The 71,585-nt window shown below is 46.3% G+C and overlaps 2 protein-coding genes across 3 annotated transcripts in view; one reads left to right on the forward strand and one right to left on the reverse strand.

Annotated features, from left to right (window-relative positions):
- Tra2b (transformer 2 beta homolog) overlaps positions 1-8,219 on the reverse strand; it is a 19,602-nt gene extending 11,383 nt beyond the window's left edge. For both annotated transcript variants that reach the window (XM_041678105.1, XM_041678104.1), the window contains exon 1: positions 8,020-8,219. In XM_041678105.1, coding sequence (XP_041534039.1) covers positions 8,020-8,055 — 36 coding nt within the window. In that variant the 5' untranslated portion in view covers positions 8,056-8,219. The remainder of the gene's footprint in view (positions 1-8,019) is intronic.
- A 25,080-nt stretch (positions 8,220-33,299) lies between these two features.
- On the forward strand, positions 33,300-55,448 carry LOC121464974 (nmrA-like family domain-containing protein 1). The gene is made up of 5 exons (XM_041678115.1): positions 33,300-33,402; positions 41,634-41,872; positions 44,276-44,522; positions 45,412-45,602; positions 53,303-55,448. Exons 1-5 carry the CDS (start codon positions 33,363-33,365, stop codon positions 53,480-53,482), a joined length of 897 nt encoding a protein of 298 aa, XP_041534049.1. The 5' UTR covers positions 33,300-33,362; the 3' UTR covers positions 53,483-55,448.
- The last annotated feature ends 16,137 nt before the right edge of the window (positions 55,449-71,585 follow it).

Below are 71,585 nucleotides of genomic sequence, written 5' to 3' on the forward strand. Positions count from 1 at the left end.
CTGAGTGACAAAGCCATAGAGAACTCTACAAAAAGAACTGTACCGTGGATGGCCAATGCCGAAAAGCACCAACAATGACAAATTCTCCCCCAAAAATGCTCAAATCTTAGTCATTTTAACTAATGCATAACCAATATAATAAGGAACAGGTCAAGTTCAAAAACAAAATCTCAAGCAGCCTGTAGCTCCTCCTATATTGAGAGCAGCACCTCAGAAGTATTAAATCTTTCCTTACAGTAGCTCATATGCAGCACTAAACAGCTTTTAGTTTGCGTTAGGCACCCTAATCCTAAAAAGCAAAAATACATGTAAGTTTAATTAAGCCCGACAAACTCAATGTCAGAAGTTAAATCTTTCTATGATTCTTTGGCAAAGTAATCTTCCCTGTATTGCAAGTAAAATTCCAACCCCCATTTCAGCCCTGTTTTCCCTGTCAATAACAGGACTTAAAAGCACCCTCACCGATCATAGGAGACACCTTCTGAAAAGGAAAACAAAACAGATGGGAAACTTTGCTAACTAACATCAACATTTTCACTTTAAGTGTATACACTTGGGACCATATGGAAATTCAAATCCCCTTTAAGCTTGAGTAGTAACATAAAATTGACATTATTTCATCATTATCTGACAATTAGTTTTACAAAGCAACAAACTGTCTGCTATAAATGAAAACTGTATTCTCCTAGCAAGATACAGAAACAAGGAAAGAAGCACAAGTAAAAAGCACTGACAATAGGCTAAAGTGTACCAACACACGCACCCTTCATGAAAGGTCATTTAAATAATTTTCTCCAATAGCTCTAACGACCCAACACTCAGAATAAAAGTTATTATTTCAAGATGATAACCTTTAATATTCTGCACGGAGCAGGCAATTATTGGTTGTCTGCTACTGATTATGGGTACTTGTTAACATGCTAATCATCTAACTATAATCAGTCAAAACACAGAAAAGAATTGCATTGGTTTTCTTTTCGGTTAAGGTAGCACACACACTAGAAGAAAACCATGTTTAAGATGATCATTATAATGAACTAAAGATAGGGAAAAAGGCAACAAAGTAACAGCAACCACTGCACTTTGAATTAGCTATCATACTTGCATGACCCATCTAAGGGAGGCTCTATTATACTTAAGCAAAACCCCTTATAATTCAGTTAGAACAGGCATGCAACAGAATATACAGAACATCCTTATTTGGCACATGTAGATCTCAACATTAGGACTTAAGTGGTTATAGCTTTCCACCAATATGTGGAAACCTAATCCTTTCATTACAATAAAACAAACATGTTAGATGTTTTGCTTGGATCTTGAGGGTTTAGTCCCATTACTACCCTGGTGACAGTCTTGAAATTTTTCCAGTAGAAAATATTCTACTATACACTGTTCAGCATCAAAGCAGAAACCATCAGTGCATTTTAAGAGTCCAAAGGGTGGCTAAGTAACAGACCACCAGTTCCAACTCATACTCACTCATGCCCCAGAAGTAGCAGAATATAATAGGTGAAAAGTCTAAGTAAGGGAAGATGGGAGGCCAACTAGTATTCCCCAGTGGATTAGCAACTGCTTCCTGCTATTTGACTACAAATAGTTTAAAAATAACTATTGCATTTCCATCATTTGACTAAGCAGTTAAAAATTAGAATTACCTAATTTAAACGATTCCCTTGGAAGTCACTTCTTTACCCTGTATATATTCTTCTATTAAACAAATAATGCATGCATGTTTAGCAAAATATACAGGGACACATAAACAGACTAGTAATTACTTAGCGTAGTGCTTTCTGATTCCAGATTACTTCTTATCTTAACTTCATTTTTATTTCTTTTCTTCATTCTTCCGTTTCAAATTCTGACTTCTTTCATCTTCCCCACTTCACACAAATTGCTCAATATTCTACAAGTGGGACTTCTGGTCTGATAATTAGCATGCATTCTTTCTTTTATTTTTTCAAATTTCAGCTTCACTTATTCCTGAGCTTCAAATACTCATTTATAAAACTTGTCAAATGACGACTTCCGCATTTTCCTTCTTCAACATTAACCTTAATAGAAAAAGAACAGGATGAAGAATATTTTAAAACTCCAGGATAAAATCCAGTGCCAAAACTGAAACTAGAAAAAAAATTCCCTTTTGTAGTTTTGGATTTAAAAAATACTAAAATATGCAGCTCAAAAAACTGAAACTACATAGTTTCCTGTTGGTATATGGTAATCATTTCTATATTCCATATAAATTTATCATGCTTAACATGAATGTGAAGTGCGACACTGAACATTTACTGTTCATTAAACAATTTTACAAATTGTAATCACAATTCACACTTCTTATTGTATTCAAGAGAAAATGCTAAGTGTCAAAAGCACATTTCTAGTCAAAAAGTGACACATTTCAATACAAAAGTGCAAGAAAGAAAAGCATGGACAACTCATCTGCACAATGACAAAGGCTGGGTTGAACGTTTACAGTACTGTGACTTGCCTAGACAAGAAATGCATAATTCCACATTACTGTTTACTTGAAAGAACATTGTTAGACAATGTCAGCAAACCTGACAACTGAATCTGTCCAACCCACCCTTGAAAACTCTGTATTAGTTTAATTACTAAATTTAGAACTAAAATCCTGATACTAAATAAAATTATCTACTACATGCCAACAGCTATAAAGAAAAGTAGAGCAAACTTGATTCCAACAGTGGTTATGTCCAAAGAATTCTGTTGTAAAGTTTTCCCCTCTTAATAAACATCAGTCTTCTGGATGTCCAAAGGAGAGAACTTACTTGAAAGGTGGCAAATTATGAGAAAATTATGGCTAACCTCCTCAAATTATTAAAAAGGCCCACTTTAGCAGATTAGTGAAGTTTAATTCTAATACTGGGACACTAAGTAAAATACTGTCCCAGTAAAACAATCTAGTTTTCCTTGTTACCCTGCTAAAATATTTCTGAATGCTCTTTTACTGTCTATTTCCTCTTACATTTTCTTCTGGTTTGAAAGAGGGGAGAAAAAAGAAAAATTTCCTAAAAAATAAATAAATAAAGACAAGTCTTTATTCTATTGTTGGCATAGGCAACCATGGGTATAGAAGTATCTTTTCCAAGGAAAAGCCTGATTTCCAGACTAATTTTATAGTTAACTACTGTTTGTTTAATCTGGGGACATTTTAGAATGGCTATTTAAGGGAGTCACAGTAATTGGTTTTCTTGTAAGATCCATCACTAAAATGTAATGGGAAATGTTTACTGGCAGCACAAATGTAATCATGGAATCAGAATGCCCAAGCAGGTTTCCTTAGTGCCTGGCCTCCCTAAAGGTTATTTATGTATAGATAGATACAGGGCTTAGATTCAGAAGACAAAAAAAGCTTTAGTAGGTACCAGGACTTTTTCAATATTAAGGCCACTTTGGTACTGCTTCATTCATTAACACTTTCTAATCTTTCTCCCATATACTAAGAACAAAACCACTGCTAGACAATTTGTATTAACTCAGCTAAACTCAAGCAACTACATAAAACTACAAGATCAACTATTGGGTCAACATACATTTGGTTAAAAAAGGATCATACTTAGAAAAAAACCCACATCACTGGGGGACTAGTTTAATAACTGGCAATGAATGAAATGAGTAAAGAAAAACTACACCTTGTTACAGAAAAGGTCAACACTAAAATGGACTAAGGGCTTTTTTTGGAGACAGGGTCTCATATAGCCCAGAATGGTGTCTATATTGCCAAAGTCACTCTATTGCCAAAGGATGATGGCCTGATTCTCCTGCCTTCACCTCCCAAATGCTGAAGAAAATTTCTGAAGGGTTGAAGGTGAGAACCTGAGGACATAACTACACCAGATCTAAAGTCGATGCTTTTTGTAATCCTGCAAAAATACCAAACCCTTAAATTTCTTTTGATCACACATTTTCCATCAAAAGCACATATATGCATTTTTGTCTGAAATTTCTTATCTACTATCTAAGCAAAAATTTTATTGCCAGGCCCCTCCAAACATGAAAATCCACACCAATTAATAACCTGAAAATAGCCTCCAAAATCAGTTCAAAATAGTGATTTGAGAATTTGCTATAATCAATTTTGACCTGACAAAAAGTTAACACCAAATGATGACAACACCTAACTCTATATGGCCCACATCCTACAATAACCCATGTAAAAAAGTACTCATTCCTAAAATAATCACTATACCTTATTAGAAAACAACAGCTATGTCCAAATATTAATCAACAAAACAATGCTGGACACATACACTATAACGCTAATCACTGACTTGGCCAAATTAAGTTTGAAAGCATTCATGTTTATTGTGTAGGTTTGGGGCTTTACTGAAAAAGAAAAAGGCTATACAAATAAGACAAATTCCATTAACACCTCTCAGTTTCTGAACTCCCTCCCCTTCAAGCTTTCAAGGAAACCAGTACTTACCTTGTTAAAACCATTTGTAATTTCATCTTAGAAGTATCACTTTCTATTTTGATAATATCCACAATATTAAGATTCTTATTTAAATAAAAAAATGATTCAACAAGAGACTTATGATGAAAAAACTAGTGATTTTCTTAAACTTAATTTAACCCTTCATTAAAATTACGTGTAAAGGCTACAATTACTTTAGAAATAGAAGTTTTGGCTATAAAAACCTGAATTTAAGAGTTAGGGGAAAAACACAAGGAAAACACAAAGACATCATGGGATTGCTTAAGAGGAAAAAAAGTAGAAACTGAGAAGCAATTTGGTGGAGTAGTATCCAGAAGCTGCTCCTTGTTTAGGTTCCAAACATACTACACTAATACTGCTTTATCAGAGTATCTGCTAACTCCAAACTACTCTAATCTCTTGCTACTGTGGTCATAAAACAGCCCAACAAAAACATTTTCTGGCTTGTATAATTCTAAGATTCTCAGGACTCACATGCATAATCTCAACGAGGTAAGAATTTTAAACTAACTAGAAGATCAAAATTCACAAGTCTCAACCCTATACTAGGAACACTATTGGGGTCTTAAATATATTAAGAGTGGCCGTTTTTTCCTTCAAAGAAAAGGTTCTTTACAAAATGAGCAATTTTTAATAAAAGTACTGGAAGAAATGAGTTTTTAAGCCAACTTAAAATTGGCAAAAAAAAAAAATCCAAAAACCCCAAATCCTACAAGTAACAAAGGATAAAACACTCTGCAAAAGAGCTAAAATGCTAACATCCATCCAATAAACTTGTGCCCAAACCAAGCACAATTTATTTCACACCCTAGGAAAGAAACATCTTTGAAAGGGGGTTGAGTGAATCCTGAAGTGAGTGTCCACATGAAGACAAATAATCACTGACATTCCAGGTAGCTTAAAAGATTTATTCTGTGCACATTAAAATAGCTTGTGTCTATGGGCCTAGAAGACAATGAAACTTATTTCCAGGTTTCCAGAGATGGTTGGTTATACCAGGCATATCCAAGACTATTTACCTTAAACATTTTTCACACTTGGAAGGTGAACAAATCAGATTTGGCCAAGCTACTTTGCAGTTATGTCAGTGAATGAAATGCAGGGGACTTGAGCTACCTTGCATTATGTTTGTGTATGAGCCTTACATGGCAGGCAAGCATTTTCTTACCAAGTTATACAACCAGTACTTAAACTACCCCTTATTCCTTGGGGGAAAATGTTTAGTCTTGCTAAGTAATTCAGGATTATAACTGAATCTGGATCCAGGACAAGTAGCCAGTATTTACAAACCTGTAACATTCTGCCCTGCTTACCTTGCAGTGTTTTTGTCTCTGAACTTTTTTGGCAAGCCTTAAGTTCAGCTAAGTGTTTCCAATTATCCCAAGATTCCAATTGGAGAGCAAAAAACACCAAGGAAAATGTGTATGTGTGTAAGTATAGGGCTGAAAAATTGGAACAGCGCTAAAGAGCTGCTCACAATCTGCATTTGGACATTTGTACACGTGGGCCACACAAACTCAGGAATTATGCACACGCACATGAAAAAATTCTTTGTGTTCTACAACTTCCAAGTTTAGAAACACAGAAAGTCATTTTATTCTCCAATTAAATAAGGACTGCCGAATGTGGTTGGTTCACACCTTAAACCGTAACACTAGCTAGGGAGGCAGAGGCAGGCAGTGGCTGAGGTCAAGACCGGACTGGTCTACCTTAGCAAGTCCCAGGACAGACAGGGACACGGAGTGACCCTACCTCAAATAAATACTCAAAAACCATCTTGTTAGTAGAAATAGAAATAACACTTCAAATTAACAGGGGAAACAGTTTCCCAGCTCTTTCAAAATGGTACCCATTCTTCAATCGCTTTCTTCGGGGAGCAATATATATACACGAAAGCTAATTTGAAAATTTTTCATGGACATGATGATGTATACCTATTTAATCCCAAAACAACAACAAACTACTTGCTTTTAATTCTAAACACAGACTAATTTATCATTACATGCCAACTTTGGGAGGCAAGACCTCATGGCATGTGTGGATGGAATACAGAGAAGTTTGAAAGGATTTAAAACAAAACGGGGTCTGGGTTCATAGTGCAGTAGTAAACGCGTGCACGTCACGCAGGCCCAGGTTCCATTTCCATCAGGAAAAAACAAAGCCTAATTCCCCCCTCGTTTCCTTGCTTGGGAAAGCTTTAAAATGACAAGGCACTAACTGGTAACACTGGACTTAAAATGACCATGGGATAAGAGGCTCATCTCGGTAAAGGTCTGATCAGTACTAAAAGACCCGATCAGTTCAAGCTATTCTGCCTTGGTCCCGAGTTTACCATGTGGGAGGCCTACCGTCAAGACCTTTAAAAGTTTACTAACATACTTAGCAGACAACAAATGCAGAGTATGATCTACTCCTGTAAACTCTGAAAAAAATGTTAAGTCCCGGGGGGAAAAACAACTGCTCTTATAGTGCTTCTAAGCGGGAGTTTTCTTTTTTTTTAAATTTATTTATTTATTAAGGATTTCTGCCTCCTCCCCGCCACCGCCTCCCATTTCCCTCCCCAGATCAAGTCCCTCTCCCTCCCTCATCAGCTACAAGAGCAATCAGGGTTCCCTGACCTGTGGGAAGTCCAAGGACCGCCCACCACCATCCAGGTTTAGTAAGGTGAGCATCCAAACTGCCTAGCAATTACTCTCGCTCACTAAGCCATGCAATGCCTTCCTATCTTGCTGGGATAATACTCCACCGCCACAGCACAGGCGCTTTGTGTAAGCTCTGGGAACAAATAAATCCCGGCCCGTTAGATACAATCTCATCTACCTCCACCCAATTACACCCTTAGGAGGGGGAAGCTTAAAAAATAAAACACGTGATGTCCAGAGCTAACAGCGCAGTGCATTGTCGCCACGGCTCGCTCCTTCCCAATCCCGCACAACCATGCTAATGACCTTGTGTTCTGCTCCAGCTCAGGCCCCGACCACGAAGAAACCGCCCCAGTACAAAGCCATCGGGGCCCCCGACGCCCCCCCCCCCCGCCGTTTCCGTGCCCAGAGGCCCCGGTGAGGCTCGCTCTCCGCCACCCGTGCACCCGCCCGACTCTCAGGCCCACGTGGCTCCTCCGCGCTTTTCCCTGCAGCCCCGGGAGAGGCGGCAGGGCCGGGCCGCCAGGACCCGCGGCGGCTCCGCCATTTTGTGCTTCTGGCAGCGCGCCCAGCCCGCGAGCCCAAGATGGCTGCGGCGCGGCTTCGCAGGAGCGCAACGGCGAAATTAGATCCCGCTCCCATCCCCCACCGCCGAGGGAACGCCGCGGCCATTTTTAACCTCCCCCAACCCCCACCTCCTAACGGAAGAAAAAAAAAACCCAAAAAACCGGTCGCGGGGGGTACGAGGCCCACGGCCCGCCGGCGACCTCCCTGGCGACTCGGGGCGGCGTCCATCAGGCCCTCCGGCGCCCCGGCTCCCGCTCGCCGCCAGACTCCCGCTGCCCGGCCGCAGAGGCCCGCAAGGCCTGGGGAGAGAACAAGGGGAGACCGCAGCCGCCCGCGCCCCCCCGCGCGTACCCGTTCGCCGTAGTTCTGCTCGCCGCTGTCGCTCATGACTCCGGATGGCTGTCACCGCTGCTGGCCTGGACGGAAGCTGTCAGGCTCCTGCTTTCTCTACGGAGGCCCCGCCGCAGCCTCTCGCGACGTCGCACTCTGAGAGCCGCCCAAGGCCGACGCGCTCCGCACCTCCTCCGCGCCGCTCTCCCGCCGCCGGACGTGACGCGACGCTCTTTAAGCGGGCCCCGCTCGCTCCCCAGAAGGCGCGCTTTCCCGGCCCCGCCCATTCCGCGGGGCTGGCCAATTGCTTGCTCCGGCAGGGGCGCTTCCCACACCGGATGTGATGTCTGACGCCCCGCCTCGCTCGCTCTGACCGTAGAGCCCGGCCGTGGCGTGGCGGGAAAGCGAGCTTAAGCTGGTGGGCGTCTGCGGTGGTCTCCAGGGGACACCACGAGGTCACCAGCCGTGCCTCGGTTGTTTCTGGAACCTTCCAGGGAACCGTCCTGGCTGGAAGGAGACAAGAGAGGGCTCCGCGCCCCTCCATCTTTTGTTCTGCCTTTCTAGTTTCCTTTTGTCCTTTTTCTTGTCTAGGAGAGAACACAGCCAATGGAAATCTCTGAGTTCGAGGTCAGCCTGGCCTGCAAAGAGAGTTCCAGGACAGCCAAGGCTACACAGAGAGAAACCCTGTCTCAAAAAAAGAAAAAAAATTGAGGTTTGAGACAGTCTCATTCTACTGCATGGATTGACTTTGACCTCACCATGCAGACTAGATAGAATGGCAGTCAAGTTGTATTAATCCTTTTATGTCAGCCTCCCGAATCCTGGGATTACAGTTAGGAGCCACCAGCAGTATGGTGGTGGCGCACGCCTTTAATCCCAGCACTCAGGAGGCAGAGGCAGAGACGAGACAGGAGGATCTCTGAATTCGAGGCTAGCCGGGTCTACAAGAGCTAGTCCCAGAACAGGCTCCAAAGCTACAGAAAAACCCTGTCTCGAAAAAAACAAACAAAAACAAAACAGACAGTTATGAGCCACCAGTCCTGACTTTGATTTACTGGTTTCTGTACCTCATATTTCTAGTGATTATTTGATATGAAGTAGAAAGAATTAAAAATATAGAGTCAGGCATTGTGACAGGTGAGCATTTAGGAGGCTGAGGAAGGAGTCCTTGAGTTTGACGTTCACACTTCATAGGAGTTCAGAATCAATCTGGATTGTATAAAACGACACTGTTCTAAAAAGAGAAGAAAAATTAAAGAATTGGGAATCAAGCTGGATGTGATAACACAGTCTTTAATCTCAGTACTTAGGAGGTAGAGGCAGGAGGCTCTCTGAGCTCTAGGCTAGCCAAGGCTATGTACTGAAACTATTGTTAGAGAGAGAGAAAGGAAGCTAGGCAGGATGACACACACTTATCCTTGTAACCCCAGCACTTGACAGTTGAGGTCAAGGACAGGCAGCAGCTTAAGACTACCTGGGCCACGTGAGAATCTCCCTTCAAAAAGTGAACAAAAGAACAAAGGGGCCTGCAGTGGTAATGGATTTCTTTGGGGGACGTCACCTGCCTTCTGCCCACTAAGAACGGCCTAAAAGGACACAGATGTATGCTCCTCTGACTGAAACCATGATGAATGAGTTCTCAAAATGAGTTGTGTTTTGAATGCTCGACGGTGACAGTCGTGTTCGATAAATGGCTTCTGTAAATATTTGGAGCTACACGGTGATCCAGGTGATCCAACAATCTTAATCTTGATGGGGAAAACAAAAGCTAGCTAATGAAAGAACGGTAGTTGATCTGGTCAGCCCAGCTGTACACACCACTGAGCCACTCCGTTATCACTCCAACCAGAGCCCATTTTCACCAGATGGTACCATACCTCAACAAGACAGTCAGCACTGGGCCGCTCCACATCCGGGTCCACAGCGCTCCCCAACATCACTTGTACTGTCCTAGGCCAGGGCTCCACTACCACACGGTGTCCTCGGTCCCTTTGCATTTTTCAGCTTCAGGTATTTTGGATTCCACTTATTCCTAGGGTTCTGCCATCAAAACTGACACACCTTTCATCCCAGAACTCGGGGAATAGAGGCAGAAAAATAAAGAATTCAAGGTTAGCCTGAGTGTGGTGTTGCACACCTTTAATCTTAGCATTAGGAGACAGGAGCAGGTGGATCTCTCTGAGTTCAAAGCTAGCCTTTTCTGTATAGGGAATTCTAGGCTAACCAGGGCTACATAGAGATTCTGGATTGATTAAAAAGAAGAAGAAAAGAAAAAAAAGTTGTCGGCCAGGCGGTGGTGGCGCACGCCTTTAATTCCAGGACTCGGGAGGCAGAGGCAGGCCAGCCTGGTCTACCAGAGCAAGTCCCAGGACAGGCTCCAAAGCTACAGAGAAACCTTGTCTTGAAAAATCAAAAGAAAAAAAGAAAGAAAGAAAGAAAGAAAGAAAGAAAGAAAAAAAAGTTGTCAGTTATCCTCAGCTACCTAGAATGTTTGAGGTTAACTTGGGAACCTATCCCCCCCAAAATGGGGGAGGTTGCCATCAGAATTTTACCGCATTTAGCAAGTGACATAATCTTGACTGTAGAGCCAGGCAGAGTGGCTCATGTCTGTAGTCCCACCACTTGGGAGGCTGAGGCAGCAGGACTGTTGTGATCTGAGCACATAGTGAATTCCAGTCCTGCAGGCCAGGGCTACAGTGTGAGGGGAAAAATACCCCGGCACTGGCTTCCTGATCTACAGCGTAAGGGCAATTATGGCAGAAGAGCCAAGAGGGAGCCTGTATAAGTCAGGTTTCTCATCACTGCGAGGAATGCTTGACAAGAGCAGGTTAGGTTAGGAAGGGTTTACGTTGGTTTACCACGCTGACAGAGGAGGTGTGGCAAGGGCTGCGTGTAGGCCCATATTTCTATTTGGTATGGCAGCCAGGTCCTGAAGCCATAGGCTCCACCTGAGGTGGTCACACAGCCCTGCAGACAGGCTGTCACTGCCCTAACAAAGGGTCAGGATGTTGTTGCTCCTTTCTTTGTAATTTGGAGGATGCTTGATAGAGATGTTAATTCAAACCTACTGACAGCTAGCTTACACAGCAGACAGATAGATGCGGATGTGACAAAACGCCATTCACCTGGTTACATAGAAGACAGAATGCTAATGTATTTCCCCCTGAGTTAAGTTTTGGTATAAAGACTGTTTGGAAAATAAATGGAGGAAATTCTTCAGGATGTGAACTCAGGACTTCATGAGGGATCTCTGAGAATCTCCCTCCCGATGAAACCATGTGAGTCGTGTCTCTATTCCCGTCTCCTCCACACCAGTCCAGAGAGAGATAGTTTATGTTGGGGTCAGACAGAGAAATAATATGGTCCGGGCTAGCACCGGACTCCAACAGCTGCATAGTGCTGGGGACATGCATCTGGGTTTGCTTACCTCTTCACAGCTCCATGGACAGGAAATAGAAAGACCGGGGAGAAGGCCTCAGCTATGACCCTCAAGCCCCCCTCACCATGACTCATTTTCTTATCCACTCCCTACCCGCTAAAGGGTCTGCATGCCAAAGGGGCACTATCAATTAGGGAGTAAGTGTTCAAACACAAGAACTTGTGGGAGACATCTCACATCTAAACCATAACAGAACCCTCGTATTACGATGATGATGATTACATTTAAGGGAGAAAGTGTTGTGATACTTTTCCTGAGGAGAGGCAAAAACAAACCAGACCAACAAGCAAACAAAACCCCAAACCACCTAGTGTATCAACAATCCATCAGAGGAAGAAGTCCACCCAAGTCCAGCTGGGTGTAGCAGTACGCTTATTGGACTTACTTATAGGAACATGGACGATGGGTTGTTCACAGGAGCCCGGATCACCCAGAACTAATTGCATTAGCAAAAAGCCCACCCCAGTATGGGCAGTGACCTCACAACGGCCGAGTTGAAATCCCTATTGCAGGCACGCTTCCGCCTCTTACGTGCTCCAGCACTCCAGACATGTTCCAGTGGGGCAGGACCGCATGCAGCTGGTGGAAGTGACAGCCAAGGAGGATGTGACTGAAGTCTCAGGTTAGAATCAGCTGCTGTGTCCCCAAGGGGTAAAGTTAACAGTCCCAATCTTCTGAGCGTCTCATTCGGGCAATCACAACTGTTCTAATTTCAAGATGGCAATGGCCATTCCATGCCCAGAAGACAGAGTCCTACAACACACAATGGTACTAGGGCCAAAGCCTTCTGAGATAGAAAGATGTCAATTCAGATCATTAGATGCACAGGTTTATAAGACAAAAAAACAAGTGAATCTTCGAGAATGACCGTGAATGATAACCTTGATTTTATTTGTTAATTTAGGTCAGGTTTCCGTGTGGGGAAATTAATTTTATGTCCTGCAAAGAAGAATATAGTTTTTTTCTTTTCTTTTTCTTTTCCTTTCTTTTTTTTCCATTTTTTTTTCAGGACAGGGTTTCTGTCCCTGGTTGTCCTGGGACTCACTCTGTAGACAAGGCTGACCTTGAACTCCAGAGATCCCCACCTGCCTCTGCCCCACAAGTGCTGGGATTAAAGGCTTGCAGCACCATACCCGACCTTTTTTATTATTATTATTTTAGATATACTTGTTTTGCTTTTATTTTACGTATATGAATATTTTTCCTGCACATATGTATGTGCACCACTCAAGCATCTGGTGTCCACGGAGGCCCGAAGAGGACATAGAATTCCAAATCTGGGTTTGCCAATAGTTGAGTACAACTTCGTGTGTGCTAGAAATTGAACCTGGGTCCTCAGCCTCTGAAAGAGAAACAGTGTTCTTAACTGCTGAGAAATTTCTTCAGCTCCATTGGTGACAAGGAGGAAAAGAAGACAGGGTCTCTTTGTGTAACTTTGGCTGACCTGGAACTTGCAATGTAGACCAGGTTGGACTTGAACTCACAGAGATCTATCTGCCTCTCGAGAGCTGGTATTAAAGAACCATGCTGCCAAACCAGGCCGTGGTGGTGCACGCCTTTAATTCCAGCACTCAGGAGGCAGCAGCAGAGGCAGGCAGATCTCTGGATTCGAGGCCAGTCTAATGGTCCACAGAGTGAGTTCCAGGACAGCCAGGGCTACACAGAAAAACCCTGCCTCAAAAACAATCAAACAAACAAGCCCCTCCCCCCCCAAATTAAAGATATGTGTTGCTGCTATGCCCAGCTATTTTTACTCTTGATTCCAGTCTTAGAATGGATCTCTCTATCCTTCTTTGTTCTCTCATTGAGGTTACACCAAATCTCTGGGTCTGTGTGACAGGAACTTTTATCCACAGGGTACCCCTCACTAGTCTGCTACACTAATGGGTTTATTGAGCAGAATCCTACACATAAGAACATAGGTACCTTTCATGCCTTGGTTAATACAGGTATGTGGAAGGAGGTAGAGGAAGAATGCCATTAAATTATAAGGGGATGGACTAATTGTTGAGTCACTGACAGAGAGGTATCATTTATTGGTGTTGTTTCTCCCCCCCCCTTGTTTGTTTTCCTAGACAGGGTTTCTCTGAGCAGCTCTGGCTGTCCTGGAACTCACTCTTTAGAGCAGGCTGGCTTCCAACTCAGAGACTTGCCTACCTCTGCCTCCCAAAAGCTGGGATTAAAGGCATGTGCCATCATCACCCAGCTTTTTGGTGAGTTTCAAAGTTATCATTGTTGTGTCTGGTGCTGTATTTGTTGTTTTCTGTTGTTGTGATAAAATACCATGACACAAAGCAAGTTATGCAAGTTTTTATTTTGTCTATGGTTCCAGAGGAAGAGTCCATTATGGTAATGGGCATAGCATCAAGTAGCAAACTTGGCTACCACAGGAAACTGAGCAGTCACAATTTCACTTACAATTGGGAAGTCAGGAAGCAGAGAGACAAACTGGAAACGAGTGGGACTTTTTGTTTGTTTCTTGAGAAAGAGTCTCCCTATGTAAACCAGGCTGGCCTCAAACTCACATAGATCAAGAGCTGGGATTAAAGGTGTGTACTACCATGCCTGGCTAGGGGCTACAAACTTGTTTTATTTTTTAAAATAATTTATTTAAATTTATTTTATGACTTTAATCCCAGCTCTTAGAAGGCAGAGGCAGGAGGATCTCTGTGAGTTTGAGGTCAACCTGGTCTACAGAGTGAGTTCTAGGATAGTCAGGACTGTTTCACAGAGAAACCCTGTCTTGAAAAAAAAAACAAAAAATTATTTTATGTGCATCAGTGTGAAGGTGTCAGATTCCCTAAAACTGGAGCTACAGACAGTTGTGAGCTGCCATGTGGGTGCAGGAAACAACCTGGGTCCTCTGGAAGAGCAGCCAGTGCTCTTAACCACTGAGCCATTGTTGGACCCTAGAGTCCAATTACCGAGGAGGAGTCACCCCAAGAGAACACACTCACACCACAGTTGATGTAAAAGCATGAGTATTTTAATTCTGTTACAATAGGGTCACTCAGCATTCGAGAAGCCAAGGACCCCGAATAGCTGGTACAGGCTACTTTTAAAGCAAAAAGCCACAGAAACAAGGGGGGAGTTTGGGGGTTGTTTTTCATCCTGACCATATCTGAGGAACTGAGTCAATATCCCCTGACCGAGGCAGAGGAACTGAGTCAATATTTGTGGGTTATCTTGTCCTGATTCCAGGAACGGAGCTATATTTGGAGAACATTCACAAGGGCACAGGGAGATAGAAAGTCCCCCACATTCTAGTACGTGTGTGGGTAATTGTTAGAGTCCTGGTTCCCAGGGGAGGGGGGACACTAAGTCTGAGAGGCCTCAGAGTTGTCAGAAATGGCTTCAGAGTTATCCTAGAGATGTACACCATCTCTTCAGCCCCAAGTGGCTACAAACTCTGAGTCCAGCCCAGTGCTGGACTTCCTCCAGCAAGTTTGCACTGCCTAAATCTCCCCCAAAACCACCTGTAGGTGAATGTTTTTGTTTTGCCAGCCAGCTCACAAATAACCACACAAAGACTTATTATTAATTACAAATTCTCAGACGATAGCTCAGGCTTGTTACTACCCCTTACAACTTAACCCATATTTCTTATCTACATTGTAACATTTGGCTTGGTACCTTTAACACTGCCCTGTTCATCTTGCTTCTCCCTGCTTCTCCTGGTGACTCTGCCCTGGTCCATAACAAGCACCAAACACTGGGGACCAAGTGTTCCAAAGCCTAAGTTAAGAGGAGCCATTTCTCCTTCAAACCACCACAGGTAATAAAAGGTTAACGATGACCTTGAGTTCCTGATCCTCTTGCTGGAATGACAGGCCTGTGCCATTGCATTCGGCCAGGTAGATGTAATTCTAAGAATAATTGAGTTCTGCTAAGAATTCAAATCCTTCACGAACATAAATTTTATCAGATGAGGTACTTCTAAACATGAACAAGAATATGAGGAAATGACTGCCAAAGACAGCAATGTATTATACAGACGCCAATTCACAAATATGAAGAAGGGCTTGGAACCAGTTGCGCGGGTGGGGATTGTTAAATTTCAAAGCCAAGACAAACAGTTGAGGTGTCTATTTAACATCTCAAAGCAGACCTGGCCTCCTGGTTTACCCAGCATCCCTTAGTCCCTACCTGCTAAGGGTGTGGCTGGAATACCCCACCCTCTACCCTGAACCCTCCCTTCCCCTACCTCCATTACAACCAGCCATTTTGGTTACGCCCCTCTCGTACCTTTGGCCTCTTGGCTGTTTCACCTGTTTCCCCTCCCCCTCCTCCTCTTGTCCTCTCTGGACTCTCCCAGATATCCCCACCTCTGACTATGCTCTCCCACACATCTACAAGAAACTTTCTTCTCCACCATATCCAGTGTAACGATTTAAGCCACAATAAGGCTGATACTTCCTGGTTCTAGGGGCCATGCCTGTGCAGACAAGCCCTCAGGCTGAAGTGCCTAATGGCCCCCGGAGATGTTAAAGGGCCCTGCATGACCCACGTGTGGCATGGACTACATCATCTACGTATGACTCAACTAAGCCCTTGCACACATGCGTGAGCCTCATCATCTATGTGTGATGTAGCCACATCAACCCCTTGTGCACATGTACTGGGCAGCTTTTAAAAGCTGGATGTGCCATCTTCCTCTCTCTCTCTCTCTCTCTCTCTCTCTCCCCGCACACTGACTTCCCAGGTCTGTACATGCTCCCTCTAATAAACTCCTAAGCAGGTTTGTTGTGTGTTCTGTGCTTCCTTCTCACTCGCGCCAGGCGATTTCACCCAGGAGCAGTCATACCCTTTCTTTTCCTTTCCTTTTTTCTTTCTTTCTTTTTCATTCATCTGCTGCCAAAAGTTGGGAATGGTTTAAATGAATTCCCTCCCCAAGTGTTATGGTAAAAGTAAAATGCTGCAGGCACCCTGAGGGTCGCAGGTCCCCAAGTGACAGCAATGGGCAGCTGGGCCATAGACCATGCCGCAATTCCCTGAGTGGCAAGAGGCAGCAGCAGGCCCCAAGACCACAGCACACCATGAAGGCAACAAGGTCCTAGGTACGGAACCGCATGGGGGGTAAGAGACCAAGATGGGTAGGCACGTCATGCAGAGGAAGTGGGTATTTATTTAGTGGGTTATGGAGGGGTAAGGGAAAAGGGGAGAAGGGGAGATGGGGAAAGAGCAGAAAGAGAGAGAGAGAGAGAGAGAGAGAGAGAGAGAGAGGAGAGAGAGAGAGGTGGGATAGAGGAGAAGTGGGGAGAAGGGAGTGAGACAGAAGCTGCCTTAGAGAGAGAGAGAGAGAGAGAGAGAGAGAGAGAGAGAGAGAGAGAGAAAGGACTTGGGCTGCAGGCAAGAAGGAAGATCTGCCTGTCTCATTGGTGGATGGGGGGAGGAGTGGGGGAATGGGCGGGGCTTAAAGGGTCAGGACAGACCTTTACACTGAGGAACTTGGCCCCTCTGAACCCAGCTGCTAGAGCCTGCCTCTTCAACTGCTTCTTCCCTCCACCTTATCTATCCACCTCTCCTCACCTACTCAGAAAGTGTCCTCTTTCTCTGCTATACCCTTCTGGGCCACCCCCACATGGGCACCTCCCTATTAATCCCTTTTGGGTTGCTGCTGCAGCAAGGGCATTTTCCTGCAATGCCCTTCAGGAGCCCCACTGTTATCATTTTTCTGACCTTTATGGTCACCTGAGTACCCTGTTCCTTTAGGAGACAAGCCCTGCCCACCCCCAAACTCCCCCCCTCACTTCCCGCTGAGGCAAGCTGATCCCTTGCCTTCTCTCTTCTCCCTCCCTTCCTCCTCTTCTGAGGAGGTAACTACTGCTTCCCCCCCTCTTCCCATTCCCTCCTCTCTCTCTCTCTCTCTCTCTCTCTTTCTCTCTCTCCCCCCCCCTCTATCTGTCTCTCTCTGTGTGTTTCTCTGTATTTATCTCTTCACTCCATAATCCCCTTACCCATTAAATAAACTCTACACCTCGGCTCTCTCTGTGTGGCATATCTGTCTGTCTCCCACCTGCTGCGGTCCCCCACCCATCAGGGGACTTGCCAGGTTGGCACCACCGCCATGAATCTTTCACCCACAGCATGGACAATTCTACTTACTACAACACTTGTATTCTCTAGCTGTTTTCTCCTCTGCCTGCTCTAACCACTTGTCTCTCCCCTTCTACTGGATAAGTGTTACTATGGAGCTCCCTGCTTTGTCTCCTTTTACTACAAAAGCCACACCAGAGTAACAAAAAGCCACACCTTGCCCTACAGGGTCTCCAACAGGTAGAAAGGGATGCCTCTCCTCTGTGATGTGGGATATTTCTCTCTGACAAGTCTCTCAGTCCACTTGGGGACACCCTGGATTGAAATTCTTGTTACCACGATTTGTACCTCTGCTCCCTCATGACTCCTCAGCTCCTTCCGGGATCTTCCTCACCTCCCCATAGGAACTACTTAACGCCCTTGGGCCTTTGACCATTTACCTACTCTGTTTCACTTGAATTGCCTGTTCTATCTCTCCTAATGCCCTCCTGGACCAGGACATTTTGAGTTTCCTTGCCTCCTCATAGGAGCTAAATGCTAAGTCCCGAAATTTCTCTACGTCCTTGTGGCTTCTGCAATACTGGAACCCTCCTTTAGGAGGAGGCCCTGCTGATTCCTCCTTGTCCCTTCTGGCTACACTGTTCTGTGTCTCTTAGCTGTCTGACCCTCCCTATAGCAGAGTTCTTTGTGTGACTCTTCCTCCTTGTCTGTTTGGAATCAATTCCTTTCAAGGACACAGATTTTCTTAAAGCCTTTTTGTCTTTATTTATTTTTATTATTTATTTATTTGTTTGCTTGTTTGTTCGTTTGTTTTTGAGGCAGGTTTTCTCTGTAGCTTTGGAACCTGTCCTGGAACTAGCTCTTGTAGACCAGGCTGGCCTAGAATTCATAGAGATCCACCTGCCTCTGCCTCCTGAGTGCTAGCCTTTCTGTCTTAACGAAGACACCTTAGCTTGACGGCCAAACACGTTCGAAATTCTCACAGATGGTTACAACTCTTGCTACTGCATAAACAAATGATCGCAGACTCTCTTATTTCCAAGGTCTTACAATTTTCCACTCTTAAATCTTCTATCCCTATGATTTATTTCTCTTGAGCTCTGCTCTCAAGAAATCTTTTAAGACTATTAAAACTATTGTGTAAGTAGTCTTTACCTCAGGATTGATTTGTAAATTCATTAGGAATGGTTAAAGAATCTGTAAAATCTGGAACAAAACTGGCATTAAGCTTAACAGAAGGCTTATAATTAAAACCTGTACATAGAAATTTTAATTTGCTATGACAGCTGATATATGTGATTCAGTTCTTATCTAGAATATATTGTATATATAACTTAGATTCAATGCTTGTTTAGAAAAACAGTCTTCTGGTGTTCCTAGAAACGGGGAGGGGGGGAAGCCCCCAACTATGGCCTTCACGGCTACGGTTGAGCCCTTCACTGACATTTATCTCTGGATTGCTTCCCTTAGCTAAAATCATGATTGAACAACCCAGGGTTGGCCTGCCTGTCTCTGATTTTTCTTTTTCTTTTCTCTTCTCTTCTTTTAGACCACTTGTCAGTGGTTCCCACCATGAGAGACTGCTCAGAGTGGCCACTAAGCCTCTCTGGCTTCTGAATCACCCAGACCAGAGCCAATCAGGCGCTTAACACCCCACCTGTAGATAGAGGGCGCTCTTCTACAAGTCCTGCAGTGTTCACCGCCATTTCACACCCAGATTATAGAGGGGAGACATCCTCCTAGATGCCTTGTGGTGTCACTGTTCTCACAGGTTTTCATGGTTTCGCCTATGGGTAGCAAGCCATCTAAGACCCTCAATCCAGCTCCCCCCCTGGGATGCCTTTTAGAGGTCCTGAAACCCAGGTTTTCATGCTCTGCTTACAGAGTCCCACACTTGTCCATCTTTGTTAAAAAAAAAAAATGGCCTCATTACAATTTAGATAACAATTTATAGTGGCCACCTAATGGCACCTTTGATCCCGATAATTTACGGGAGCTTTCTAACTACTGTCAGTGCACAGGCAAATGGAAAGTTTCCTTATATCCAAGCCTTTTACTATCTAAGCGCTACCTCTTTCATAAAGCGAATCCAATATATTACTCAGTCTTATAATCTCACCTTTCATGATATCTATATGATCCTTTCGAATAACCTACCTCCTGAAGAGCGCAGGCGAGTTTGGGAGCAGGCCAGACTACATGCAGACATGGTTCACCAAACACATGCAACACACTCCTGGGGGAGCAGAGGTGATCCCCGAGCAAGAACCACACTGGGATTATAACACCCCAGGTGGAATTTTAGCTAGGAACCAGATTTTGACTTGCCTCCTTGCAGGTATCCGTAAGGCTGCCCTCAAACCAGTAAACTATAATAAGCTCTAAGAGGTCATTCAAGACATGGAGGAAAATCCTTCAGCATTTTGGGAACACCTCACTAAAGCCCTGTTACAATATACTAACTTAGATCCAGAAACCATGGAAGGCAGACAGTTCCTCATCACTCATTTTTTTTTCTCAGTGCTACCCTGACATTAAGGCTAAACTTTGATATTTGGAGAAAGGCCCCTTAACCCCACAGGTAGAAGTCTTAGACTTGACTTTTAAGGTGTACCAAGCAAGGAATGACAAAGCCCGCAACCACCACTGTCACATGCTAGCCACTGCCCTCTGACCAGCGAGGTGACAGACCGTGCTGTCCATGCTGCTCCCTTGCCCTCTGGGACTTGAGAACCGCCAGGCCCGTGTTTCAAATGTGGTAGAACTGGTCACTCGGCCTGAGCATGCCCTAATCCTCATCTTGGTCCTGTGAGACCTTGTCCAAGATGCCATAGGGAAGGACATTGGGCAGTCGATTGTCCACATGCACATTGTAGCATGGAGACATCAAACCCAGAAAATTCCCACGTTGACCTTCTAGGTCTGGCCATGGATGAGTGAGGCTGCCTGGGCTCCTTTGACCCAACCACAACCGTCATCTGTAACAGGGAACCACGGGTAATCATCATGGTATCGGGATGGCCCATCTCCTTTCTCTTAACACCAGAGCCACATACTCGGTACTGAGTGAATTCTGGGGGCCTACCTCTCCTTCTAGTTTCCCTATTGCTGGGGTAAGGGGGACAGCCCTATCTACTTCAGCAGACCCCACCACTTAACTGTGTTTTTAGGAGTATTTATCTCACTCATTTATTTTTAGTCATGCCAACCTGCCCAGTACCTCTTATGGGAAGAGATCTTTTTTAGCAAAAGTAGGAGCTTCCATTTCATTTGCTCCTTCCATTCACCTTACCCCAGACTTGCCAACAGCTCCCCTCCTCCTCCTTCTAGCCTCCCAACTTCCCAGCTCCTATGTGTCTTTTCCTCTACCAGCCTCTCATGTGGACCCCCAAGTCTGGGGCACCCAAAACCCCTCTATTGCTAAACACCATTCCCCCATTGTTATCCAATTATAAGATCCTACTAAGTACATTACCCAAGCTCAGTACTCCCTCTCTCTCCAGAGCCTTAGGGGACTTAAGCCTATTATCTCTGACCTTCTAAGAAAAAAGCTGCTTTGCCCCACCTTTTCTCCCTTTAACACCCCTATACTTGCTGTTAAAAAAAAAAAACTAACAGAATCTATTGCCTGATTCAAGACCTCAGGCTCATTAACTCCACAGTAGTCCCTCTTCATCCTGTAGTCCCTAACCCTTACACACTTCTTTTCACTATCCCTCCAGGAACCTCCCATTTCTCAGTTCTAGATCTTAAGGATGCTTTTTTCTCTATCCCTCTCAACTCTCAATCTCAAGCCTGGACCGTCCTTCCCCAGGGATGCCAGGACAGCCCACACCTAGTAGATCAGGCTTTAGCTTCTGATCTACTCTCACTGTCTCTCCCTAAGTCTAAACTCATATAATATGTAGATGATATTTTACTTTGCAGTCCATCCTTAGAAATCAGCAAAACTTATACCTCTGTTCTTTTAAATTTCCTGTCCAAAAAGGGCTGTAGAGTCTCACCTCCTAAGGTCCAACTGTCTAACTCTCAGGTCATTTACTTGGGATTAACTACTACCCCAACCCAAAAAGCTATTACCCTAGACAGAAAAAGGCTAATTCAGTCCCTTGCAGTTCCTTCTACAAAAGAAGAGGTTTTATTCTTTCTAGGAATAACTGGCTTCCTACATTCCTGGATCCCCTCTTTTTCTCTCCTCACCCACCCTATACACGAGGCAACTCTCAGCTCTCTGCTTGAGCCCCTTCTCTATCCCATTACTAACTCCTTCCAGAGACTCCAGCAAGCCCTTATCCAGGCCCCAGCTCTTTATCTCCCAGATTTAACTAGTTCCTTCTCCCTCTATGTAACAGAAAATGAGGGATATGCTTTTGGGGTCCTAGGACATCATCTGGGACCTTCCTTTGCACCTGTAGCATACCTGTCAAAGAAGCTGGACCTCAGCACTCGGGACTGTGCAACCTGCAAACACACTTTAGCAGCCACTGGACTTTTTTTTTTTTTTTTTTTTTATTTTTGAGACAGGGTTTCTCCGTAGCTTTTGGTTCCTGTCCTGGAACTAGCTCTTGTAGACCAGGCTGGCCTCGAACTCACAGAGATCCACCTCCCTCTGCCTCCCGAGTGCTGGGATTAAAGGCGTGCGCCACCACTGCCCGGCGCCACTGAGCTTCTTATTCGTGAGTCAAAAAAGCTAACCTTTGGGTCACCCACCACTGTCTTTTCCCACCACAATCTGTCCCATCTCTTAACTTACAAAGGCTTACAAGCCTTACCCCCTTCCTGAGCTTTTTCCCTCCAGGTGGCACTAGTAAAAGATGCCACACTCGCTTTCCAATCCTGCCCACCCCTTGATATATCAAATCTCCTACTTCAACCTAACATTAATTATTCCCTATCTCGTTCCTGCATAGAAACCTTAGAGGATCTACTGCTCCACCCCTCACATATATAGGAGGGAAAACTGTCTTAGGCCACTTATACCTGGTACACAGATGGCAGCTCCTTTTTATGTGAAGGAACCCATAGAGCAGGCTATGCTGAAGTGTCAGATACTGGGGTGGTGGAGTCACAGGCACTCCTGTTCATACCACTAATCAGCAGGCTGAATTAATAGTCCTTACCCGTGCCTTCCAGTTAGCACAGGGACAATCTTTACACAGACTACAAATATGCCGTTCATATCCTCCAGTCCCACGCAGCTATCTGGAAGGAGTGTGGGCTTCTTATGATGAAAGGAGAATCCATAACTAACTCAGGTTACATTATGACCCTGTTAAAAGCCTTCCATCTCCCCGATGCTATAGAAATTATTCACTGTTGGTCTCATCAGACCGACAGTTCCATTATTTCCAAGGGAAATAACCAGGCTGACCAAGCAACTAGAACAACAGCTTTCTAGAGCACAAACCTACCTCAGTCACCTCAGGGGGTTCATACAGTACAGCCCACATTCTCATAGACACCCCCTGACACCTGGCAAATTCTGTCCTACCTACATCAGCTCTTTCATCCTAATAGCAAAGCTCTGGTTCATTTATTTCATCAAGGCTCACCTCTAACCCACCCCTGAAGTCTTAGAGTTCTTAAAAGCTATCACTGCCTCTTATAAAATCTCTCAAAAGTCAGATTCCAAGACCAAATATTATAGCTTCACTTTTCCCACCCACTAGGCCAGGGGCTCCCTTCCAGGAACTAACTGGCAGCTTGATTTTACTCATATTCCCACAGTCAGACGAGTTAAATAGCTCCTTGTCTTGGTAGACACCATGTCTGGGTGGATTGAAGCGTTTCCCACAACTAACAAGAGGACCCAGACAGTATCCGGTGTTCTTCTCTGAGAAATTATCCCCCGGTTTGGAATCCCAACCTCTCTTCCATTGCCCAAAGTTTACTTCCCAGACCTCTCAAACTTTATCTAAGGCTCTTAACATTCCCTGACATTTTCATATCCCATACCATCCTTAGTCTTCAGGGAAAGTAGAAAAAACTAACCGTTCCTCAAAAAATGTTCTTGTTAAGATGTCACAGGAGCTTTACCTTGACTGCATTAAACTTTTGCCTCTGGCCCTTCTTAGGCTTAGGACTCTCCCCAAAAGCCCCCTTTCCATCTCGCCCTTTGAACTCATGTATGGGCTGCCGGTTTTAACCCCAGGCCGCTCACCTAAAACCTCTCCCCTTCCTGATCACCTGCTTACTCCGCTGTTATCCCATCCTTGCTCCCTATTATGGGATTTTACCGACTACTCATTACCTCAGCCATGTGCCAATTCATGCCCACCGCCGATTAAAATAGGGGATCAGGTACCATTCTCTCCCCCAGACCAATGCCCCTCATCCCTTTCCCCTAAATGGCAGGGCCCCTTTAAAATAATTCTTGTAACCCCCACAGCTGCCAAGCTTGAGGGACTTCCTCATTGCATCCATTTGTCTCACCTTAAACCTTTTACTCTTCCAGCTCAAGATACCCCCTTGAAAATGGTAACTCAAACAGGTCCCTGTTCCCTTAAGTTCCAGAGGACACCAAGATCAGCCACTTTTTCTCCAGTTCCAGAAAAATAAAAGTCTCATCACCATGCTCAACTCTCCTGTGCTAAAAAACTCCATATACTCTCCTTTTTCCTCTTTTTAAAGGCTGCAAACCGCCCCAACTGCTACCTGCACTTTCCTAGCCCCAGAAGGTCCTGCAGAGCCTGGACAATGAGTGAAAAGCCTGCTTCTCCTGGACTTGACCAACATCCCAGCTTTTTGGGTTCCCAACAATGACACCCCAGTGTTAGCAGGAACCAGTCATAGATGATTACATCATACTTTATTATTCCCTTATTACCTACAAAAAGGTTAGGGTGTTAAGTTTCAAGCCTGAGACAAATGGCTGAGGTGCCTATATATCAGAGTGGACCTGGTCACTAAGTTCTCCCAGCATCCCTCAGTCCCTACCCATTAAAGGGTATGGCTGGAATGCCCCACCCTCTACCATGAACTCTCCAGCCCAGGGGCTGGACTGCCTTTTCCCCAGAAGCTCTTCCCTATATAATCCAGGCATCTTGGCTATCTGCTCCTTCTTTTGTGTGCCTGTGGCCTCCTGGCTATTGCACTTGGTTCCCCTCTCTTCCCTCCACCTTTCCCTCCCCATCTCCCATATGGCCCAGCTTAGTCTGGTCACGTCCTGTAGGCAAAATTTTCTGTTTTGCCTAGCCAACTCCCAAATAATCACACACAGACTTATTATTAAATATAAATGCATGGCAAATAGCTTGGCCTTATTACTAACTAGCTCTTTTTTTCAGCACATAAAAATTGACAACGTTTATTAAGAAACAGTAGTAGTAGGTGGTTTTTAAAAAGAACAAAGTTAACAATCCACAGACATAAAAAAGATAATCAAGATATTAAATACTACCTAAATTAAAGACCGTAATTCCAATCGCTAATTATAATCATGTGCCTGGTGAAGCAGCTGTCGCTCTCCGTGAAATTCATCCATCTTCCAACGGGACGCACTTCCAGCTCAATCCTTTAGTTTACTGCAGCCAACGCCAAGCACACGGAGTTAGCATGCCCTGTATCACAGAGAGCACGAGATGCTATCTGCACAATCTTTTCTTCAGGTGTTTCTCAGCCATCTTTAAAGTGCAAGCTGCAAACGGTCTGTTTCCTAGACAAAGGAGGTAAAAGACCTATCTAGGACAGCTATCCAACGCCGAGTAAGTGGTTACACAGCTAACCCCAGGGAGCCAGCAGTCCTCCACCGTGGCCCAGTGCAGCTCTTCCTGCACTGCCAGCCGAACACGTACTCCATCGCGCTCGATACAAGACTTCCATCTTTTTATGGTGTTTGTCTATCAGAAATAACCTGACAGTCACTCATGGAGGTATGCTGTAGCAAGAGGCCTCGTGGTAGAGATCCTAGGAGTGCTTCCAGGCTGTGTTGGGGTGCCTAAGGTCCTGATGGCTGTTGTAAAGGCTACAGATGGAGATGACAAGGCTCCTCCGTCACCATTTTCCATGACACTTGTGGACCTAGGCACGGCTTGACACCGATCATGATGGATTCTCCGAACATTCTCCCATCTTTGCTTAAGGCTTTCTGGGCCTGCAACTTAGACTGGTAACGGATGTGCATCCAGTTGCCTGTGTTAGACATCACATGCTTTAAGATACTAACTAGCTCTTACAATTTAAATTAACCCATATTTCTTATCTACGTTCTATCGTGTGGCCCGGCACCTTTCGTCCGCACAGCATGTTCATCTTGCTTCTCCCCAAGTCTCTTGGTGACTCTGCACTTCTTTGTCCCAGAGCTCTCTCCCCATCCACAAGTGCTGCCTAAGCTCTCCCTGCCTAGCTATTAGCCATTTAGCTCTTTATTAAACCAGCGAGAGCAATACATTTTCACAGTGTACAGAAGACTGCTCTACAGCCATGTCTGCTCTGGACTCCCCAGCGGTCCCTGCCTCTGGCTATGCTCTCCCGTGTATCTACAAGTAAACCTTCTTTCTCCTCCCCCCTACCTAGGAGCAGCCCCTTACTTTCCTCTCTCTTTAAATCATTCGGGGATAATATCTACTTAGGATTTTAGACTCATATTTATATTCACTAGATTCATCTGTCTTCTCTTTCCTTTATCAGTTTATGTACAAAACTATGTTTGCAAGTTTTGTTGTGGATTGGTGGACACATTTCCGATATGAAATTTAAGAAAACTAGAGAAGGTGTAAACATCATCTACAGATCTGAATTTTAGAGGTAGTAATTGATGAGACTTGGTTTAATTGGAGAAGATATAGAAAGTAGTTGTATCATGTTGTTTTAAAAAGGAAGTATAATGGGAAAAAAGTCTGCATACGTGTGTGTTACTGTGTGAGTTTCTGCCTGTTTGCGTATGTGCATGTGTGCCTGTGTGTGTGCCTGTGCATGTGAAGGTCAGGGGTTGACGTCAGGCCTCTTCTTCCTTTGTTCTCCACCTTATACATTGAGGCAGGGTCTCTCCTGAGCCTGGGATCACTGAATGGCTCTGTGCTGGGGCACTTATTCTGACAGGGCACTTACTTACCTCTCCTTTCTCCACTTCATCTTCATAGGGTAAGTTTGTTTTGTTTTAGCTTTTTGAGACAGGGTTTCTTTGTATAACCCTGGCTGTCCTGGAACTCACTCAGACCAGGCTCGCCTCGAACTCTGAGAACCACCTGCCTTTGCTTTCTAAGTGCTGGAATTAAAGGCGTATGCCACTACTATCTGGCTACTTCTAGCCCCTCTGCCTTTTCCCCTTTTCTCCAGTATTTAATATAAGACTCGTAACCTCGTACATGGGTAGGCATGAGTTCTATCACTGAGCCACACTCCCAGTTCACTATTTTTATTTTACTACTCCAGAGATACCAAATTTAATGTGAAGAATTTTCTCAAGAATGTAATTAAGCAGCACATTAAAAAATAAGACCAACTATACTGAGTCATTCCCTGAACAGGGTGTGGTGGTGCATACTTTTAATCCCCAAACCTGGGAGGCAGAGGCCCCTCTGAGTTCGAGGCCAGCCTGATTTGCAGAGTGAGTTCTAGGACAGCCAGGGCTACACAGAGAGACCCTGCCTCAGCGTGGGGTGGGGAAGAGTGTTTTCCTGAAGGGGACACTATCCTGAAAATGTTCCTGTTCTTTACAGTTGCCAGACTTCCAGATTTTCTCATGGGAACCCATCTGGGGGTATTGGTGTTTTACATTTGTTCACGTAGGGTGTGTGTGTGTGTGCATGTGTGTGCGTGTGTGTGCATGCATATGTATGGTAGTCTGAAGACATCTTGTAAGCATCAGTTCTCTTCTTTCACCACGTAGGATCCAGGGATCAAACTCAGGTCCTTAGCCCAGGCAGCAAATGCTTTTACTCACTGAACCACCAAGACTTTCATAAACATTTCCCTCATTTTTTTTCCTTTACCCAGTGTTCTGTAAACAGTAAACTCAAGCAATAATTGAACTATGTTTATTATACTATGAATTATTGAAGAGCTCCCACTTTGTGGTGTGTGCGTGCATACATGTGTGCATGTATGTGTGTGTACATGTGTGGTCACCAGAGGTCATCAGTTAGAGTCTTTCTTAGTTACTCTCCATTATTTTTTTTCTCACATGGGGTTTTTCACAGAATCTGCTGAAGCTCAGCACTTTAGCTACCCTGACTGGCCAGCAAGATTCAGAGCTCTCTCTCTGCCTATCTCTCCAGTGCACGCCACTACACTTGGCTTTCTACTTGGGTTCTGGGGATCCCAGCTCAGGACCTCGTGCTTGGGAAGCTGAGCCATCTCCCTAACACCCCTAGGCCCTTTTATAATTAAGAGAAGTTGGTAGCTGGGTGTGGCAGTGCACACACAAAAATCCCACACTTGGGAGGAGCACCACAAGGTGGAAGCCAGCCCGCTCTACACAATGAGTTCCTGACTCAAACAAATGAGCAAAAGCTGACATGCCCAATGGAGAAGGCAGAGGATTTCCAGGGAGGTGGAAAGAACTGGGTTGAAGGGGTTCTGCCACTATTTCCTTGTACGGATTTACATAAAGTCCACCTAATCTCTCTGTATTTCCTCATCTGAAGGATGAAGGTAATGATGTCTAAATTGCAGGGTTATTGTAATATTTTTTGGGCAATATTTTGAATGGAACTCAGGGTCTTGTTGCATGCTAGGCAAGTGCTCTATCACCGAGCTGTAGCCTCAGCCCAAGATTAAGAGAATTTTCTCTTTGTTTTTTAGACAGAGTCTTGTGAAACCCAGGTTGGCTTTGAACTCCTGAGCCTCCCGCCTCTTCCTCTTAAGTGCTGGAACTAAAAATGTATGTCATGATACCCAGGCACTCATTCACCCTCGGCAACCATTCTGTTAGCAAAGCTATGTGCCCAGACTGGATAGGTGTTTTCGTTACTATTAGTTCACTTACAATAGTGACTAGGACGGAATAGGTTCGATAATGTGCCGGCTTTCAGAAGGTAGAATAAGGAAGTTCAAGCCAGGTATGGCAAGACCAGTCTCAGAAGCATGATAATCTTGAGACTGGATTCACATGCGACCCTGTCTCAGGAAACAGAGAAAGAAACAAAAGAAAGATCGAGAGATCTAACGATAGCGAAGTCTGATGAAACAGAGATAGCTCACGGGATAAAGGCATCTGCCACCAAGACTGGGCACTCAAGTTTGACCACTAGAACCCATGTGGTGGAGAAGGGAACAGACTCAAGTTGCCCTCTGCCATCAACATTGGCATGCATGTAGCATATTCATGTCTACACACACATACATAGCAAGTAAATAAATGTAAACAAGCAAACAAACAAAAAATTAGAAGCCAGGTTATGGCACATACCTTTAATGCCAGCACTTGGGAAACAGAGGCAGGAGGATGCCTGAGTTCGAGGTCAGCCTGATCTACAGAGTGAGTTCCAGGACAGCCAGGACTACACAGAGAAACCCTGTCTCGAAAGCGCCCACCCCATAAAAAAAAAAAAAGCTAGAGAGAGCTCTACATAATCTCAGCCTAGTACATCATGGGTGGCTACTTTATATAATCAGGTTAGCCACCTTCCCACCCCAGAAATTGCCTGCCTGCTTGTCCACGCATGCTCCCTCACTCCTGCCACAGTTTCTTTGAGAAAGGGAGGTAATACCAAGACCCTGTCTGGGTCAAAGCAAAAAGGTAGGAAGCTATTCCAGGTTCTTACAGAAATAGTATGTTTTAGTTTAAAAGAAAGTTACAGAAAGCGGGCTTGGTGGCACAAACTTGTAATGCCAACATCTGGGAGAAGGAGGCAGCCTGAGTTTCTTCCTGTACTGAGTTATGCAGCCGGACTCAACTTCACTTCTTTCTCTTTAATGTTGGTCCCTTGTCCTTCCTTTTTAGACCTTTGATAACCTTTCAGTATTTGGGGCACGAATCTCTGGGTTTTTTTGTATGTATGTATGGGTGTAAGTGTGTGTGTGTGTGTGTGTGTGTGTGTGTGTGTGTGAATGCAGAGGCCAGAGAACAACGTTGGGTGTCACTGCTCATGAGCCATCCACTTGGTTTTTGAGACAGAGTCTCTCCCTCAGCTCTGGGGCCTGCTGGTCGGGCTAGGCTGGCTGCCTGGAAACTCCAGCCCTGAGAGTAAGAACCCTCATCATGCCCTATTTTTAATGTGGATTATTTTTTTTAATGTTGTATTAGAGGGGACTGGAGAGATGGCTCATTGCTTGAGAGTGTTTGTTCTTCCAGGGGACCAGGTTTGGTTCCCAGTCCCATCATGGCAGCTTGCAACAGCCCGCAGCTCCAGTTCTGGGAGATAGATGCCCTCTTCCAGACTCTGGCACTGCATGCACGTAGTGAAGATGTATGCAAGTGGCAAAACACTCACACACAAAGATTTAACAATAAGTAAATAAATAAACGTGTATACAACGCTATTTTTAAGGACTTTATCCTTGCTGGGACAAAAGTTGCTTAAGAGAGGAAAGGTAACTTTGTCACGGCTAATAGTTTGTCATGCTGTGGATGTTGTGGAGGCAGGAGTTGAAGAGGCCTGGTCACATCCTCCTTGTCAGGAAGCTAAGACAGACGAATACTCAGGTCATTTTCTCATTTTAATGCACTCTAGAACCTGAGCTCTTGGGTTTAGTGTGGGCCTTTCCACCTCAACTCAGTCTAGAAAACCCTTCCTAGACACGCACAGATGTTTGATTCTTGGTAGTTGATTCTAACTCTCATCAAGTTGACAATCAAGACTAAGCATTACAATTAGCAACTTCCATTTTTCCAAACTTGCCTCTCAATTGCATCATGACAGACTACGGAATGAGATACCAGGAAAACTACTTTTTCCTGCAAGGATAAGCAGGCAGGAGCAGGGATATCAGTGGGAGAGACCAGCGGAAGGCCAGGGGCTTGATTTGTCTTCTGTCTTGGACCTACCTTTATTTCTATTTGGCAAGGAGGCCAGCTACCTTTTAGCGCTCCTTCATTGGTACCCAGAGCCATTCCTTCTGGCTCTCTTACGTAGTATTAATCCTGAGATTCATGGGATTCAAGAGAGAAAAACCAGTTACACAGTTTTGAGCCATGTCCTGACTAGGATGGATTCTGGCCAAGTCCACTCTTCGGAATCACAGCAAGAGGCCACGAGTTGCTTGTTGTAGGGGATTTCTTAAGGACAAAACCATTAGGCCACCATGTTTCCCATGTGGCGTTGTTATTTTCTGAGAACTACAACTCCCAGCATTCCTGGGAGTTACCTGGGCCTTGGGCAAGTGGGGTTTACAGGCTGACTTTTGGTCTTAACATTCCCCTCTTGATTTGTATCCTGGGTCAAATCCTTGACTCTTTGAAGTGTACTTGTTTATATTGAGATCTACTGACCATCATCTTAATGGTGGCCAGATAGGAATTACCATTTAGTTACTATATCCGGGATGTAGGAGTCACAGGTAATTAGCAGAAGCAGAATGACCAAAGGCCCTGTGATGGCTGACATCAGAGTTACTATCTAGAAGGAACCCGGAAATGGAGGGGACACTGCTGTGGGCCTCCAAATGTTAATACGGAGACTTGTGAGATTCACCAAAGAAAGACCACTTCCACAATTTTGAGCCCAGTTTGAAGCAAACTTTAATTAAATACTGACCAGGATGAACCCTGATCAGGTCCACTCTCTAGAATCCCAGTGAGCAGCCATGAGTCATGTCTGCAGGGGCCTTTTAAGGACAAGACCATACAGCCACTGCATTTCCCAGGAACAACGCCCAGCATCTCAGGAAGTTACTTGGTCCTTGGGCAGGAGGAGGCTCACAGGTTAACTTTGACTCTTGCAATACTATCCACCCATTAAATATTCATTGTTCCAACAAAGATTTACTGGGAATTTACTATGTGTTGATACAGCTGGACGCTTTGGACACTAGGGATACATAAGAAAATGAAACATACGCTCTAGGGAGGGAGGAGGCATAAAGTAAATATAGAAGTAACTATACATGCTTATCACATATCTGGCAATACAGGATTATAAAGAAAAAGGAAGCAAAATATAAGGTATAAAAAGAGACACCTTTTTTTTACGTTTCATATTATAACCACAGTCCACTCATGATAAGGCATGGCTATAATTCCACCACTTGGGAGGCAGAAATAGGAGGACAAGGTCATAAATTCAAGGTCATTTTCAACTATGTATCAAGCTCCAGGCCAGCCTGGGCTATGAGCCCTTGTCTAAAAACAACTTAACTTTTGGGCAAGATGGCTCACACCTTTAATCTCAGCATTCAGGAAGCAGAAACAGGTTTCTGTGAGTTCAAAGCCAGTCTGGTCTACATAGCAAGTTCCACAAAGAAAATTGAGGAATTCGAATGCGTCAAGTAAGCGACAGTTACCAGGGAAACCTTAGAAGAGAGGGAGAGAGGCTACTCAGGGCTATGGTCATCCCTTAAGGCTGGCTTAAGTCTCACAGGAACAGGAAACTCGTTATTTATTGTTGGGCCGCTCAGAGGAAAGTGGCCCTGGCCCATCACCATCCTTGTCAGGTCACCTCTAGCGATGCCTGCCTCCAACCCTTCCCAAATGTCCCAGTCTGGCCTTTGTGCCTCTCCCTAGGGACTCAGCTTCTCTTAGCCTTTCCCTGGAAGGCAGGGGTTTTGTTGGTGTTGGTGGTTTTGTTTGTTTTGAGTCAGAGTCTCCAGGTGCTGGTGCTCTTACTGGCTAAGGCAGCTCTCCAGCCCTTGTAAAAAAAATTTTTTTATAGAGTAGACCCTTCACTAGATCCAGACCACTGGGACCTGTAATTCACTGTATCGCTTGTGAGAAGCAATAGCAAGGGAGAGGAGCAGAATAGCAGTGATGTCAGCTTAGGGATAAATCAAGTCTAGGGTGAGCTTTATTCAAAGGGTGATAAGAAAAGGCAGCAGGCTGATATCTTTGTAATGCAATTTCTAATTAGTCTTAATAATAAAACCCGGAGTTAGATATTAGGGGCGAAAGCTGGAAGATCAGAGAAGCAGAGCAGCCAGCCAGTAGTTCTTAGCTCTACAAAATCCTTAGACCCAATGGGGTATCCCGTCTCTACAAGTCCTCAGCAGACTGAATCCTGAGCTCCTATCTCCTCCCTCCTTATATTCCTTTCCCACCCTGCAGCTATATCATTTCCTGTCTTCATCTCCCTAGTGCTGGAACTAAAGATGTGAGCCACCACAACTTGGCTCTCTTTCTCTTTTAGACAGATTCAATCTCATGAAGCCCAGGACAGCCTTGAAGTCAACAGAGATCCATCTGCCCCTGTCTCCAGAGTGCTGGGACTAAAAGTGTGTGCCACCACTGCCCGGCTTCTACGGCTAACTAGTGGCTTAGCTCTGCACTCTGATCTTCAGATCAGAGTTAGATCACAAACCAAGTATCAACACACTTCTTAGAGAAATTGACCACACATCTTAGAGAAATTGCCCTCACAGCACTTTCTTCTTTGAGAGTAACTGATCCCACCCTCAGCAGGTGGCGGTCACTCTTGGGAAATTACTGATGTCTGTACCTCAGTTACTGTAGGCCCCTTGCTTGTCTGCCTGGTTATGACCTCCCTGGGCATTCCTTCGGGTTCCAGTTGGGCAGAAACATTAGCTCAGAACAAACAGGCCAATCAGTTATATGTGTGCAGATCTCTTTTTAGAGCATGGGATAGCCACCACCACCCCTGCTCCACATGAATCATCACTGGAAAACGGCAGAGACACAGTGAGTGAAGGAGTTAGTGGAAACAAGAACGCTTCCAAGGGAGGGGCACTACAGGGGCGTGGTGCTCCTACCTATAAAAGTTGCGCCAGGAAAGAAACGGCATTTCCCGGTTTGTCTCTGCTCGGCTGCTCTCCATCACCTCGTTCTTAGCCTGGGAACATGGCCAACAGGAAAATAATCGCAGTATTTGGAGCAACAGGTAAATATATATAATATATGTATATATATACATATTAGTTGTTTTGTTTTTGTTTTTGGAGACAGGGTTCCTCTGTGTAACCCTGGCATAAAATGCATGCTAACTTTGCTCGCTTTTCTGACTTCCTGGTTTTAGATTTGGAGGCCCAGAGAGTAAGCAGAACCAACAGCCTTTAGGAGTAAACTGAACGTCATCTTGTGCTTAGTGGTTTTGATGTGAGCAGGTTAACTTGACTTATTTGTAAAAAACAAACTGTCTTAGAAACTTAAAGATTGCTGACGGTATGTCCCCCTCATTACCAGCTAACTTCTTGGTGCAAGTCTCTCTGGAACCTGATCTCCTTTCCCGCTCATTGTCTGATAAGCTGCAGAAGCAAGCAGGGAGCAGGGACCTTGTGAGTGCCTGGCGAGCACTCAGGTGATGTGAGGTGGTGGTGAGAAGCCTGCGCCTTTAACTAACCTCTGCTCCCCACTCTGCCCCAACAGCTTGAGCCATCTTTGCAAACTGTTAGTCAAATCAGCGTAGACCTATACTGAAGTAATATGGGGCGGCAGGGCTGCGTCCCCCACACCCGGCCGCCCACATGGCTAGCTTATGCCCCAAAATAATTACACAGACACTGTATTCTTTTAAGCACTGCTTGGCCCTTTAGCTCTAGCACTTACAGGCTAATTCTCACATCCCGATCAACCCATCTCTAATAATCAGTGAGCACCGGTCTTACCGGGAAGATTCTAGCCTAGTCCATCCTGGGTCGAGCTTCATGGCGTGTGTCTGCCTGGGAGCTGGGAGTATGGCATCTCTCTCTGAGGCGTCTGCTCCCGAGAGAGCTGTGGAGTCTCTGACCTCACTTCCTCTTCCTCCCAGCATTTTGTTCTGTTTACTCCACCCACAGGGCCAAGCAGTTTCTTTATTGGCCAATGACCTTCCTCCATCATTTCCCCTTTTTCGGTTTAAACAAAAAAAAAAAGGCTTTAACTTTAACATAGCAAAATTACATATAACAAAACAGTTATCAAGTAAAAGTTACAATAATCTTTATCATAACTAAGGAAAACTATAACTAACTATTCTTAACTCCATCAAAGACTCCAGAAAGACTACCTAAGCAAACAAGAAAAAAGCAACTTTTAAAACTCTAGAAATGACAGAGACATCTCGCTGCCTGGACAGTCACCCAAAGTTCCTCTGTACCGTTGGGGCATCCATCTTCAGCCTTCAGGCCCATGGTATCCAGCAGACATTTCCATAAAGCAGGAAAATTCAAAGTCAGTTCAGTCACTATCTGTTGTGTCCTGCAGAATGTCTCGCAGAATCTTTCATGAATCAGGAACCCCGAAAGATCATCTCACCTTAGGCAAGTTCAGTAGTCCTCTCTGCGGGTTCTCTGTGTCCAGTTTATGCAATAGTCCAGGCAAGAGCAGTGTCTTGCCCAAATGGCTATCAAACTCCATAAGGTGCCTCTTTGATGCCCATCTTCCTCTTGAAGTACATTGGTGCTGCCAGGAGCAGAGTGTCTCATTGTCATGAAAATTCCTAAGTTATTAAAACATTAAATGTCCTATTCTGTAATCTTTGAAAGACATGAAGAATGTCTATCTAAAATATATCTCTATATATCTAGAAAATCTAACTAACATGACTACAAGCTTTACTATTATCGATGATTATCCATTAACAACCTATATATATTACATTTTTAAATGAACTACACAATCACAACACCTTAATCAATATCAGAAACACTTATACATATAACAAAATTGACCTTAAATCTCTATCAATAAAGCAAAATCTATACTAATGTAAATTATTCATATCTATATCATATCCCCCTTAAAATGTAAAAGAACGTTTATAAACCATATTTGGGAACATGGGCGCAGTTATTTCTCTCCAAACTGCTTCCTGCTGAATGGGGGCGTCGTTAATTAGGTCTTTCATGGTATAACCTGTGTGCTAGTTTCATCTCAGTTGGCAGTTGAGCGAAGCAATTTTTTGAAGGCGTTCACACCAACCCTTCAGGAGGGCGTGGTCCATCATACCAAATCGGAATAGAAGAAATGAACAGCGTCTCATCCTCTGTGAAAACAAAATAAGAAACTCCTTTCCAAAGTATCATATCCTTAGATGCAAATTCAAAATATCTATGTTGGATTAGTTCAGCAGCATTTATAAACAAATATCTTTTAGCAGCTGTTGCTCCTTCCTCAGCATTCAAACAATTCAAAGAGAGCATAATAGCATACAGTATCAAGATTCTCTGTGTATTTTCCATCTTTGTTTTAACCTCTATTTCGTTTATTTTTACTTTTAACTTTTTGTTTTTTGAGACAGGTTCTCTGTATCTTTGACCTGAAGTAACTCTGTAGACCAGGCTGTCTTTGAACTCTCAGAGATCCGCCTGTCTCTGCCTCCCAGGCATTCGGGATTAAAGGTGTATGCTACTACACCTTGAACTCACAGAGATCTGTTTGCCTCTGCCTTCTAGGCACTGGGATTAAAGGCGTGTGCTACCACACACAACAACTCTCTTCCTTTTTTTTTTTTGTTACTTTTAAGAACTTTAAATTTTAGTCTGCATATATTTTTAACACACTGTAAACCATTTAAAAATTTTCTTTGTCTTTGAATCTCTCTTTACTGTATATCTCTCTTTTTCTGACCACATGAGTCTTTAATTTACCAAGCAATATCAGTAGGATTAAAGGCGTGGCTTTGCCAGCTAGATCCAGTCCATTCCTTAGCTTTCCAGCCTCATGGCGGATATACAGGCTGTAGCCATGTTTACTGCAACAACTGTATGGCATTTCAAGATCCCTGCCAGCAAGTGAGCTACAACAGACAACACTCAAGTCCTCTCTCGGTAGCCGGCCCTCCTGCCTCAAATAGTCAGAGTTTGCCCTGGCAGGACAGCCCAGAAAGCCGGCATTTTTAAACGGCGCAGCTTTTTTCCTGCTACGGCTGAAAACCGAAAAGCATGCGCTCAGCTTTTCGTCAACACCGTTTAAGTGTTTCGTGGCAGGACCTCTTAATGAGCTGCAGGCTTTGCAGCTAAAGCTGAGTCAGGAAGCCTCTCTTAGAAGAAAGCGCATGCTTGCCTCTAGCAAGCAGAGCAGACCCGAGAACACAGTGAGTCTAGTTGCCATCAAACAAATCGTAGCACTTTACTCCAAATGGTCTATTCAAAAGCTCTGTCTCCTGCAGGAGTCAGACAGAGATTGCAAAGGTGGCACAGCCCCAGGAAGTCGCGCTTTAAAATGACACAGCGTTTTTTCTGCTACTGTTGCCAAATCAGGAACTCTCTACAGCACGCCACCAACAAACAGCAAAAATCTGTGTTAAACTCTCTCTCCCTTATTTTTAAGCCTTCTCAGGTTTTTTAAGTGGGTTTCGGCTGTCCACACGTCTGGGCGCCATATGAAGTAATATGGGGCGGCAGGGCTGCGTCCCCCACACCCGGCCGCCCACATGGCTAGCTTATGCCCCAAAATAATTACACAGACACTGTATTCTTTTAAGCACTGCTTGGCCCTTTAGCTCTAGCACTTACAGGCTAATTCTCACATCCCGATCAACCCATCTCTAATAATCAGTGAGCACCGGTCTTACCGGGAAGATTCTAGCCTAGTCCATCCTGGGTCGAGCTTCATGGCGTGTGTCTGCCTGGGAGCTGGGAGTATGGCATCTCTCTCTGAGGCGTCTGCTCCCGAGAGAGCTGTGGAGTCTCTGACCTCACTTCCTCTTCCTCCCAGCATTTTGTTCTGTTTACTCCACCCACAGGGCCAAGCAGTTTCTTTATTGGCCAATGACCTTCCTCCATCACTATACCCCCAGGCTCTTAGTGATCCCTTTGAAACTGTGAGTAAATAAATGGTGTCTCACTCCAAGGAAAGTACGGTCTTGGTTCATGTCCTCCAAAAACCTTCCTCCCCCATGAGAGTACACTGGCTTTCCTTGCTGCTTGCCTTTTTCCTTTAAAATGTTTATTATAGTACAGTGTGTGTGTGTGTGTGTGTGTGTGCGCACACACGAGAGAACTGTGCAGGTTGTGCAGCATGCACTTTATCCACGGGGCCACTCTGCTGGCTTTTCCTTGCTGTTTTTTCAAATGCACGTCCCTTTAGAGCCTTTGCCCCCCTGCTCCCCGAGCCTAGAAAGATCTTTCCTGTCACCCCGTTTTCTCCCTCACAGATACCAGGGCTCCATTCAGACTTCCCAGGGTCTCCAGAGGGTGTTTCCATACCTCCATTTGAAACATGAGATTTTGTTCTAGCCAAGTCACCATCTGGACCCCTCCCTACCTGACCCATCTTTCACATCTTTCCACTCTGGAAAACAAGTTCCACATGGCCAGGGAGGCAAGTTACTGACATGCCTAAAGGAAAGAAAACAAAAAGAAAAGAAAAGGAGACTGGTGACTTTTGAGGTGGCACAAACCTTTAATCCCAGCACTTGTGAGGCAGGCGTCTCTGTAAATTCAAGGTCAGCCTGGTCTACAATAGAGTGCAAACACAAAAGCCGAGTATGGTGAGATTGTTTTTCTGAAAAGACAGAAGTCACAGAAAGGTTTTGAGCAGAGGAATTGACATAAGTTTCCTGGGGAGCCCAGGAAGGACTCTGGTAGGCCAAGAGCTCTGGAAATCTTCGCAGGGGTGGACCAGTGCCTGTGGGTTCTGGTCTGCTGAGATCTCTCGAATCTGTTCTGCTCCTCTGCTGTGGGAGGTGCTGGTCTCTGTGCAAACCCACGGTCCTGAGTGGGTGCCGTTCTTATTCAGCTTGCTTCTATGTTCCAGCTGAAATTCTGTTCCCACTGCTTTTATAACATACAAATCTTGTCCCATTGGAGAAAATTTTTGTTGTTTTGGTTTAATTTTTGTTTTTTGAGACAGGGTTTCTTTGTGTTGTCCTGGCTGCCCTGGAACTGGCTCTGTAGACCAGGCTGGCCTGGAACTATAGTGATCTGCCCGCCTTTGGGATTAGAAGTGTGTGCCACCACTGCCCAGTGGTACATTACCCTTAAAAGAAATCCTAGTCCTCCTTTCAAATCATTCTGGTTTTTAAAATAAACTTGTTTAAAACAAAGCCACCCCACAAGAAAGAAAGAAAAAAAGAAAGAAAGAAAGAAAGGAAGGAAGAAAGAAAGGAAAAGAAAATCCGTTGGGTGTTGTGGTAACATGCTCCAGACACCCCAGCATTTGGAAGGCAGAGGCAGAAGTTCAAGGACACTGTGGGTTACAGTAAACCAAACCCTATCTTAATGAAAACAGAAGCAGAACACCAATTAAACCAAAGAGAGAGAGAAAGAAATCGGATGTAGTTTTTTGTTGTTGCTGTTGGGGGTTTTTGTTTGTTTTTTTTTGGGGGGGGGACAGAAGGTGGTTTTTCAAGACAGGGTTTCTCTATGTAGCCCTGGCTATCTTGAAATTCACTCTATAGACCAGGCTGGCCTCAAATTCACAGAGATCCGCCTGCCTCTGCCTCCCGAGTGCTGGGACTAAAGGTGCACGTGCGCCACCACTGGAGATACAGTGTTCGGGAGATTTAATTTGTTACTGTGTTGAGCTCGGAGCTCTGGAAACTCAGTCAGTATCCTTGGACCCTAAGGAATTATTTTCTAAAAAAAAATCCACACTTTCTTTCTGAAATTTCTCTGGGCTCAGTCTCTTTATCTTTTTATTTTATTTTATTTTCTATCCCTCCGTCTGTCTCCCCCACCCACCCCAAATGCAGGGGCATAGGCATTGGCTGTCTTTTCAGGGTTTTTTTTTGAGATAGGGTCTCACAGTCTATACTAGCCCCAGACTTGCAATGTGGCTGAGGCGGCACGAACTTCTGACCTCCCGTGGCTGCGTTCTGAGTGCTGAGTCACGCAGGTGTGCGCCACCACGCCCGACTTCCAACTTTATTCCTATTACAATATGTTTAATTTCTCAGAGATTCTTCCCGAAAACACTTCCCACCCTTCCCCCTCGTGCATAGGTTTTTGAGACATGATCTCTTGCAGCCCAGCTGACCTGAAACTAACTCTGTAAAGACGACTTTACTCTGAGTCTCTCTCCTGATTCAGTGTTGTTGGTGCTGGGATTACAGACGGGAGCTTTCCATTCCCAGTTTTATGTGGTGCTGGAAACGGAACCCAGGGCTTTTAGTGCATGCTTAGTTGGGGTTATCATTGCTGTGATGAAACCGTGACCAAAAACAATTTGGGAGGACAGGGTTTATCTGATTTAGTGTTCATCACTGGAGGCAGGCAGGACTGGAACTCAAACAGCGCAGGAACCTGGAGGCAGGAGCTGATGCAGAGGCCATGGAGGGATGCTGCTTACTGGCTTGCTTCCCATGCCTTGCTCAGTCTGCTTTCTTTTTTTTTTTAAATATTTATTTATTTATTATGTATACAATATTCTGTCTGTGTGTATGTCTGCAGGCCAGAAGAGGGCACCAGACCTCATTAAAGATGGTTGTGAGCCACCATGTGGTTGCCGGGAATTGAACTCAGGACCTTTGGAAGAGCAGGCAATGCTCTTAACCACTGAGCCATCTCTCCAGCCCCTCAGTCTGCTTTCTTATAGAACCCGGACAACCAGTACAGAGGTGTCCCCGCCTGTCACGGGGACTAGCTTTGTAGACCAGGCTTGCCTTAAACTCAAGATCAACCTGTTTCTGCCTTTCAAGTGCTGGGATTAAGGACAGGCAACACCCACCTTCCCCCCCCCCCCCCAGAAGATCTTGCTACATTGGCCTAACAATCACTGTGCCCAGGCTGATTCTGGATTTCTAGCAATCCTCTTGTCTCAGCCCCCTGCTGAGTAGTTCATGCTGGAATTAAGGCCAGTGCCACCATGTTCAGCTTGTTTGTTTCCTTGGGAATTTTGTATTTTTTTTACTTACTTATTTTGTTGTTGTCAAGCAGGGTCGCAAGTAGTCCAGAGTAGCCTTGAACTCACAATGTATCAAAGCTAATCTTGAGCTCCAGACCCTCTTTCCTCTACCTTCCCTAGTATTGGTATTTCAGGTGTGTGTTACCACACCCTGCTGATGCTGAGACTTGAATATTCTACCAATAAACTACGCCACAGCCTAGATATATTTGGGATGCAAATTCTCCCACCTTGGGTGTTTTTTCCCCCAACTATTCCCTCCCCTTTGCTGATTCTGTTTTCTTTTTAGCTATTTATTTTAGTTTTAATTTCCATGGGGAGGTTTTTCTCAAACATCTGGTAAATTCGGGCTACCTATTTATTCACCTCTAGCCAATTTGCTACTGGTCACAACCCGAGGCTCATGGGCAAAGCCAGCTTGTGAAACGGTAGTTCTTTATCTAGGGTCAGATCAGTGATACATCAGGTAGGTCCCACAAGAAGACAACTGAGAACAATTTTATAAGTCAGGCATAGTGGCACTTGCCTATGCCCCAGCATTTGATAAATTCAAGGCTAGACTCTTTCTACAAAGGATGCAGGAACGTAGCAACTCATCCTAAGGATCAACGAATGAGATTGCAAAATGCTGCTGGGCAGTGCTAGCACACACCTTTAATCCAGCACTCAGGGGGCAGAGGCAGGCAGATTTCTATGAATTCAGGGCCAGCCTGGTCTACAGAGTGAGTTCTAGGACAGAGACACCATATCACAAAACAAACAGATTAGATGATTAGAAGATCCTAGTACAATTGACCATGGATGGCAAAGCAACAGCAAAGGGTAAAACTTATGAAAGTTTTGATAATGCTTTATGAATATAGACTAAGCTTGGAGAGACGCAGCTCAGTAGAAAAGCATTTGCTAAGTATATCTGAAGCCCTGGGTTATCCTCAGCACTGGAAAAATCTGAATAGACATAAATAAATATAACTGGAGAGAGAGAGAGAGAGAGAGAGAGAGAGAGAGAATATGAATCATTCAAGGTGTGGGAACTAAAAACTAAAAAAAGCAACAACAACAACAAACCCAACCTATGGTATCTATATCTGCATAATTGTACTTAATTGCTTAACTGGAATCTGTACCTGACCATGTGGCTTGTTTTTTCTCCCTCCAGCCTCTCCTGGCCCTCTCCCTCTTATGGCCTCGATAATTTGAAAACCATGGGATGCCTAAAGTTCCCCGTGGTGCCTCCAGAAGGGGGTCCTTCAGTAACAGTTCCACGTGCAGCTGGGATCTTCTAGTGAGCATTTTTGTTTGTGTGTTTGTTCCTGATCTTGTGCTTTTTCTTCTCTGACCTTGCAGGGGCTCAGGGTGGCTCTGTGGCCAGGTCCATTCTGGAGAACAAACATTTCGCATTGAGAGGGCTGACCAGGGATGTGAGTCAGAAAAACGCCCTTGCGCTTAGGGACCTTGGTGCCGAGGTGGTCAGGTGTGACCTGGATGATGCTGCGTCTGTGGAAGAGGCCTTAAAAGGAGCCCATGGAGCCTTTGTGGTGACCAACTTCTGGGACCATCTCAGCAAAGAGAAGGAAGTGTGTCAGGTGGGAGCTGAAACATCTTTCTCTCCCTTTTAAGGCCCTTCACCTTCGCCCACCTGCTTCTGTCTGTGCTAGTCTCAGTTTGAGCCCCAGAGTAAGCCTCGCTTGGCCACATTCCCCTTGGCACTTAGGAAATAAGTGCACTATAGGTACTTGCTAAAGGCTGGTAAATGTGATGTTATACGGCACCTGTTGAAAGCTGAAGACTTTGCACATTTGAGGAGAGCTGCTTTGTAGCACAAATAAAAACCCAGAGACAGGAGCCGGGCGGTGGTGGCGCACGCCTTTAACCCCAGCACTCGGGAGGCAGGGGCAGGCGGATCTCTGTGAGTTCGAGGCCAGCCTGGTCTGCTACAGCTAGTTCCAGAACAGGAACCAAAAAGCTACGGAAAAACCCTGTCTCGAAAATCAAAAAACAAAACAAAACAAAACAAACAAACAAACAACAACAAGAAAACCCAGAGACAGATACTGCTGTTCAACTTAAAGATCAGAAAAAGAAAAACAACCAAGCCCCTGGAGAGCTCTCACCTCTATGAAATCTTCAGAATGAAAGAGAATGAGTTCCTGTCTCATCCCACTTTGTATTCCTGTCTAGTGCTGGGATTAAAGGTGTGCACCACCACCGCCCAGCCTCTATGGCTAACTAGTACAGCTGCTGGGAATAAAGGTGTGCGCCACCACTGCCTGGCATGCATGGCTGACTGGTCTGGTTGCTTTGCTGATCTTCAGGCAAGCTTTATTTATTAAAACACAAATAATATACCACTGTACTGCTTCATAGAGCCAGTCATTAAGTCCTCCATTTATTAGTTTCTAGGTGGAGGGCAGGGATGTCCCACATTGAGGTTACTTTGACAGCAAATGGGAAGATAAAATATGACTATAAAATAAAACATTTAGGGCTGGAGAGATGGCTCAGAGATTAAGAGCACCAGCTGCTCTTCCAGAGGTCTTGAGTTCAATTCCCAGCAACCACATGGTGGCTCACAACCATTGATAATGAGATCTGGTGCCCTCTTCTGGTGTGTACATGTTAACAGAATATTGTATGCATAATAAATAAATAAATCTTTAAACAAACATTTATAAATATATATGAAATATATATTTCAATCAGAGAATATGGGGATGAGTTAGTGAAGGGTACAAAGAGAGAGTAATTAGCAAGCAGGGAAATTGAGTAGAAGCTCCAGGGAGAGAAGGATTGTGTGGGAAGTGCATGCACTGGTGATGTGTGCTGTGACTCAGCTCCATTGTGATCACACTGAGCAGAGATCACAGCCCAGCCACGGCAGTGGGATGAGGGTAAAGGGATGCGGCCTTTGCACTGTAGCGGAACAGAGCTCTATGTGCAGGTTTGTGTGTACACAAGGGGAGAGGAGACAACGCCACATCCTTACCGTCAGAAACACTATATACGGACACCTCAGTGACTCACAGAAATGACAAAATTCAGAAAAACAGATACGGGGCAGAGAAGTGTTTACTGAATTGCTCTTGCCACTTAATGTTTACCGGATTAACTTTGGGATGTCCTAGTGTTACGTTCTGGGCGGGAGTGTGCATGTGATTTGCCACTGAACTCCATCCTCGACTTTCTTTTTTTTAACTTTTTATTTTGAGATTTCGATTTATGATCGTCCTGTCACAGGCACCTAAGTGGTTGGGATTTCAGGGCTGTACCACCAGACCCAGTTTCCCTGCTTGCCCCTTAAAAGTATTTCTTGAATTCTTCTTTACTTTTTTATTTTTATTTATTTATTCTTTTTTGAAGAAAGCGTTTTTCTCTGTGTAGCCCTGGCTGTCCTGGAATTAACTCTGTAGATCAGTCTGGGCTCAAACTCAGAGATCCACCTGCCTCTGCCTCCTGAGTGTTGAGATTAAAGGCGTGCACCATCACTGCCTGGTATATTTCTTGAATTCTAATTCTGACATTCATTCACACATACACATGTGCACACACACACCCACCTACTCTCACACACACACACACACACCTACACACACACACACACCTACACACACACACACACACACACACACACGAAACCTGAACCTGAGGTTGTCATTTCTTAGCTTCACTTCTCCTGACTGCTAGGGGAGGTTTTATAGGTAAAGGTGAGACTGCAATAGTGAGGGAGGGAGGGAAAGGGAGGGAGGAGAGAGGGAGGAAGGGGGAGGGAGGAGGGAAGGGAGAGCTAGAAATTTAAAACTAAAAACAAAAAAGAGAATCCATAAGCCAGGTGTGGGGAGGGGAAAGGGAGGGAGAGGAGAGCGAGAAATTAGACATTTATGTGTGTATGTATCCCTCCACTTGGCCCACAAAATCCAACTGGTGTGCAGACACCAGAAAGAAAATATAAATGTATATTTGTGTGCAAAGGCTTGCATTTTGCCCCTCAGGGGAAGCTGGTGGCAGATATCGCCAAACGCCTGGGCCTGAAACATGTGGTGTACAGCGGTTTGGAGAACGTGGACCGGTTGAGCGGGGGCAAGCTGAAGGTGCTGCACTTCGACGGGAAGGGGGAAGTGGAGGAGTATTTCTGGTCCATTGGTGTTCCCATGACCAGCGTCCGCCTGGCAGCTTACTTTGAAAATTTCCTCACCATGTGGAAGCCGGTGAAAAGCCCTGATGGCTACTACACCCTAGGTAAATGCCAGGTTGCCGTGAAGGTGCACCCACAGCTGGCCGCCTGCCTCCTCCCTTGCCTCCTGTTTTCCCTCCATCCCCCATTTCCTGCCCCTCTTCACTGGACACACCAGTGCTCTTGGCTCTGTGTGACCTGTTTAGAGGCCACTGAACAGCCCTAGACTTCCCCATGGCAGTCACACCCCCAGCGACCAAGACTGGACCTGGCAGGAAGCACACAGGTTATCTTTCCAGCCCACCATCTGACACTCGCTGTGTGTGTAGTTAACTCTGTCCGCAAGCCTCAGCTTCCTGGAAAGGCTGAACAGGATGGTCACTAAGAGTCCTCGCTGGTCCATCTGCCCTTCGGCAGCAGGCGAGAGCAAGATCCCGTCCTCAGAGGTAGTCTCAGGAGATGGGTTCCCAGCCTGCTCCAGCACAGACTGCATAGATCTATAATGTGTGGCTTGGAGTAGCCCTGGACGAAGAGGGAATGACCACTTCCCTACAGGATCCCACAGATTCAGGCTGCAGCACTGGGTGTCCCTGCTGTGGGACTAGCTGACACTCCCTAAGGAACCCCCAGCTTGTACAACCCTGTGAGAACTAGTGACTGTCTGGTTCTGTTAACTTCATGATCCTGTGACCTTCATGATCCTGTGACCTTCATGATCCTGTGACCTTCATGATCCTGTGACCTTCATGGTTCTGTGACCTTCATGATCCTGTGACCTTCATGGTTCTGACCTTCTGAGCTCTGCTCCCGCAGTGACCTCTTCCCGTAGCCCCTGCTTTTTACACCTCTAGTTTAAGGGGTTAGAGTTGATGAAGCAACTAGCTCAGGGTGGAGGACCTGCCAAGGATGTGATACTATGATTTATTTTTTATTTGTTTGTCTTTTTGAAACTAGCACTGCCCATGGGGGATGTGCCAATGGACGGGATCTCCGTTGCCGATGTTGGAGCTGTTGTCTCTAGCATTTTCGCTTCTCCAGAGGAGTTTGTTGGCAAGGCCGTGGGCCTCAGCGCAGAGGCCCTAACAATACAGCAGTACGCTGATGTTTTGTCCAGAATTCTGGGGAAGGACATCCGCGATGCAAAGGTACGTCCTTATGTTGTTTGTGACAGGGGTTGTTTCTTTTTCTTTTTTAAAATTTATCTATCTATCTATCTATCTATCTATCTATTTAATTGTGTGTGTGCTCATACACATGCCATATTGTGTGTGGATGTCAGAGGACAACCCATAGAAGTCAGGTCTTCTTTTTTTTTAAATAACTTATTCTTATTTCATGTGCTTTCGTGTTTTGCCTGCATGTATGTCTGTGTGAAGGTATTGGCTTGCCTGAAACTGCAGTTACGTCAGCTATGAGCTGCCACGTGGGTGCTGGGAATTGAACCTGGGTTCTATGGAAGAGCAACCAGTGCTCTTAACCGCTGTACCATCTCTTCAGTCCCCAGAAATCGGTTCTTGTAGGTGGAGTTTTTGCCTGTCAGCTTTGTCCTGCCAGCCTGCTCCCAAATAACAAAGAGACTTAATATTAATTATAAATGCTTGCCGGGAGGTGGTGGCACACACCTTTAATCCCAGCACTCGGGAGGCAAAGGTAGGCTGGCAGAGTCCAGCTTGGTCTACAGAGTGAGTTCCAGGACAGGCTCCAAAGTTATACAGAGAAACCCTGGCTTAGAAAAGAAAAAATTATGAATGATAAATGCTTGGTCGATAGCTTAGACGTGTTTCTAGCTAGCTCTTGTAACTTAAATTAGCCCATTTCTGTTTAGTTACTTGCTGCCACGTGGCTCGTGGCTCATCACCTCATTTAGGACACATCTTGTTTCCTCTGCATTTAGCCCGCATCTCCCTGACTTCTGCCTTTTTTCCTCTCAGGATTCTCTCTGCCCCACAAATCCTGCCTAGCCACCAGCCAGCCGGCTCTTTACTAACCAATGAGAGCAGTCTGTGTTTACAGTGTATAGCATGGTTATTCCGCAGCGAGTTCTCACCTTCTACCACATGTGGCCCACAGGTTAAGCTCAGGTTGTTAGGCTTGGTGGCAAGAGTCTTTTCTTCCTGAGTCATCTCATGGGCCCAAGGCAGGGCTTAAGTAGTGCAGGTGTCCTCAAGCTTGAAGTAAAACACCCTGCCTCAGACTGGCGGGACAGTGGGCACAATCGTGCTGGTTCCAAAGGCGAAGTCTTTGGTGATCAGTGTGCCCACAGGAGGCTCCCTCAGCTAGCATCTTACTGATGTATGCATTCATTAGGTTTATTGGTGGGTTTTAGAGGGTGAACCCAGGCTGTACCGTCAGAAGAAAGCAGAGAGAGTGCTACGCTGACAGACCCTCACTCCTGTATGGCTCTACGCTGACAGACCCTCACTCCTGTATGGCTCTACGCTGACAGACCCTCACTCCTGTATGGCTCTACGCTGACAGACCCTCACTCCTGTATGGCTCTACGCTGACAGACCCTCACTCCTGTATGGCTCTACGCTGACAGACCCTCACTCCTGTATGGCTCTACGCTGACAGACCCTCACTCCTGTATGGCTCTACGCTGACAGACCCTCACTCCTGTATGGCTCTACGCTGACAGACCCTCACGCCTGTATGGCTTTATTTCTCCGGCTTTAGATTCATCAGCTTGTTACATAAACTAAAGTGCTTTTGCGTGGAAAGGGTTTAGAATCTGAAGACCAAGGTGCAACTCTCTCACCTGTGCTGTTCCAGCAACCCTCACTGCAGATGGGAGAAGCGGGTGCAGGTGGGGGCCGGGAACGAAAAGTATTCTAGTCTCTCGGCCTCCGCTTCCTCACTTGTAGATTGGCACTATGGGGGCCCACCTCAGAGTGTCCTGGTGAAAACGAGACAGGATATAGTTAGAGTCTACCTTGGCGATCAGCACACAGTAGGGCAACATCAAGTCCTGTGTGCCCAGTGCTAACGTGGAGGAATTTATAGGGCAAACAGTGTGAAGATGTTGGGACACAGAGAGGCACAATGATCATCCCTCCAGGTGCCTAACCGAGTCATCCAGACTATGCCCTGTGGAGGCCAAGAGAACACTTCATGTAAAGAATGGGTTCCAGGGCCACAGGGGTGGCCCAGTGGTCAGAGTCTTGCTGCTGTTCTTTCGGAGAGCCGGAGTGTGTCTCCTAGTATCCACAACGGGAGGCTCACAGTCACCAGTAACTCCAGTGTGGGCGGAGTCTTTCTGTGTCTCGGCAGCCACTTCCCAAATAGCCATCCAGAGTCTTAATATTAATTACAAATGCTTGGCCGATAGCTCAGACCTGTCAGGAACTAGCTCTGACAAGTTAACCCATTTCTATTCATCTGCTTGCTGCCCCTAGGCTCGTGGGCTTTACTTCTATCCGATGTTGTGCGTCCAACTTGTTCTCTCTCTGGCTGGCGGCTCCTCTGACCCACCCTTCCTCATCCATCGCTCTCAGTTTGGCTTTCCCATCTATCTTTATCCTGTTCGGCTACTAGCCAGAAAGCTCTTTATTAAACCAGTCCTAGCAACATATATTCACACAGCTCTGGGGGGAGCTGCCATTCCCTTCCGTCCTCCTTGGGTACCCCCGAGCACATACATACACATCCATACTAAAATAAATCTTTTAAAAAAAAGGGATGAGTTTGAAGAGACTCTTGAGGATGCTTAGTGAGCTCTCAGTAACCGAAAGTGCCATGGGTGTTGTAATAAAAAAATAAAAAAAAAGCAGGGTGCTGGAGAGATGACTCAGAGGTTAAGAGCACTGACTGCTCTTTCAGAGGTCCTGAGTTCAATTCCCAGCAACGACATGGTGGCTCACAGCCATCTGTAATAAGATCTGGTGCCCTCTTCTGGCCAGCAAGCATACAGACAAAACACTGTATACAAATAAATTAAATAAAAAAAAAAAGCAGCGCGCGCGAGGAAGAGGTCATGTGACAGAGCTCAGGTGCAGATGGATTTTTTTACTGGAGAAAAGTGAAAGGGGGGAGGGGAGGCCAGCCTCTGGGTACACGAGGAGAAGAAAGAGACAGACGGAGAGAAAGAGACGGGGGGGGGGGGGGCGCTTTTAAAAGGGAACGCAGATGTGCACAAGGGGTGCCCTTAGTGGCTACAGCTGGGGACGCGTACCCCAGGGTCAGACCAGTACAGGGAACGCAGTGAATGTGCATAGGAGGTGCCCTTAGTGGCCACAGCTGGGGACGCGTACCCCAGGGGCAGACCGGTACAGGGAACGCAGTGAATGTGCATAGGAGGTGCCCTTAGTGGCCAAAGCTGGGGACGCGTACCCCAGGGGCAGACCGGTACAGGGAACGCAGTGAATGTGCATAGGAGGTGCCCTTAGTGGCCACAGCTGGGGACGCGTACCCCAGGGGCAGACCGGTACAGGTGCCTGAGTACTAACAATGAGCCCCATAGGAGGCGTCTGGTCCGAAGTGTGGCAAGGACAGCTCTTTACAGACAGGTGGGGAGGCTTGGTACCATTTCCCCACACAGGTGTTGATGGGGTGAGGGATGGAAGAGACTTTTCAGATGGTGCAGTGACTGAGCCAGATAGTTGCGACAGAAAACATACGGCCCGCCAAAGCCTCGAGTATTTATGTGCGGCCCTCGAAGAGAAAGTTGATCTATTCTGGGTGTCTTGTTTTCTGCTGCTGTGGTAAAAATGCTCTGACAAAAGCAACCTACGGGGGCCAAGGGCTTATTCGGCTCACAGCTTCAGGTTACAGCCCAGCCTTGCTGGGAAGTCACAGGGGCGGGAACTCCAAGCAGCTGGTCACATTCTATCCACAGTCAAGAGCAGAGAGCAACAAATTAACTCAGGCACGTTAGTGCCCAGCTTGTTTTTTCCCTTTTCATTCTGTGCAGGACCCAGCCAATGAAATGGCTGCCTTCCTTCCTTCAGGGTGAGCCTTCTAAATTGACCCAGTTAAGGTAATCCTTCACAGGCACGCCCACAGGGCAAGCTAATCCAGACAATCCATCACTGAGAGGAACTTCCTGGGTGATTCTAGACAGTTAAACTAACCACACCAGCAAGGTGGCTCATAGACCTGTAATCCCAGCACATGGGATGTGGGTCATGTGGGTCGAGGAAGACTTTTGTGAGTTGCAACCTGAGCTGTAGGGCGAGAATGTGTGTCCACATCTCAACCCAAAAGAGAGTTTATTGAAGTTGGACAGTGGTGGCCCATGACTTTAATCCCAGCACTTGGGAGGAAGAGGCAGTAAAATCTCTTTGAGTTCCAGGCCAGCCAGATCTACAGAGCAAGTTCCAGGACAGTCAGGGATACACGGAGAAATCTTGTCTTGAAAAACAAAACAAAACAACATAAAAAAAAAGTTTATTGACCCCAGTTTTTGACTATCCCCATTCCCCTCAGAAACGGAGGGTATCTTCTTGCTTGCATCAGCTCTTGGTATAGTGAATCACTGGACAGGGGAGTTGCACAAGGACTTTTATACCCCCCTCACGGTCTCCCTACCAGCCACTCACAGGGAGGGGTGTTAGTTGCTTGGACTTCCAATTCAATTTGGGTGTTAAAATTGTGAGGACACTAATAGATTTTTTTTAATTCTGGAAAACCATGGTAGGTGTCAATCAAGACATAAAACGTCTGTTATCTTCAGCAAGGCACAGTGGTGGCACACACTTTTAATCCCAACACTCAGGAGCCAGGAGCTGGTGAGCTCTGGTGAGTTTAAGGCCAGCCTGGACTACAGAGTGTGTTCCAGAACTGCCAAGGCTACACAGAGAAAACCCTGTCTTGAAAAACAAAGAAACAAAACCAAAATAAACAGAACAACTATATCTTTGAACTAGGGTATCTCTGAAATCACACGGAATTTCATAGAGGAAGTTAAGGTCTTCCAAGCTTAAGAAGGCAGTCTTCCACTCAAAGGCAGGTTCCTGAGACGTCTTGCAGGGTTTTGTCCATAAATATATTTCCCAGTAGTCCATCTCCTGGGATATTACATTGGTTCTTGTTTTTTTTTCTTTTTTTTTTTTTTGTTTTTTGTTTTTTGTTTTTGTCTTGATGGTTTGACCTGTATACGGAAAAGACAGGGAAAGGGGTATATGGGCAAAGAATATGGGTAAAAGGATGCGTGGTATATTCATTCTTACGGGGCTTAGTAAACACAGTTTCGGGTGGCTCCAGACCTTCCTAGCATTTTAGACGGATACCTGGTCCCTGGATGTTCTTGGAACATTTATCTGTTTTACAGGATGGTTAATACTGTTTTGTCTTGATGGTTACTACCAGTCTGTCCTGAGGTCAAGTCCACTTTTGCCCTCAGGTAGCAAATCAGTTAGGCATTATGTTGATTTTGAGAAGGATGCATCTGGCCACAAGGTGGCGCTCCAGTCCTCCCAATTTGGTACTCCCTGGTCCAACCTCTCTAAAGAGAGGCACCTGTGGGACGGACAGATTCAGGGTAAGCAAAGCCTACCACTCTCTCTCTAATTGTTCAGGGCTGCCTGAACTGTCTGTCCAACCCTTGGGGAAACATGGATCCCTCAGAAAGTGAGTTGCAAGAGAACAGATCTCAAAAATCTTTAAAAATCCGCAGGAACAGATCCCAGTTTTATGAGGTTTGTTAGTTGTCATAGTTACAAGACGACAGTGTGACTTAGAGACAGAGTTCCATGCTCCTAACAAATACTATTCTGTTTCCAAACTCAAAGTTTTAAACATTTTCCTAATTAAAACTATGTTTCTTTCAACATTTTTGTTTATGTGTGTGTCGTGTATTTGTGCGTTCACACGCACGCAGATGTTCTGGGAAGACAGAAGGACGGCTCACTGTGAAAGCTGAGAACCAGCCTCAGGTTTCTCAAGAGAAGTATCCATTCTTAACCACTGAGCCATCTCTCTAGCCCTTGTCTTTCTAATTTCACAAACACCAAATGCTTATTACAGTGGCTGAAGCAATTATGAAAAAGAAAATAGCCAGGCAGTGGTGGTGCCTGCCTTTAATCCCAGCACTCAGGAGGCAGAGGCAGGAGGATCTCTGTGAGTTTGAATCCTGGCCTACAAAGAGAGTTCCAGGACAGCCAGAGCTGTTACATAGAGAAACCCTATCTGAAAAAAAACAAACAAAAGTCAAAAAGAAGGAAAAAGATAATAAAACCCATCCAGTTTAATCTCTGAGTGTTAACAAGTAAGATCTGCTGCTTTATCCCAATCCTTTTCCGGTATATGTAACATATATATCTGTACTTAAAGTAGCACTCAAGTGCCATTTCACTCAAAGTTATGAACACTTCCCTATTTTGCTAAACTTCTTCAAATATATTAATATGATAGTATGTTTTTATTGTTCCGTTGCTCCTGCATCTTCTTTCTTTTCCCCTTTCCTGATTTTTATTTCTTTGAGACAAGCTTGTCTGGGACTCACTCTGTAACACAGACTAGCCTCAGCCTCACAGCGGTCCTCCAAGAGCCGGAACGGGGACTTTCATTATTAAAAATGCCATGCAATAATCATGAATCTATTGATTTGTTTCAAATATGGAGGAAGCTTATTGCCGGGTCGAGGTACACACCAAGAGACAAGTGCAGTCTTCTCAGGACACAGAAGCCACACAACTGTGATTGTCCATGCATTTTTATTTCTCACACATATTTTTCTTTTCTGCTTTTTAGAGACAGGGTTTCTCTGTGTAACAACCCTAGCTACCCTGGAACTCTGTCTGTAGACCAGGCTGGCCTCGAACTCACAGAGATTCACCTGCCTCCCAAGTGCTGGGATTAACAGTGAACACCACCACAACCCAGTCTCGCACATATTTTCCTAAGAACAAGTGTGTGAAGGGCCAATGAAATGGCTTTGCAGGGGAGGGCGCTGATAACAACCCCAGGACCTGAGTTTGATCCCCTGGATTCTCAGGGGGCGGGAGAGAGCTGACTCTGGCAGGTTGTACCTCATGACCTGAGTTTGATCCCCTGGATTCTCAGGGGGCGGGAGAGAACTGACTGTTGTCTCCCACACTGCTGTTGCACATGCATTCATATGTGTGTGTACACATATATACATACGTACATACATATATAAATACATGCTAGTTGTTTAAATGGAATAAAACCCAGCTAAAGCTGTAAGGCCACAGTTCATCTCTGCAGGGAGGACAGATGATATTGACCAGCTATTAAGATGATACCCATTTCTTCAGTAGAGGAAGTTATGCATCTATTTAGTGTCAGGCACGAGTCAGGGACAGAAGACATCTCAGTAAACATGGATGTGCTCCATTGCTGCTGGGCCTGCATGGTTCTGGCAGAGACTAGAATGATTGAAGGGGGAAAAACCCCCAGATCGCTAGCCATGAAGCGGGAGGAAATGGATGGGATATCACTTTGTGATGGGGAATAATGCCCATGTAGCCGGGAGGGCAGACCATCCTGGGGCCTGCTGGGGCAATCCGGGAGAGATGCAGTGCTCAGATTTACCTTATCCAGATGCCAGGACCTAAGACAGCTGTGCCTTCAGCATCATCGGCTGGCACATGGGTGTAACGCCACCACCAGCGGCTGCAACTGGAACCTGTGATCAAACACTGATCAAATACATCAATAACTATTTCCACTGAGTACCACACTTAAAGACTATAAAGAGTTTCACATAGTTTGGATCAGAATTTTCCATCCAATCAGCTCATCAATCAGCTTCCGGACAAACGGTGTGAGAGGTTCTTCAGATCCTTAGATCCTGGAGCTAAAGAATGAGGGCCTGCGTCAATACTGAGATGAATACGTAAACCTATTGCAAACCATACCATTTACTGCTTTCTTCTTTCTTAAGATCACCCCAGAAGCTTATGAGAAGCTGGGATTCCCTGGAGCGGACGAATTGGCCAACATGTTTCGTTTCTATCACATGAAGCCCAACCGTGACATCAAGCTTACCCACCGTCTAAACCCCAAAGTTAGAAGCTTCAGCCAGTTCATCTCAGACAACCAGGAAGCCTTTAAAGACTTGTGAAGACCTTCAGCTGTTGAGGCAGCATGACCTCCTGTCCCTCAGGTCAAGCTGTCCTTGCAACACAACACTCCCCTTTACAGAGCAGCTAGGCCAGGGAGGCAATTATCTGCACCACCCGGGGGTTCCCCCTGCCTTCTTTCTGGGGGATACACTGTACTGGGGATCCAACACAGCAGTTTGATTCTCTTCAAACTTTCCAGCTAGTAATCCATGGTGGTAGAGCCGCTTGGTAAATTGAGAAGTCCCAGAATACATTGCCTTCTCCAGATCTTTCTCTCCAAGATCCAAGTTGTCTCAAAAGGCTGGTGTGATGAACTCAGAGCACCTCCCTTAATATAAGTGGGAGGTCACTTAGCTTTCTTCTGAATGAGGGATCCCCTTCTGAAATTTCCCTAGCATCTGTTTTCTCTGGTGTATCTCAAAACTTTCAGCAAATTAAAACCAACCTAAGTGACCACCAAAAGATGGATAGACAACACAATGTTTTAGGTATAGTGAAATATTATTTGACCCTAAAAAAGGAATGAAGTACTGATGTATACTACAACATGCCGAGTTTTGAAAACACTGAAATAATTTTAAAAAAGTCAGACAGAGCAAGATAAATATCTAATGATTCCAATTATGAGAAGTATCTAGATGGGCAACCTCACTGAGATAGAAAAGGTTTATGACTGGGGCAAGGAGGAAGTGAGTCACTGCTCAGTGGTTACAGGGCTTCTATTAAAGCTGATGAAAGTGTGGACAACAGGGGCCACAGCTACACAATTTTGTGAATGCAGTTACTGCCAATGAATTGTATGCTTGAAATGGCAAATTGTGAATATACAATTGCATATACTTATTATGCCACAATAAAAATTTTTCCAAAATATAAGTGTTACAGCTCTGAAGGGAAAGATATCCTCACAGCTAGGAGCCAAAGAATATCACAAAGTCACACAACCTAACAAACTTCATACAAGGTATTTGCTGGGAAAGATACAAGAGGGTGGCTGCCTCTGCTTGGGAAACAAGCAGTCGAGAACTGGCAGAGGGTGTGGGGATTCAAACACGAAGGCAGTTGCTTGTAGAAGAGGAAGACCTTTATTTTGCCCCGATCTAGAGCCTTTTATACCTTTAGGAAGCTGGACCAGCATGCTAGGCAGCCAGAACCTGAGGTCAAGGTCAGGGCATCGTGTAGGAAGAACACTTCGGCAAAACACCGCACACCAGAAAGAACACAAACATCCTTGTCAAATACAGGGTACAAGGAAGTTCAGCTGTCGGTCAGGGGGAGTGGGGGTGGCCAGGCCATCTGGGTGCAGCCAGATCACAACAACCATGTGGTTGCTAGGAATTAAACTCAGGACCCCTGAAAGAGCAGCCAGTGCTCTTGATCACCGTTGCTGTCATTCTTCAGGTTTGAGAGATGGGGACCTGGAAGTCACTGGCTTGGTGTGGCTGTGCACACCTGAGGCTGAGGCAGGAAAGCCTCACGGCGCCCAGGACACTGCCCCTCCCCCTTATTTCACCAGTAGCAGCATGGCTGCAGAACATTTAGTTTTGCAACCTCTCGTGTTTTATTTAAAATGAACGCCCTTGTATACAGAAAGCATACATAGACTAATAAATTCAAGTGAGTGGCTCTACACAATATATTCCTTGGGAGGAGAAATAGATGTTAAAAGGTACAAGGTTTTTGTTTGTTTTCTTTTTTAAAGGCAGGGTTTCTCTGTAGCCCTGGTTGTCCTGAAATTTACTCTTTAGACCAGGCTGGCTTTGAACTCACAGAGATCCGCCTACCTCTGCCTCACAAATGCTGGGATTAAAGGTGTGCACTGAAAGATCCCCCCGCCCAGCTTATTAAACGATTTAGCACCGGTAACGCCATTTTACAAGGCTTGTACTGAATATTCAGGGTTTGAACAAAGGGCAGTTTAAAAGCTGCCAAAACGAGCTAGAGACACCTGTGGCTGGGCCGGGGGAGGAACGGGAATACCGAGAATATGGCTAGGCACCGTCTGTCCCAGGCGGGGAGGAATGGTGAAGTCTGCCCTAGATAAGAGCCAAGGCAGCCCATATCTGAATTCTCGGGAACTAGAGACCTTGTCCCGACCTGAACTCGGCCACATTCAAACTAACCAATGAAAACCCTGTAACTATGCTTCTCGCTTCTGTACCGCGCTTTTTGCTCCCCAAAACATATATAAACCCATTACCCCGACCTGGAGGCGCACAAGTCCTCTGAGAGACTTTGTCGCCCCAGGTACCTGTGTATCTGAATAAACCTCTTGCTGTTTGCATCCGTACAAGTGGTCTCGCTGTTCCTTGGGAAGGGTCTCCCCAGAGGAAAGACACTCTTGGAGGGTCTTTCATGCACCACCACTGCCTGGCTGGCACATACCTTTAATCCCAGCACACGGGAAGCATAGGCAGGTGAATCTCCGTGAGTTACAGGACAGCATGGTCTAAAAGAGCTAGTTCTAGGACAGGCTCCAAAGCTATGGAGAAACCGTGTCTCAAAAAACAGAAACAAAAACAAAGCAAAAAAATTATATAGAACTCTCTGGAGAATGTTGTATTCAATGAACAAGCATAAAGTATTAGTCCTGAAATTCAGCTAAGTATAGGGATATACACCTGTTATCTCCACATTAAAGTGGAAGGACTGCCTAGAGTTCAAGATCAGTCTGAGTTACATAGCCTGGGCTACAGTGTGAGGCCCTGCCTCAAATGAGCAAGACCTGAACCATAACAAAACATTAAACACCTCTACAGCCAGTTCAAGCTTTGCTTCAAGACTGAGCGATCCCTCTGATTCGCTCATTAATGCATCTACGCATCCATTATAATCACCATTCGCTCAGCCGTTGCCCTGCGTTCAATTCTGCAGTCTGTGTTTTAGCATTGGTTGGGGGAGGGGTGTACATGTGGACTTCTCCCTTCCCTTGTGTGTGTTCTTACTGCGGTGGTCCATTGACTAAGGATGATAGGAAGCCGTCTCAGTTTTCGGCTACATTTATGACAAGCCAGACCTGAGGTGGCCATCTAACCACCAGGCTCCCAGTGGAATTCAGAGCATCTGCCAAGGGTGAGAGGGCAGGGAGCTGGAGGTGAGGCCTGGCCAGGGCAGGGAGAAACAACGAAAGGAGCTCTCAGCTGGAGGGTACCTCAGGCTTAGGGCTTTCCATCCCACACTTAGTTGACTCAGTTGCTATTCTTCTGGCTATGAGCAACTTGTATTTATTTTGTTCTTTTGAGACAGGAGCCCAGGCTGACCTTGAACTTCTTGGGTATCAAAGATGACCTTCAACACCTGATCCTCTAACCTCTGCTTCCCTGGGTGCTGGGATTGCAGATGTTGTATGTCAGAGCTTTCCCTGAGAAGATGTGAAACACAGGTCCACTCACCCTAGATAGGGAGTTCAAGCCAGACCTAAGTATGAATACCACCAAAGTCCAACTTGGTGAACCATAAATTTTATTGGGGTTACTTACAGGAGTGTGAATGAGGAGTTACTTACAGGAGGAGAGATGGCTCAAAGACAGCTGCATTGCTAAAGCTCACCTCAGCATGGGAGACAGCTCATAAAAGCCAGGAACCTGGAGCTCATTACACAGCCTGCAGGCAGCTCACCAGGTTGAAGAGTCCTTTCCAAGTGACCTCTTGCACGCAAGTTGGCTTGTCTGAGAGTCCTATTTGCAGCTCAGCTGTGCTCTCTCTGAGAGGGAAGCTCAGTGTTTATTCTTTAATCTGGCAAGGAGGGGCCTAGTGAGTCTGGTCAGTTTCAGGGATTTCCTGAAGTTGTTATGAGTTGTTTACCTTTCGGCTCAAGGAGCTTCTGTCTAGGATGGAATGTTTCAATCTGGAAGAAACTGTTACACCACCGCACCTGCTCAGTGGTCCTGTCTTTTTACACACACACACACACACACACACACACACACACACACACACACACGTTGGCAAGTAAGCGATCAATAAATGTTAGTTGAGCAAGGTAAATAGATTTATTAGGCTTCAATCCCCAGCACCGCATAAACCCGACATGGTGGTGCACCTCTGTAATCCCAGTACTCAGGAGGTAGAGGCAACAAGATCAGAAGTCCAAGGTTGTTATTGGCTACATAGCAAGTTTGAGGGGGCCTTGAATACATAATGCAGGGACACTAGCTCATTGGAACATGTGACACTGGCAGGTCGTGTCCCCAGTCCCTCTGCCACGTCTTGTCTCCCCTCTATCCAGAGGCAGCTCTTTGTCCCTCTGGGGCAAATAGCCCTTCACCCTTTCCCTATTTGTCTTCCCCTACTCTTTCATCCCTTATCTTCATTCTAACACAGACCTCCCCTTTCTTCCCTTTATTATAAGTTACACCTGCGAGGTCATTTGCTGCCTGAGACAGAAAGCAGCTGCTTCAACTTTTCTTCCCCCGCTTAACATAGGATCTCTCTGTGAAAACAGGTGTTTGGATGTGATTTGTGCCTGACCCAGGGTCCAGGACAGTTGCTGTACGGGGCTCTCCTTCACATAAGACTGTTTCTAAACGTCACAAAAAAAAAATGAAGAGAAACAAAGGTTGGGATTGTAGGAATGGTTAAAACTAGCCACTAAAACTTTAAGGGTCGGGGTGCCTACTTCTGCAGAGGCAGGGGACCCTGACTTCCCTAAGGCATGTGGTGCATGCTTCTGGGTTTAAGAAGGAACAAAGATGGTTGGTGTAATGGATTTGATGTGAGTTCCCGGCAGCTTGCTGCGGGATCCCTGCGGCAGCAGACAGTGGATCCTGGGACGGTGCAAGTCCCTGGCAGTGGGCAGTGGGAGCAGCTGGTCCTAGGCAGGGACTGCGCATGAGGCCATGCCGGAGGTCTCCAAAGGTGTCTGGTTCCTGGCCAGGCAGGGACAGTGCATGTCTGAGACCATGCAGCATATCTCCATGTGGCGGTGGGGGCCTGCAAGAGAGAGATGGATAGGCACACCATACAGAGTGAAGCTGGAATTTATTTAGGGGTTATAGAAGGAAAGGGAGAAGGGCAGAAAGGGGGAGGGGGAGAGAGAGAGGCAGAGGGGGAGAAGGGCAGAAAGGGGGATGGGGAGAAGGAAAAGGGCAGAAAGGGGGAGAGGGAGAGGGAGAGAGAGAAGTGTAGTAATAAGGGCGGCGGGGCTGCATTCTCAGCACCCCCGGCCGCCTGCCCGGCTAGCTTATGCCCGAAATAATTACACAGACACTGTATTCTTTTAATCACTGCTTGGCCCTTTAGCCCTAGCCCTTACTGGCTAATCCTGTTATCCCGATCAACCCATCTCTAATAATCTGTGAGAACCGGTCTTACCGGGAAGATTCTAGCCTAGTCCATCCTGGGTCGGAGCTTCATAGCGTGCTTCTGCCCAGGAGCCAGGAGCATGGTGTCTCTCTCTGAGGCGTCTCTCTCTGGCGTCTGCTCCCGAGAGAGCTGTGGAGTCTCTGCGCTCACTTCCTCTTCCTCCCAACGTTCTGTTCTGTTTACTCCTCCCACCTATCTTCTAACCAATGAGGGACAAGCAGTTTCTTTTTATTTAACCAATGACCTTCCTCCATCAGAGAAGGGCAGAAAGGGGGAGGGGGAGAGGGAGAAGGGCAGAAAGGGGGAGGGAGAGAGGAAGGGAGAGGGAGAGGGAGAAGGAGGAGAGGCCGAAGCTGCCTCTTAGAGAGAGCCAGAATATAGAGACTAAGGTGGCAAGCAGGAAGGAAGACCTGCCTGCCTCAGCGGATGGGGGAGGGAGTGGGCGTGGTTTGTTTCTTAAAGAGCCAGAACAACCATTACAGTTGGGAGGAGATCATGGGTGGGGAATCTGACCCAGTAAGAGGCCTTCAGGATGGCAAGCTTCCTTTCTGCAGAGATCTCAGCTCTGGAGAAATCACACTGAAGACTGTCGTCCTTCTTGGTGCCACTGTAAGCACTCAGCACAGGAATTAGGTCTTGACGTGTGGTCGAGATTGGAAAAAGAAACCCAAACTAAACTAAAAATTGATGATTTGTTACTCATCTGGGTGGGCCATGTGGGGAAAATGGCTGCTAGTCTTATATAACTCTGTGTTCAGCAGGATGGTGTGTGGCTTCTCCCTCTCCCGGACAAGACGGGGCAGCCATAGGGTGTGTGGCTTCTCCCTCTCCCGGACAAGACGGGGCAGCCATAGGGTGTGTGGCTTCTCCCTCTCCCGGACAAGACGGGGCAGCCATAGGGTGTGTGGCTTCTCCCTCTCCCGGACAAGACGGGGCGGGGCAGCCATAGGCCAACTTCCACTGCTCTGTAAGAGTGTAAGTGCTTTTAGAATGTTCATCCAAGCTTTACAGAGGCCACCGGTGAGATCACTCCCTTTAGGGACCTCCGTCTCATACAGCAGGAAGGGAAAAGAACCTCACACGTTAATCTAAGACATCTGAGAATGGCCAGGTATGGGGTATGGTGGCGCTTCTATTCTCAGGGCTGGACTCTGGGAATTCCAGGCTAGCCTGGTCAAGGCAGTGAGTGTAAGGCCCCAGGCCACAGAGCCCCAGAGGGAGACCTGTCTCCATTGAGAGAGAGAGAGAAAGAGAGAGGCTCCATTAGTATCCAGAGACTAGAGACAAAGCCATCTTTGGGGAGCACGGTGGGTTATCCATCCACTGGAGCAGACTGCTAGGACATGGATTTAAGACAACTGAAAGTCTTTATTAGCTGGCTGGTGACTACACTGGGTGTTTGGGATCCCAGTGCAGCACCAGCTCTTTCTCAGGGTGAGCTTTTACGCACAAAAACCACGTCCTGGGTTGACACACTTCAGTTGAGACGGAACAACAGAACCCAAAAAGCAAGGTTAGTCCATAACTGTAGGCTTTGGCGGGTTTAAGCCTTTGTTTTTGTCCTGGCAGGTGGAGCTGTCCACAGGCTGAGCTTTATGACCTGAGTGGTACATTTATCATGGAGTCAGTTGTGCTGAGGTCTGGGGCTGTTACAGGAGACGCTTGGGCTGCAGACTTGAGGACCTGAGAGGCTTTACAGGTGGAATGGAGCCAGGCCACACAGTGAACATGAAAGATAACCTGTCGTGTTTGGTCATGGGTGGAGGAAGGGACAGAAGGAAGGGGGTTTTGCTGCTTACCCATGGTTGTCCTAGAATTTTCTCTGGAGACTCAAACTTGAGGCAATCCTTATGTCTATTTACCAAGTGCTGGGATTTTAGGTATGCTCCACTAATCTCTGCTATGAGAGTGCCATTGGATACTCTAAGATCCCTCCCAGAATCCCCAGCCACGAAGTCAGATAATCCTGGATTTAGTCAACAAGCTAAGTGAACCTGGTCAAGTTCTTTGACCCCTGGGCTCTGTTCTGCCTCCTCACAAGGACTGCAGGGAGAACCAAAAGGCAGAGATCACGGAAAGTCCTGTGTGTGGTACTTGTCAGAAGGAGGTGATGGGGAAACGGGATCATTCTTGCCCCAGACTCCTTCATAATGCCCCAGCCTATCCTGAGTTCTGGTGAGCCCTGTGACCCCTACCTGCCTACCAATCTTGACCTCCCCAACCACCTGTGTCTAGTCTGTACCATTCCCGGTGCTCGCCACTAGATGGCAGGCCAGGCCAGGCTGAGAAGACTAGCCGGCGCCTCATTCCAGGTAGATTTTATTTTTTAAGGCTTTTTTTGGGGAACGGAGTCAAAGGAGATATGTAGAGCATATTATAGACCTTTGGGTCCCTTGTTTCTAGGCTCTCAGTCACCTCCAAGGCCCGGACTCTTCTCTGGGTCTGGCACTAGAGCTGTGTCTGTGGCTGATGTGGAACTCTGGGAAGTAGAGACACAAGAGCTTACTGCAGTCTCCAGTCAGCACGGTCTCAGTCCGCACAGAAGGAGCCCTCAGGAGGACAAGCCTTCAGTGTGGACAGAGGACTGCATGGCCCTGCCTCATGCGCTCAGAGCACGGAGCCTGGGAGCTGGGCTCTTTGCTTTGTTGGTTGTGGGGCCTGCTGCAGCTACTAACTTCACCCTCCACCATCTTCTCCCACCCCAGGTATCCTTGTAACTCTGAATTTGCTAGAGGCTGCAAAGGGCACTTTTAGAGAGAATTCAGCTGAGTACCCCTCCACCTTGTGCTTGCTCTGGGGGCATGAGGCTTCTTAAAGAAACAAATAGGCAATAATGAGCTTTTAGGATTGGCCTTGGAACTCTCTATCCCAGGCTGGTTTCAAACTCATGGCAATCCACCTGCATCAACCTTGCACATGCTGGAATTAACAAATGTGATTCACCACATCCAATTAATAAGATGAGTTTTTTGTTTTTTGTTTTTTTTTTATTATGTGAATGGGTGTTTTGCTTGCACAGATGTCTGTGCATGCAGTGCCTGTGGAGGCCAGAAGAGGGCATCAGATCCTCTGAAACGGGCATTAAAGACAATTGTAAGCTGCCAAGTGGGTGCTAGGAATTGAACCTGGGTCCTCAGGAAGAGCAGCTCTCTAGCTTTTAAATCTCTATACTAGCACCCTACTCAAGATTATCTCATTTTAAGATAAACACACTTTAGAGAGTTTTGGTGGCTAATCCAAGTCATACAGCTGTTGGAGAGGGTCTGTCTGCCAAGAATCAGAGCTGTCAGGTTAGAAAAGGATTGGGTCATCCTATCTGGAGTTCAGAAGTTTGGAATTTGGACACAGTTTAGCAACTCCACGAGTTCTAATCGGCCGGCAACTCTCCCCACAGCTAGTGAAACCACACCCACTTACGGCTGATAAACCAGTTTTCTCTAGAGTGTCGTCGGTAGCCCTTTCTCTCACATGGACACACGGGAGAATAAGGAAACTAACGCTCGGCCGGCACAAAGCCGTAGCTGGGGATGGAGGCCAAGGGTCGTATATGGAGCCAGGGGATGGAGGCCAAGGGTCGTATATGGAGCCAGGGGATGGAGGCCAAGGGTCATATATGGAGCCAGGGGATAGAGGCCAAGGGTCTTATATGGAGCCAGAGCAGCTGTATAGGCCTTTAGTTTTAGCTACAGAGGAGGCCAAGTGGGAGGGTCGCTCGAGCCCAGGAGGGCAGGGGCAGTCTGAAAATATAGGGAGTACCGATCTAGACAGAGCAAAACTGAACACATACACACACAAAGCCAGTGTTGTCAGCACGCCTAGTGCGTCAGCCTTCAGAAGGCTGAGGTAAAGGATGCGAGGCCCAGCCTAGCACGGCCCTGCTAAACTAAACACAAAAACCTAAACAAACAAAATTATTCTTTTATGTGTAAAGAAATAATAAAAAGCGGAGACATAGGGCACCTCAGGGTCCAGGCAAAGCCATGGGGTCAAATGTCCGACCAATGGGCAAGACAAGGTTGAGGGTGGAATTCATAGAACCGTGTGGATTCCTACATAGAAGTCTCCCTCAGTGCTGAGAGTATATCATATGTTCCTGAGAGCCACACAGGCAAATAAAGAATGCAAGACAGAAAGGAGGGGAAGGAATTATGCCACAGGTGCCTGGGTCACACACCATGAGGCACGAGCAACACATTTTAGTGGCAACACTGGCAGCCAGCAATTCCAGAAATGGTTGTTTCCTGACATTGGGGTCTGTCTCCTTGAGCTTGCTGATTTGGTGGCCGAGGAAGGACTTGGTGACCTGACACTGTGGGTACCATGTGGGAAGTGGCCCCATCACGGGGAGGAGTCACGACAGGATGGCAGATCCTGCTCTTTGGAAATAGGGAAGTGTGGGCTTAGGACCAGCAGGCGCTGGGCAGCTGCAGTTCTTGTCTGTGTCATTACAAAGGACAAAGCGCTTGGCCACAGTGGAAGAGGAGGAGCCATGTGACAGCTACACATTTGTGGTCTGCATTTCGGGTCAGCCTCTTCTCTCTCAGCCTTACTGTGGCAAAGACTCAGGAGACAGCGCCCGCGTTTCCTGGTACACAGCTGGGGCTCATTTCCTAGTGCAGTCTGCAGTGAATTGCAGCTGTGTGACTGACTTACAGATGCTCTGCGGATCAGAGACGCTGCGGGACGCTTGTGGGCCTGCGCACAGCACTTAACCCTGTGGTAATGCTCCACTATCTTCCGGGGCGCTGGACTGATGCATACATTAGGAAATGGTGGCCCCAACTACCTAAATCCCATCTGAAAGGGCAGCCCCAACGCCGAAAGGCATCTCTTTAAGGAGCTGAAGCAATGGTTAATCAGTTAAGAACGTGCGCTGTTCTTCCAGAGGACCCGAGTTGGGTTCCCGGCACCTTCATCGGGCAGCTTACAGCCACCTGTGACCCCAGCTCCAGGATGTCCCAGTGCTTCTGGCACTTGTCCTCGGGTGTTTCGTGTACACACGGACAACTGAAAATAGAAAACAAAAACGAAATCCCGCAGATTAGAGATACCCACTCAGAACTTTATTTGATCCAGAAATAAATTTCCATAGTGCTAAAAGGCAATTTGCTTGGTGCTTTCTGTATTACCAGTGGTTCTCATGCCCGGGTTACAAAGAGGGAAGTGGGTTCAGGCGGGTCAAGTCATTTGCATAAGGACACACAACTGAAAGGAACTCACTTGAATGAACCTAATTGTCCAGCTCTCAAGCCCAAATCCTGCCCATAGCAACGTCGTGTCCAGCGTTAGGGATCAGTTCTGCGGTGCCTAGGCAGTGATTTCTCTGCCTATTGTAAGTCACCTCTCCGTGTAATGGAAGCCTCAGTTGCAAGCCAGAGAGAGGAAAGGATCCAGGACCCCACCCGATCTATACCAAGCTGCTTAGGGAGAAATCTGAGCAACACACTGCTGTGTCCCCCCCAGCAAGCTGCAGCCTCCGCACCCAGCCCTCTCATCCACCCCCCCCTCCCCACCCTGCCCCCTCCAGGAGCCCGGCAGCGCTGAAGAGTTTTTGATCCCTTGGTGACACTCAGGCTGGTCCTCTGTCCATTGTCATCTGTGTCCCTCCAATCTGGGCTCAGAGGTGAACTCTGTGAACTGTCCAAAGAGGTCCCTGCTATCTCTTTGTTCAGGGACAACGGCTGTGGTAACAAAAGAAAATCAGATGCAGGTGAAGGTTTATTTTTAACATTTCTGAGGCCGAATGAGGATTTTAACATGAAAATCAGAGCTTTGTGGCTCTCGCCTTCCAAAAGGGGCGCTTTTGGCTGGCCGGGACGCCAGTGTGCTTGGGTCCTTTCCAGGGGCTAGGGCTGCGGGAGGGGTGGGGTAGACAGGGAGCTGGGAATGTAGCTCAGTTGTTAGAGCATGTGGTTGGCCATGCCTGTAATTTAATAGCATCCTTGGCCAGCCTCGGTTCTGGGGGACCCAGCTTAAAAATAAATAAATACATACATACATACATACATACATACATACCTTTTACTTTTGCTTGGAGTGGGAGTTGAGCTTGTACTCTTTGGTGTTATCAGTTTAGGGAACCAGGCTGCGCAGGCCACCCCCCTCCCCCATAGATACCATTTCTTTACATTTCAATCAAATCAGACTGACCCCTGAATACAAATGTGTAATGAAAATGAAGGGGCCATTTGTTGGGCACAAGGGCGTGTGACTTTCGTCACAATCGGGAGGCTGAGGCAGGAGGGTTGTACATTTAAGTGTATTCTGCTTAGAAACGTACAAAAGTACAAAAGCAAATCAACCAATCAAACAAAACGCAAAAAGACAAAAAAGACCATTCCTTGAAACTCTTAGCCGGCTCCTTGGCCTTAGTCTTCTCTTGGGCCCCGTGGAAGCCCACAGGTTGGCCTGGGGTGCACGTGCACAGCAATTGGGATGCCTGGGAGCTGCTGCAGGTAACTTATCTGCCAAGGACTTAGCCCTCTTTTGCTCACCCCAGTGACTCAGCAGTAGCCATGTTTGGTCAGGGAGGGCATCAGCTCAGAGCTGTTCCTCAGTGGCAGAGTGTAACATCGCTCAAAAGCTTATTGACTGTCCATCGTCCTGTGGTGTGTATATGAACGCTCATTTTCTTTTCTAAGATTTATTTATGAATGTCTATCTGCACGTACGCCTTTATGCCAGAAGAGGGCATCAGACCCACTGTTGATGGTTGTGAGCAGTCATGTGGTTGCTGGGAATTGAACTCAGGACCTCTGGAAGAGCAGCCAGTGCTCTTAACCTCTGAGCCATCTCTCCAGCCCCCTGACCATTCATCTTCTTTTCTCTGATTGTGCCGTATTTGCGGTGGGTGGGTGGGAAGTGAGAGAGGGTCTAGTGCTGGCTCTCTCCCAGAAACCATCGCTGCATTTTTCCTATCTGGATCTGCAAATGAGAAGTTACAGTTCATGGTGCCACAACTACAATAAAATGTTCCCAGGAAACAAAACAATTGCTAGTAATGATAAAAAGAATGGTGTGTTCTTCTTTTTGGACTTAAAACTAAATTGGCCTTCTGATTGGAAGTGATTTTCCATCCTTTCTTTCCGTTCTTGCTCTGGCAAGTTCGGGGAAGAGTGCGGCCTGAGAGAGAGGGGAGGAGAAAGGGGAGGAGAGAAAGCGGCCTTTCTTCTTCACCTGGTGCATGTGCTCTGTCTTCCTCGCATTTTGTGTCTTTAATAGAAACGTGGAAAGGATGGGGTACTGAAGGGAAGGGTAGGGGGAGGAGGTAGATTGGAAAAGAACAGCTGTGTCGGGCAGGGCTGCCGAGCAACAAATGGGGAGGGCAGCCTGTGGTGGCACAGACAGTCTGGGAACTGGACCCTTTGGCCGTCACCTCTGCCCTTCAGGAGCTCTGCGGGCCTCTGAGTGGCCAGGTCACCACCATCCTGCTCTTTTTCTGGATGGAGAGATGGAATAGTCCTTGGGTACACTGTGAATATGTATTACTCTCATTGGTTAATAAAGAAGTTGGAAGTCAGGCGGTGGTGGCCCACGACTTTAATTCCAGCACTTGGGAGGCAGAGGCAGAGGCAGAGGCAGGTAGGTCTCTGTGAGTTCAAGGCCAGCCTGGTCTACAAGAACTAGTTCCAGGACAGCTAGGGTTGTTACACAGAGAAACCCTGTCTTGAAAAAAAAAAAAAAAGAAGTTGGCTGGCCAATAGCTGAAGAGGATAACGGTAGGCAAGAGAGCCAAACTAAGAATGCTGGGAGGAAGAAGAGTGGAGTTAGAGGAGTCACCAGCAGATGCAGAGGGAGCAGAAGATGAATGTGCCATGCTAAAACAGGTACTGCCGGGGCGGTGGTGGCACACACCCTTAATCCCAGCACTCAGGAGGCAGGGGCAGGCAGATTTCTGTGAGCTCGAGGCCAGCCTGGTCTACAGCGTTCATTCCAGGACAGGCTCCAAAGCTGCACAGAGAAACCTTGTCTCAAAAAACCAAAAAGGAAAAAAAAAAAGGTGTTGCCTTTTGGCAGAGCATACATAAGGAATACGGCTTAATTTAAAATTAAATGTTAGCTAGTGACAAGCCTGAGCTATTGACTGAGCATTTGTAATTAATACAAGCAGCACTTCCTCCACGGACCCCACATTCCCCCATTTTCATCCCTAGCAGCTCCTGTCAACCTGAGCAAGGGTGAAGTCAAGGCCACACCCTCACACCGCAACTTCTGTTTTCTCTTTGTTGGCTTCTCCTCCCCCTCCTCTTTCTGTCCTCTTTAGATAGTGTCTCACTATGTAGCCATTGTATGAAAATTTCATACAATTATTTTGGCCACATTTATACCCTATTCTTTCCCGGCCCACTCTGCCTATCTCTCCCCCTAACTTCTTGTCCTCCTCACTTTTAGTAACCCATTGACTCCTGGATGTGGTGCCATTCACTGGAGCATGGCCAACCCACTCATAGCCGCAGCATTCAAGAGAACTGACTCTCCCTTCCCCAAAGCCATCTATTGGCCATAGCTTCTCGGTTGGGGAGCTCATGAACTTGCTTCTACTCCATGCTAGGGTATTGACTGGCTTGATCTCTTGCAGGTCTTGAGCAGACAGCTACAGCTGCTAGGAGTTCGTGAGCGCAGCACTCCATCCTCTCTCTCTTTTCTTTTCTAAACAGTGTTTCTCTGTGTGTAGCCCTGGCTGTCCTGGAACTTGCTCTGTAGACCAGGATGGCCTGGAACTCACAGAGATCCTCCTGCCTCTGCCTCCCGGGTGCTGGGATTACAGGCGTGTGCTACCACTGCCTGACTCATCTCAGTTTTAACAAGGACTTTGCCTGAGCACAGGCGTGGAGTCAATACTGATTCTTCTGTTATTTTCATGTCTTTCATCGTAAAGCCTTTTACCTTTTCTTATGACTTGAACCTGAAGGAAGTACTGTGTATGTTCCCACGTGTCGAAGAACGAACTGAGGCATGGGGGGCTGAAGGGCAGAATCTGGGTTGAATCTGAGTGTTGTGACTCTGGAACCAGCACCTGTGTCTCTTGCACGTCGGTGCGGCCTTAGTCACTTTGCCCCACACCCCAAGCACCCCCACTCAGGATCTTTTCCTTGGGGATGCCTTTCTTTTTCTTATGTCACCCTTGTTTTTTACAGCGGCTTCCTCCCCCCACGAGAAGGAAACTGGATCTGGACTTAGTTCTCTATTTCCATCTCACTTTCCATCTGTCAAACCCCTTGTTGACTCTCAGTTCCCCCGTGCTCGGTGACGCTTCGCTGTCTCCCTCACAGTCTTTCTGACTGAGCACAGATGCCTGCGTGTCCTCGGTAAGCTCTCCAGATGCAAACCCCTTTGGTGTCTTAAAGCAAGGATCTGTCTTTTAAACTTCGGCTTCCTCTTCTAAGAAGAGGACCAAAAATGCATGTTGTGTGCTCTTCGGCCCTTGATCTTTCTTCAGCTGCTGCTGAAATATTATTTCTGTCTCTTGTTCGCAGGGGAATAGTCCAAGACCACACCTTCCCACTTCCCCCATTCTCTGAATGACGGACATTTGTCTCCTGGCTTAATTCTGCATCCACAGTGTGTTATTTGTTTACCAAAGAAAAACACTGTGCAGGTTCCTTTGTGGCACCCACGTGGCCTTCCACCAACAGCCCCAAGCCAGTTCCGAAGCGGCAGAGCATTCTGCAAGCTTAGCAGCTCCGTGACCCTTGGAGTGCTTGTTCAGCTGAAATTACCACGTCTGGCACAGGCCTTCCCTTTTGACTTTGGCAGTGCACGAGGGAGCAAAAAAGCTGGGTTAGTGTTAGGGCTGGGATTAGAACAGATCATAGCGTTAACACTTTTCTCTTTGCTAGCTATATGAAGTTCAAGAAAAGCTTTCTGGGGACCGGCACCGGTTCATGTGCCAAAAGCTGAGATGGGCCAAGGGAGATGCAGTCAGCATTTGGAACTGCCTTGCCTTAGAATTTGACAGCCAAGGTGGGGGAGAAGAGTCTGCTGGGGAGCAGGCGACCATGTGGGTAGTGTGTAAAAGGAATTTGGAAGGATTCGGGATGCTGAACAGGCTTGGCTCCTGGCACTCCCGCCCCCATGATGTCTCTCGAGCCATCTCTCTCCCTTCTAGCCCAGAACCTTGTCCAGGTCCTCGTCATCCTCACTAACTAGAGCTGTCATTTCTGATGCATCTCCTTGTCCCTCGTCTGTTCTAAACCCCACCCCTGTTTGTATGAAGCCTGCTCAAGTCTCCTCCGTGTTTGTCAAGTCATCACCTTTGAGCACCGCGTTCAAGCCCCTCCCCCAGGAACCACACGGCGTCCTTTCTTTCCTCCAGAGACTCTAGTGCCAGCTAGATCCATGCCGTCCTCCAGATGTGGCGTGGCATGCCCAGCCTAGCTGGCCTACTCTGGTTCCTCTGCCCAGATCGCCTCGTGTTTGTCTTTGTCCCGTAGGCTCCCTATCATCCTTGAGGACATGGTTCAAACGTTGTCTCTTCTGCAGAGCTCTCCTCACCTCCTCCGGGCAAAGCTCACACCCCGTTGGTTTACTCTGCAGACTCATGTACTGCACTTGTGTGTGCCAGTAAGGGACCTTGGGGACAAGACTATGCCTTGTTCGTAATCATACGCCTTCGACTTTGTGCCAGCTGTCTGGTTCAGCATGTTATTTTATTCATTCATTCATTTGTTTATGTGTTTATTTATTTGTACACTGATGAGACACGCTCCCATGATGCCTGGGAAGAGCCAGAGTGATAGGTTGAGTGTCTGACTGTCTCAGGCTCACCGACTCTGTCTGCACAGGGTACGGGCTCTGCCGCAGCGTTCATCATGGCTAACTGCTCATTATGAGAGTATCTGTCTCTAAGAGAGTGTCCCAGGGGCAAGCTTTTAACCCAACTAGGTTTACTGTATTAGTCACTTTCCTGGTCACATCGTGTCCACAGTCAAGAATGGTATCCGTCAGCTGATGTCTTCTTTTTATTCATTCCAGGACCCCAGACCATGGGGTGGTGCCACCTACATTCAGGGTGAGCCTTCCCACGTCAGTCAAGCTCGCTGGAAACACCTTCACAACCACTCCCAGAAATGTGACAAGATCCTAAATCTAGTCAGGTTGACACTGAAGATTGACCATGACACTCACAAAAGTTATCTTCATTGCGTGGCAGAGCCTCTGCGGACTCGGGAGACATCCTCAGTGGGATACTGAACTGGACAAGGAGGTCTTAGTGGGTGAGATTCAAACTCAAGTCATGAAGCTTGATACATTCTGGTAAGCCTGGGAGCATTAAGGTAGGCTTCCTGGAGGAGGTGACCGAGGAACTAACCATTGAAGGATGTGTAGGAATCAGATGTGTAAAGGTGGCAGATGTAAGGATGATGGGCCCTCAGAACTGGAAGATCATTGGTGGAGTGGGGAGGAGGCATCTGTCAGTGGGGAAGATGCTGGCATGTAAGATGGCTTTGGGACGTTAGACACAGCAAAAGAACACAGTCTGGAGAAACATCTGGGCAGAGGAACAGTGTGGGAAAATGCACGGAAAAGTAGCCAGCTTGCTGTAACCGTCGTCTCCAGTCTGTTAAGAGGTAGACTGTAGGAGGAGGGGCCTGGAGAGAGCCAGTGCTCTGGGCCGTGGAGGGTCTCAGTGTCTCCCGAGAGCTACTTTAGAATGACATGGAAAGACCTGCACTTTGGCCAGGTTCCGATGATCTTCACCATCAGTGAACTCTGCAGACCCAGAGACAGGGACTCCTGCTGACCTCTGTATTCCCTAGAGAAACTCAGCAGGCTGCTCGCTTCTTTCCTTTCTGTGTCCACGCTGGTATGGTCAAGCCAACTCACCTGGTAGCAAAGGGAGGAATGAAGGCAGAATGTGCCCAAGGATGAAGAGTGTTTTCCCGAGCGCTCCCTTCCCGTGTGAAAGCGAAACTCTGCACATAGGACCGTTTTGATGGGCTAGGGGCATGGTGGGATTTGAGAGGCTCTGCCCCGCACCCCCCCAGATTAGCTGGAGTCCTATGCTATAGTCCGCAGGAGAGAACTGTGGTATTGTCTGCTAGCCTCCACCTGAGCTCAGAGGTTGGTCCAGTCATTGTCTCGGTGCTCCTTAGTCCCAGGCTTTGCAGGGGTGAGGGTCTGCCAGAATGTGGGACTCTTGACCGGGCTGGGGAATACATTAATCCTGGGGATCTCGGCCTCAGGTTTAATATCAGGGTCCCATGAAAGATACACAAGAAGGGCCCTGGAACCACGTCTTCCCTTTCTGGGTTGGCTCCACTTTCAGTCAGTCTTGAGTTTGCGATTATAAGTTGTCCCAGCTCCACAAGGCTACACATTTAGTTTGTGTCTAATGAGAAATGAGAAATGATTTCTTTCTCAGGACCGTTAGCAAAAGCCTCACAATGCACCACTGTCTTTCAGAACTCTGGTCTTCTGTAAGAATAGCAAGATCTCTTAAATGTGGGGCTCTCTCTCTATTTGTTTTGTCAAAATAAATTTATATCTCTGTTTGTTTGATTTTTCAAGACAGGGTTTCTCTGTGTATAACTTTGGCTGTCCTGAAACTAGCTCTGTAGTTCAGGCTGGTCTCTAACTCACAGAGATCCGCCTGCCTCTGTCTCTGAGTGCTGGGATTAAAGTTGTGCACCACCACCACAGCCCAGCTATTTCTTTTTAAATTTTGTTTTTGTTCATGGTTTTGGCTCAGGGCCGGTTACTTTCATCTGAAAGAACCCAGATTGTTACAGACTCAGACACCTTCAGAGTCTGTGTTTAATTCGGTTTTCTCTATACAGCGTCACAGCACTAAGGGGT

Source organism: Microtus oregoni, unplaced genomic scaffold (assembly GCF_018167655.1).
Source record: "Microtus oregoni isolate MIOR12 unplaced genomic scaffold, Mior012 000029F_ref0000214, whole genome shotgun sequence".
Classification (NCBI taxonomy): domain Eukaryota; kingdom Metazoa; phylum Chordata; class Mammalia; order Rodentia; family Cricetidae; genus Microtus; species Microtus oregoni.

Coding starts and splice junctions, on each gene's coding strand:
- LOC121464974 (XM_041678115.1), top strand. CDS start 33,363: ATGGCCAACAGGAAAATAATCGCAGTATTTGGAGCAACAG. Junction 33,403..41,633: donor CGCAGTATTTGGAGCAACAG/GTAAATATATAT, acceptor CTGACCTTGCAG/GGGCTCAGGGTGGCTCTGTG. Junction 41,873..44,275: donor AAGAGAAGGAAGTGTGTCAG/GTGGGAGCTGAA, acceptor TTTGCCCCTCAG/GGGAAGCTGGTGGCAGATAT.